This window comes from Diabrotica undecimpunctata, chromosome 4, assembly GCF_040954645.1.
Source record: "Diabrotica undecimpunctata isolate CICGRU chromosome 4, icDiaUnde3, whole genome shotgun sequence".
Classification (NCBI taxonomy): domain Eukaryota; kingdom Metazoa; phylum Arthropoda; class Insecta; order Coleoptera; family Chrysomelidae; genus Diabrotica; species Diabrotica undecimpunctata.
This window is the reverse complement of record NC_092806.1, coordinates 21,645,418-21,717,506: the sequence shown is the minus strand read 5'-3', so window position 1 is coordinate 21,717,506 and position 72,089 is coordinate 21,645,418. Positions and strand designations below refer to the sequence as shown.

Sequence of the window (72,089 nt, the reverse complement as noted above, 5' to 3'; positions counted from 1 at the left end):
TTAGACGCACAATTAAAATAACAAGTCAAATATTCAGAGAAATATTTCTAAGAGTTCTTTGACTTACCGGAAAGAACTACTTAGACAATGTACAAATCAAAATATAAAATAGAAAAAGCAAGATAAATATTTCTAAGTGTTCTTAACTTACGGAAGAACAACTTAGACACAAAATACAAAAAAATAAACAATCAAAACAATCAAATAAAACATCAAACAATCAGTACATGAACAAATATAGATCAATGTAATATTCTCACCTGAAAAGGTCTGAATATACAATAATGCTAAAATAAAATGGTATATAGGAAATCAGAAATAAAATAATAACTTAGTAGGAACAATAATAGCACCGACTAGGTCTACAGTAGAAGAGGCAAGCTCGACTGACTGATGAGGGAAAATCTACCTGCTTTTATGTAAAACAAATCCTTTGTTTTACGTAGCAAAAGTGGAATTTCCCTGCATCGAATCAATTAGAAATTTGGATTTGGCCAAACTTGGAATTCCCAAGTATTTTTACCAATATCCATATTCCTTGATGCGTCCGGCACGGCTGTCAGCTCCCGGCTGACACGCCTCCGGAGGACAGTAGAAGAAGTAGGGTTCACTACCATTTCTGAAATTATGTTAATTTTTTTGTCGTCACTAATTGTTGGTCGACCAGATCGTTTGACATCTTGAACATTACCTGTTTGTTTAAACTTCCGAAGAAGCTTCCTTAAATAAGCTCTCGATGTAGGGCGATCGGGGTACCTCTCATTAAAAAGACGTTCCGCTGCATAGAAATTATTTCCACATTCACCAATTATTAACACAGCTGCTACTTTGTCGACTACAGTACGTACCATTTTGCCTTTGTAAAAATTTAAACGTCTCATTAAACAATATTTAAACTAAATATTAACTAATAACAACTTAAATAAACTTGAATTGACTAAACTAGGCAGAAACAGAAACTAAATATTCAGGTATAAACGCGTTTGCAAACTAAAAGTAACTACAGAATTGACTAAACTAAGTAGAAACAGAAACTAAATATTGGGCTATAAACGCTTTTGCAAACTAAAAACAACTAGAGAATTGACAAACGTCAAATTTTTTGACAAATAACCAAAGGCGGACGTTAGAATTTTTATTAATTAAATGTCAAACCAGAATTTTAATGTTTATTTTCTTTATTTATTCGTCAAAATCATCTTAAATCCAAACAAAATTAGAATGATTGAATAGGTATATTAAATTAATTGTAGTTTCGCATTTAATTAATAAATATTCTAACGTTCGCCTCTAGTTAATTGTCAATAAAGTTGATGTTGACGTACAAACAATTAGAGAATTGAAAAATGTCAATTTTTTGACAAGTAACCAGTGGCGGGGGTTTAATATTTATTAATTAAATGCGAAACTACAATTTTAGTATTTATTTAATTTATTCATCAAAATGAGTTTAAACTTAAATAAAATTAGTATGGTTAAATAGGTATTATCAATACCTTTCAAACGAGGTATCACTTGCCATAAGGTGCTATTTAAAACTATCTGTCACAGTGGCGCTATAACGTCATCTGTCACTATTACGTCACTTGTTATGACTAATTAAGAAGCCTACGTATGTTTATTACCTCCCTCCAAATTTCACTATTATAAGTAAAACCGTTCAAAACATACGAGGGGGGGAACGGACTTTTGACTAGCACTGTATATCGTGGCTGAATGGATCAATAATCCAAAGTCATTAAAAAAATATATATTACATTTCTGGTTTCAAATATAATTAATTCATTATATAAATTTATATTAAATTTAATTTAAACAATCGATATGTTTTTAATATGTGAATAGCTACATATTGAATAAACACCTTTTAATCAGTAAAAGAACAGTTGAAAGCTTTTATTTCTATTGTTGATGTCAGACGTGAAACATGTTCAAACTCCCGAAAATAAGTGTTGTCAATTTTTTAAAATTACTATATAAAGTTGGAATTTATTTCGCAGTTTGTCCAACAGAAACACCCACTTGGTTGTCGAAATGTTATGCACTAATAATTCTTTTAATTTTGCTATTTGGGTTCAAACCTTTTCTATTAGAAGCACTTCCACGAGAAGAAGATCTTGATATTGAACCAATAGATTTAGTATTATCGTATGGAATATTTCTTTCAGTTATTTCATCCATGCTAACATTTTCTTATAGCCTCCTCAACGATAGAAAAAACTGGCAATTATTTTTGAAATTGCTTGACAAACTGGATTCAAGTATTCCCCAAAAAGTCGATTTAATCTGTCTCTTGGCAAAAATACTTTTATTTTGTTTAATTTCTGTTGTAGCTCTAATACTTGCAATATATGAGGAGCAAATTGAAACAGATCTAGCGTCTTATATATTATCCGCTTTGTTATGGATGTTGTTATTTGGTCAGGTTTCGGTAATGGTTATTTTAATTTGGGCAACTACGAATGTTTTATCAACGAAATATAGTTTATTAAACAAATCTCTTAAAAAAGTGTTATTCGGAAGAAGTAATTTGAATCTACAAAATTTTGAAGTGCATCTTAGAGATTTGCATATAGCTGTGGCAACTTTTAATAATATTATTGGCAAAAATATGATGGCATTATTAATTATGGCATTTATGGGTGCAATAACCTTTTTGGATTTGTCGATAGTAATCCTTAGTTCATCTTGGCTAAATTCATCGAAGATTGGTGGAATTACAGAAGGTATATCGCAGAGTATCTTGTTTATAGTAAGTATCTTGAAATAATAAAAATGTATGAAACAATCAAATACAAAATAAAATAACAATATATAAAGGTTAATTCTTTGGGAGATTTTATTAAATGTTTTAGTGAAACTTCATATAATTAATATCTGAAAATTTAAAACAAGGGTTTGTTAAAGATACGTCCAAATATTCCAGACGGAATCTGTCGAAAGATAGACGGTTCCGTCTCATTATAACTTTTCATATTATTATTTTTCGATTTTATTTTATTTATATTCATAGTTGTAATTTTTAAAGTTTTGGGTAAATTTTAGTTTCCAGAAATCTATTAACAGATTAAAATATTTATTAGTTGACCGCTGAGTCTGTATATGGTTCTGATAAGGACAATATGAATGATTTTGTAATTTACGTTTTTACCCCAAGGTAAAATTATATAGTTCTTAGTAACGCCCCCTCTTCTAGGGATTTCTGTTAGGCATTTGTAATATATTTTTAGTAGTTTCGAACGAAACTTATTAAAATAATATTTTATAGCAAATATATCTCACGGTAAACTAATCGTGAGTTAAGACACAGACCATATTGGACATTTTTTATGGGAGTCTATTTTTTTGCTGGAATTACTACAGGATGTACCTCGTATCAATAATCACGATAGGCGCCAGTCGCAAATCTAAAGTTTATTCATTTAGCAAATTCCCATCTGTAAACATGAGCACGTGTTGATATTCACCCACTCATTCGTCAAGAGGCTATTAAATATGATTTATTGCCTTAAGCCAGACGAATTCTCATATTACAGATCCAAACTTGCCAGTCTGTTTAAATTCAAATTGTAGCGTGTTGCTTTTTTATTCAAAGTGTTCACTTTGTTATGTATCTCTCAGTTAATGAATATTTTATTTTAGCACATTTTCCTTCAATGGAACATTAAATTTTGCTCACAGTGATTAAATTTCAAGAAATTCTTACACTAATAGTTTCAAAAGTAAATATTTTAAAAATCATATAATATACCTCAGTACGACCCTGTTTGGCTTTCACGTGCGTTTGTTGACGGACGGGAATATGTAAAACGAATGTAGTTTAGTGCTTAATTTTTTATTTAGCAAAATCTCAAAAAAATGTTTACGTTTTGCGAGAGATATTATCAGATAAAAATTAAAAATTTATTGTTACTTTAAATATTTTTGACCTCTTAACCATGACCTGCAGGCTTCCAATTCCGCCTACGTCTAGTATTCCAGTCGTCAGAGACGAAAATGCCACTGAACCTCTAAAAATCCTACGAACAAGCTGAATTTTGTCGAGGATGTTAATTTTAGGACGCCAAAAAAGATGCAAACAGTTTACCACTGGGGTTTCCCCTAAAAGCCAAATTTTTGCATATAAAAAGACTAAAGCTTTCAAACGTACTTTGAAAAATTAAAATCGGTTAACTAGAAGCCTTTAGTTGCAACGTGGTAGTAATTGGTAAAATACTTTATTATTTTTCATCCGTGATAATCCCAAAAATTCTAGAGTTACAGTGAAAAATAATTGAGTGCAATAAGCCGATGTGTATAATTAAAATAATACGTTAATGTCAGTGATAAGGATTGGCCGTGAAACATTAAAAAACATTTGAGTGAATTAAAAACAAATAAACAAGGTTAATTGATAATTAGTTAAGTATAAACAATTGAACCGGTAATTACATCTAATTCTTGTCCGATTTTAAAGCGACGTTGCCAAACTGACAATAATTTCTAAGTACAGAATAAAATCAATAACAGTATCACAGGAAAACGGTAGGCATCGTTTTCTCTGAACCGTTGAAGCGGAAAACAGTGCTTGGCGCCGAAAATGGACAGATACCTGGAAAAGAAAACATATCTGGACAGCGACGAAACAACGGATGATGGCACAAAAAGGAAAACAAGAGATGAGGTTTCAGATAACGAAGAAGAAAGGTCAACGAAGAGTCGAAAACTCTCCAAGACCCCACCCAAAACAACAGATAACCATGATGAGACAAAACTGGATAAATTAATGAGACATGATGTCTGGCAAGTGACATTAAAGAAATAACGAGAACCCAAAACAGAAGTAATGAAACAATAGAAAGACTTATTGCTGATAACCAGACTTTAAGAGAAGAAAATAAAGACCAGAAGAAAGAAAATATGGAAATTAAAAAGGAGTTAAATGAAGTCAAGGAAACTATTGAATTCATAGAAAAACAAAGAAGAAAACACAATGTAGTCATGAGTGGCTAGCAATCGAAACATACGATCAAAGCGTCTTAAAAGAGGAAATGAGCAACTTCATTAAACACAATTTGAAGATATATGTTAAAATTAAAAACGCACACAAACTGGGAGAGAAAACCTGTCTGATTGAATTAGCAGAACATGAAGAAAAGGTAAAGGTTATGAAAAACAAATCTAAACTAAGACATGTTGAAGAAGGAAAAGTATACATAAATGATGATACTACGAATAAAGAGAGAGAGAACTTCAGAAAACAATGAGAAAACTTGCTCAACAAAAAAAGGAGAGGAAAGGATGTAAGACTTGGTGGAAAGAAAATATTGATCAACAAGGTCGGCTGGAATTGGGACAACAAAGTGAATAAACTCGTCAAAATGGGGACAAAAAACTAGTAAACAAATATGCCGGAAATACTATGACAAACCATTCAATGCCAATGGAAATGAGTAGTTATGGAATAGGTAGTAAAGAAAAAGATAGATCCATAAATATTGACCAAGGACGTGAGCAACGAGAGACAAGAAAGGGTACATCCATAAAAATGCAGTCAGCAACGAGCGGGAATATAAACAGTAACTATGTAAAACCCACATTAAACAAGAAAGAGCTTAATGACACGGCCCACAATAACGGAGCAGTGCTAAAGCCCAAAGGATGGACATTAGCAATATGGAATGTCAGAAGTCTCAACGGCAAAGAAGTCGAACTTGCTGAATAATTTGAGAAAAATCAAATAGACTTACTGGGTATAACAGAGACCAAAACGAAGGGAAAAAACACACAGTTTTTAGAAAATGGACATTTCCTCATCACCAGTGGAGTGTCACTTGGCGAAAGGGCAAAAGAAGGGGTAGGCTGCCTGATACACGGTAACCTAATAAATAATATTCAAAATTGGTAATGCATTTTCGAAAGAATTCTGAAGATAAGACTGGTAACTGCGAAACACAAACTAGTCAATATCATCGTTATGTATGGAATAAATGATGACGAAAGAGCTTCTAGCAAAGACCTATTCTGGGATAAGGCCTCAGAAATAATAGACAGTTTAAAAGGCAATACTATAGTACTAGGGGATCTAAATGATCGAGTGGGTGTAAGAGATAAACATACCCAAGATGTATTAGGACCATATGGAGAAGAAATAAAAATGACAATGGGGAACTTATTATTGATAAATGCAGAGAAAATAATTTAATAGTAATGAACACATTTTTTAAACACAAAGATGTACATAAATATACAAGAGAAGTCAAAAGTAGAGGCGAAAGATCCATCATAGACTATGTGTTAGTAAATAGATCATCGAGGCAATGCATTAAAGACGTAAGAGTAAAACGAGGAGTTGAAATATATAGTGGCCACTATCTAGTTGTAGCCAGGACCAGCTTGGGAGTGCGACAAGAATCAATAAGGAAAGAGACCAAGAAAACAAGTAAAGCTCATGATACACCCACTATAGAAGTAATCAAGTCACATAAGCTAGCGGACAAGGAGACAACAAACAAGTTTGAAAACTACGTTAAAAACTACCTAACAGAGCACGCTGAACATAACTGTGACTTAGACCAAAATTGGCAAATACTGAAAGAAGCACTCCTAAACGGTGGTAAACAAGCATGCGGAATAACAAGAAATAACAGAAGCAAAAAGTGTACAAACTGGTAGAACAATGAAATAAAAGCAGAAGTGAAGTCCAAGAAGATAGCTTGGAAAAATTATTTAAGGAACGAAACTGCAGACAACTACAAAATATATAAACTACAAAGAATCAAAGTCAAAGATACGGTACTAGCAGCGAAACGGAAAAGTTGGGAAACATTCGGAAGCAAGATGGAAGAAGACTACCACTCTAACGAAAAGTTATTCTTTAAAACCCTGAAGAATTTAAGAACCGAAAAGGCTCCACAAACACCAAAGCAAATAATGGACAAAGAAGGACACTTACTGCATGACAATGACCACATCCTAGATAGATGGAAGCAATATTTCGAGGATCTACTGAATATCCAAAACGATGTAGACATTATCACAGAAGGACCAGAAGAGGTAGAGCCAGAAGACCAAATTCAAGATGAAATAACTATAGCAGAATTAAAAGAAATCATACAAAAACTTAAGAAAGGTAAGGCGGCTGGATTTGATAAAATCACAGCAGAAATGCTTAAAAACATGGGCAACAAGGGCATTGAACTACTAACAAAAGTATGTAATAGGGCATGGAGTGAGAGCCAAATATCAAAAGATTGGGAAGTGGGAGTTATTCTACCCATTTAAAAAAGGGAGACAGAAGCGAATGTAGTAACTACAGAGGACCAACACTACTGAGCATCCCATCCAAAGTATATGACAGAATACTATAAAAACGTCTTTTACAAGAAGTTGATTCTAAAATGGAACAATCCCAGAGAGGATTTAGAAAAGGCAGAAGTATCCAAGATCATATTTTTACTATCAAGAAACTAATACAAAACGCACGGAACTCAAGCACTGAGTTATACCAAGCCTTTATAGACCTAAAAAAGGGCATTTGATAGTACTTCAAGGAAGGTGATTGACATATGTTTAAAAATGAAAGGTGTGAAAATCAAACTCAGCCAATTAGCAGAAAATCAAAGCAAGCCATTATGAGTATATATGGACATAAAAGGAACAGAATCAGAACCGATAATATGGAATCCGAAGAGTTCATAGTAAATGAGGGTCTACGTCAAGGACGAGTCCTAGGCCCCATACTGCTTAACATTGTCTTGGATGACATAATTGGATAAAAAATAAAATATAAATCATAAAATTACTTTCTTTAATTTAAAAAGAATTATATTTGAATTTTAAAAATAGAGAAAATATAGTATGATGCTTTGCGCTAGTCGACTGTATCGCCTACTGCACTACCTTTTTCGATATGTGTGATTAAATGTGTGTTAAAATGCATTAATAAAATTAAAAACATTAAAATTGTATTAATAATTATTATAAACACATACATTAATACAATTAAAAGTCCATTTATAATTATCGTCAGGACATATTTATCGACCTGTTGATATTCTTGTCTATTTATTTAGTCGAAGCTTAAAATGAATATACGAACGAGCGATATCTCGTTTTTCAAATATATTTACAAATGTGGACAAATTTCGGGAATCTTTCCGTTACATTCATCTCCCTATTTAAAACTTTGTTATTTGGGAGTAAATATTGTATTACTCGTAATTGGTGTAGTAGTATTAGTTGAAGAGAACATGGAACAAAAACATGTATTGAAACTGAAACTGACAGAAATGCTGTTATCTGCAGCTAATTCGTTAGTTTTCCTATGCTTTAGTGTTATATGTATTTATGGGTTTATTAAACATTCACCATACTGGCAGATAATTTTTCAGAATATTGAAAGATTAGATAAGAAACAATCAGAAGTTAACATGATATCCCAAAGCTTAAAGTTAAGTTTGTTTGCATTATTTGTTGTGATCTGTCATGCATTTATAATCTTTAAAATTCACCTTCAAGAATTGGTTAAATTCAGGACAGCCGTAGCATATCTATTATGGAGCTGGATGCTGGTTCAAATACTTTTTGTTACAATGATGATTTGGCAAATTACTAATATCTTCTCAAAAAGATACAATATTCTTAATGAATTTATTAAATTTGAATTTGGTAAAAAAGATCGCAAACTAATTTTTCGCAGAAAACTAGCTGAATTTCAAGTGCATTTATCTGGTATGCACAAGTGCATTCTTGCTTTTAACGTTATATTTGGAAATATGATTTTGACGTTATTAATTCTACTGTTTTGGACAATTTTGACAATTTTCAACTATCTCATTTTTATTTTTATGTCAGATTTCCCGGAAATTGTAAGCATTGCCGCTTGTTTAGAAAATTTACCTCCAGATATTATGCTGTTAGTAAGTATACTTCATCTAATTTACTTACCGTTGCACGTCATCCGCGTCATAGCCCGTGAGGTCACATGATACCAACACGAAATATTTAGGCGGTAGGTGTGTTCTTTTTTAGAATCGCTTTGCCGAGTACACTGGCATTACAGCCACTATAAATGCATTTTATTGGTTATACAGTGTAAAATAATCAAGGTTACTCACAGATATTCAATTAATTATACTAAAGTCGTCCTCTACATCCGAGATGTCGGATTCGCTTTCGCTACTCTCCCCTGTGTTCGCGTGTATTATCAATTGGTCTACGTCATCTTGCAGGTTGTCCGCAGTCCACATCTCAGTTTCCATTTTCTCAACAACATGAGTGACATAATTGCGCCAATTTTGCTCTGTGGCGCGTGCGAAACCGTCGTTGATCAACTGGCGTATCTCGTCGTTTTTAAAAGTGGTATTATGGGTGCCTACATATCGCTTAACTTGGTTCCACACCATTTCTATAGGATTCAATTCGCAGTGATATGGAGGAAGCCTTAAAATATAAACATTATGTTGTGAAGCATACTCATCAAGATGATACTTATCGTATTGATCTTTAAAAGCACGCGCTGCTTCTAATAGCTCGGATTTCAAATAACACTCCTCGAAAAAAATGTCTTTTTCCACTAGCCATTCCTTGATTGCAGCTTTATTCCAAGAATTGTTAGGTAATCTCTCTTTGCGGGAGTAGTACGATGCATTGTCCATTACAATGACATTTCTGCGACCATTATTTGGTAAATTTGATATTAATGTCTCCTTAAACCATGACTCAAAATATGCGGCATCCATTTCATCGTGATAGTCGCCATCATTTTTCTTTGTCAGAAAAACACGCTGTGTGCCAGGAAGGAAACTTCCTGAAAAACCTGCATGCAATAAAACATATCGTGGACCTCGTTTAGTAGGTGCTTTTAAGCCAGTACTTAAACCTTTGAGAAAAACATCACGACTGTTTTGTATCGTAGTATCGCACCATTCGTAATTTATAGATTAGCCAACATTAACCCACGATTCGTTTAAATATATGATATTGCAATGAATAATATTCTCTCGCTCCACCATGATGCTTCTTCGGCCACGTTTCTTATAAACAAATCCAATATCTTTCAGAAGTCTGTATAAAGTAGAAAGAGACAACGGCTGTATATTCTCATTACCTTGTATGAAGTTATGTATATGCTTTAAGAATGGCGGCAAATTTTTCATGAAAAATTCACAATGAACAATTCTCCGTAGAAGCATACGCAGAGTTAAAAACACAAACGAAAAGGCTAGGTCTGGAAATTAACACAGAAAAAACAAAAATAATGGTACAGACGAGAAGAAATATAATCCCACAAAACATTATGCATGAAGATGACATTGAAACGGTTGGAAAGTTTACATACCTGGGAGTAGAAATATATGCCGATGGAGCAGAGGATGGAGAAATACGAAAAAGGATAACGCAGGCAAACGAAGCTTATTTTGCCCTCTCCCATATATTTCGGTCTAAAAGTGTCCACCGAAATACAAAGATGAGAATCTATAAAACTTTAATTCGGCCAATAGCATGTTATGGCAGCGAAGCATGGGTCCTGAAAGAAACATCCAAAAACAAACTCGACACATTCGAAAGAAAAGTACTGAGGAGAATACTAGGACCTGTGAGGGAAAACGGAATCTTCAGAATTCGATATAACAACGAGCTCTATCAACTGTATAAGGAAACACCCCTGTCAGACTTCATTAGAATACAAAGATTGCAATGGGCCGGACATGTGATACGAATGGGAGAGGATAGGCTACCAAAACGAGCACTGAACGCCAGAATGCAGGGAAAGAGACCAGTTGGAAAGCCAAGAAAGCGCTGGGAAGACACAGTAAGCAGCGACGCACAAGCACTTTTAGGAGTCCGTGTATGGAGAAGAGCAGCCACAGACAGACAAGGGTGGAGGCAAAAAATAAAGGAGGCCAAGGCTCATTTTGGGCTGTAGTGCCGTAGAAGAAGAAGAAGAAGAATTCTCCGTAGAATACTTCTTACACCCTCATCATATGTGAATATTCTAGAATTTGATTGACACACTCGATTTTTACGTTTTTTTGGCGATTTCACCGTTCCACTCTGTTCTTTTTCTTTTTTGAAATTGTAAATGCTTCTTTCGCTAACACCAGTCATCAACGAAGTACGTCTTACAGCAGCACTTACATTAAGTTGTTCCGTATTTTGTATAAAACACAACACATTTAACACGACGAGTTTAGCGCAACCGTTAAATAATTCACCGGATTTAAACTTATGGGACTCCATGCTCTCTGTTGAAACTCGGACTAAATTTTGAAGTGTAGTTTCGTTTTCCAAAAGCACTTTCACCCCCTACCCATCCTTAGGATGGGTAGGGGGTGAAATAGGGAAAGCTTGGAGTTTATCAAATACTAATTATGACAAACAAGTTTATGGCCATATTTAGGTGATTATGTTAATAATGGTAATTTGTAGCAGAAGTTTTACAAAAAAAAATGAAGACCTATTTATAGAAACAACATAACTGTATTTTTAATATTTTACATACAATAGAAAAAATCTAATTTCTATAAAAGAATTGGAAATTTGAATATTATATATAATATCTATAAATAATATCATTTCCAAGTTTCCAAATTCTTTCCTAGAAATTATGTAGGTTTTTTCTATTTTATGTAAAACATTAAAACTACAGTTATTGTATGTTGTTCGTGTAAAGAGGTGTTCAAATGTTACTCTTATGAATATGATTCAATTGTATATCTCATGTTGACGTGTTATATGCAAAATTCATAGTTTTCGTTGTCAATAACTCATCAATGCCTTTTTATTCTACTGTATACGTATACATGATATAAAATATTTTACTCGTACTGCCGGCAGATCCTTTTTATCCAAGCCGGTCCTGTGAGACAATGAGCAATCAACAGCTGGAGAAAACCGACAACCCTGCGCGTTTATTCTCCATAAGACAAGCATTGCCGTATCTTACCCGTACTGCACTCTCAGTGTGACATTTTCTATAGACATATTTTATTATATAGGCGTAGAAATAATATTTAAAAATTTCTATTTATGTTAACTTAAAGAAATACACAATAATATGTTTCATCTAATTTGTATAAATACATTATAAAGCGTTTTTATGAAGAACATTTGTTCGGATCACACTGTAACTGTAATCGAACGAAGGTGATATTTTGGCATAAATTGGTAACACTTATTTGGCAGTTGCGGTGTTGACTAATGTTAATAAGTAACGAAAAAAGTGTTGTTTTTGTGTGGGTATTCCATTTTACATCTTTATACGACGCATACAAGCAACTAAAATTGTTTTTAACTCGATTCTTTTTTAACTCTTGTTTTGTTTCTATTTATTTTCATTAAATATTAATTTGTTTTGTCTTATAATCCACTTTTGCAATAATTATGTGACCTATTTGATTTAAAATGGATTCATGATTTTTTTATACTTTGACAACTATGTCAACTTCGATCTCTGTCAATGATAATGACGTGCAACGGTAAGTAAATTAGATGGACTGTATAAGATTTAAATATTTTCCAGAAATTAAAGCATTTTATACATATATTATATACGTAGTTCTTCTAGTTATCACACCTGATATATTTTTTGATATTTATATTCCCCTAATAATTCTTATTCCTATAATATTGGACTTTGCATTAGTATACAGACATTTAACAAGATATGATAATTTTTATTTCGAAATCCCACGATTTAGTTTTTAAATTAAGTTTAAATAAAATCATTGACTAAAATTTGTATACAGGGTGAACTATAAAACACAATTAGGACTTTGACAATTTTTAAATGAATGACCCTGTATTTTATTTTTTAGAAATATTGTATTTATGATACTCTTTCATTTTAATATAGCATTCTTTATAGATTGCTATATTAAAATGAAAGGTTTACATGAGTGGCGTCCAAAGTATTTCACCATAGATTCGTCGTAATTTAATTCGCCTTCAGGGACGTAATATTCTTTATATTTTTTCTGTAAATAGTCAGCTAAGGGTCTGATCTTGTAATATTTGTCCCTTTCATCGATGGCTTCATTATTTGCAAGGTGGAAAAAACGCCAAATTGTAAGGAACCGATCTCTTCGCATAGCGTTCATGACCATTGCATTACCCATATCGCCTTTCGTATCCCAGTAAATTTTTTTCCCGGGAGCCAATTATACCCCGATAGAATCAAAATGGCAAAGAAACACCTCATTTCTCCTGCGGAAATTTTGGGGTCGGGAAAGTTCTTCTGTAGTGCATAACTCGTGTATTGGTTGAGAATGTAACTAATTATATCCTCGTCGAAAAATAATTCGAACATCTCGATAGGTGTCAACGTATTGAATGGTTCGTAGCTATATTCTGGGAAACTAGCGGCATTGTCGACCAAATCACCCGTTATCCAATTTAGGGACTCAATTATTCAATAGGTATAATATTGAATAGGTATTCAATTTTCTTCACTTGAGAGGTAGTTTGTGGGATGAAACTTCCGCTGCTTTCCTGGGAAATATCCATCGCTTGAACTGCATCTTCTTCGATGTCGTCATCCTCCTTGTCTGCTTCTTCGCCATACATTTGCACCTCAACATTTGCTTCCAGCTGTTTTCTAGACAGATTGTCGATGAATCCTCCCCCATCCTCCTCGCCAGAATCTTCATCAGTGAGGTTTCCAATATTTGGGGGCTCAACAGAAATATTTCTAACGTTGACGTCATCTTCGTAAACCATGTTCAAAGCTTCTTGTAGAGAGAAACCCCGCCTGAAAAAATGAGATGCCTGTAGATACTAGCGTTGTCATATGGCAACGCGATGAATAAAAACAAAATATTGTAGAAGATCGCTTTTTTTCAAGGGTTGTCAAATATTCACAGAGGGAAAATGACCTTTCTATTAGAGCATAATTGTTACTTTAGCCACTTAGATGTAATAGTTATTCAGAAGTAATTGACAAATTGAGCTACTTACACAAATCTTATATCCATTTTTACAACTATCAAAAACGGTGACTATAAAATCTCACAAACACCAACGAATTAAGTTTTTGTTAGGTGTATATCTTCAAATCACTTATTTTCTGCAGACCGGCACGTTCTTGGAAACAAAACAAACTAACATAACCTCAAAATAATAAGATTCGTACGTCAATACCAGTGTTGCCATATGGCAACTCCAGTCCTTCATGGGTAATAAAAAAGAATGGAATATAGTTTTAAATACGAATGAAAAACCCTGTTACCTCTTATCCCTCTTACCTCCAGCCACATACCCTAGATACATACATTTTAGTATAATTATTTTCTTTTCATTACATACTAATAACATTACAATCGCAATTACAGTTATTATTATTACACATATTTATCGATTTGCTTCTTAGTTATATCGAGTTGACTATTTCTTTACTGGCAGCTTAAAATGAATAGACAAATAAGCGACTTCTCGATTTTGAAATTTATTTATAAATGTGGGCAAATATTTGGGATATTTCCATTCCATTCGTCTCCGTATTTAAAAATGTCGTATTCAGCTTTAAACATTTTATTTCTTCTGCTTAGTGGCGTAGCGTTTATTGGACATATGCAGAGTCTATCACAAATATATAAGCTAAAGGTGACAGAAATCGTGTTAGCCGTGTGCAGTATGTCATCTTATTTCTGTTTTAATATCACATGCGTTTATGGTTTTGTTAAACATTCACCAAACTGGCAAATGATTTTCAATAATATACAGAGGTTAGATAAGAAATTTTCCGGAAAAGTTAACATGATACGTCATAATTTCCAATTATTTTTATTTGCAATATTGTTTCTGTCCTGTCATGCTTTTCTAACTTCAGAAGCTGAATTCCAACGTTTATTTAGCTTCAATACAGGCATTACGTACCTATTATGGAGCCAGACATTGTTTCAAATACTTTTTGTTACGATAACGATTTGGCAAATTACTAATATATTTTCAAAAAGTTACAATAGTGTTAATAAACTTATTAAATCTGAATTTGGCAAAATATTTCCCAAACAGGTAGCGGAAATCAAAGTACATTTAACTAATTTACACAACTCCGTTGTTGCATTTAACGGTATATTTGAAAATATGGTTTTGATATTACTAATTGTATTATTTTGGATAATGTTGACAGTGTTTAACTTTCTAATATTTATTTTCATGTCAGATATTCAGGAACTTATAAGCATCGATACTTGTCTTCAAAATTTACCTCAAGATATTATGCTACTAGTAAGTATTTAATATTTTATATTGCACGATTTTTAGAACAGAATTAACATTGATATTTGTTTAATTATCTTTAGATATATGTGTAATAAACAATAAGATCAATAAAGAAGACATAAGTATGTGATTAGCAAAAACTGGAGAAGTATTATTTTATTTTAGAGAAGACATCGTCGGAAAACACGGCTTAGGCGAAAAAAACGAAAGGGGAGACCGACTTATCCAATTTTGTCGGGAAGAAGATTTTACCAGTGCTAACACTTGGTTTAGACTTCAGCCGAGACGACTTTATACGTGGAAGTCACCTGCAGATACAGCCAACAATATCGTCAGAAACCAGATAGACTTTATTCTCATTAACAAAAGATTCAAGAACAGCTTGACTTTGGTTAAGACCTTTTCAGGAGCAGACGTCTCATCAGACCACAACCCATTAGTGGCCAGATAAAACTCAAACTAAAGAAACTCATCAAAAGTAAACCTAAACAGAACTTTAATTATGACACTCTAAAAGACCCCGTAGTTTGTCAGAACGTAAGAGATGTAATGAGAGAAAAACTAGAAACCGCTAAACAACAAGATCAGAGTGTAGAACAAAAATGGAGTTATATCAAAGACGTCATGCTAAATGCGGGAAAAGAACATCTGGGAAAGAAAATAAGAGTAAAAAATAAAGAATGGATGACTGATGACATACTGCAGATGATGGACCAAATTAGATTAATGAAAACCACTGACGCAAAGAAATACCAAGATATCAACCAAACAATTAAAAAAGAAATACGAAGAGCCAAGGAGACATGGATGCAAGAAAAATGTAAACTAATCGAAGAGTTCCAAGTGAAACGCGATCATATAAGTATCCACCGAAAGATTCGAGAAACCACTGGTCAATACAAGAGGAGAAACACACACTTCATAAACAAAGATGGGAACCTGGCGACGACAGTTAAGGAAAAGTTGGTGACCTGGAAAATGTACATCGAAAAACTTTTCTGGGACTACCGAGGTAACCTTCCAGAAATAAATTGCACGACAGGGCCGTCAATACTAGTAAGCGAGGTGAAAGCAGCTTCAAAACAGTCTAAGAATGGTAAGGCCACAGGTCCGGACGAAATACCCGTAAGACTTCGATTCAGGTAATTTCCCAGAGGAATGCCTATTGTCAGCATTTGTAACACTACCAAAAAAAAAACGATCTGCGAACACAAGCGAAGATTTCCGAACTATCAGCCTTATGAGTCATGCACTTAAGATTTTTGTTAAAATCATACATCCCAAAATAACGGTGAAATGTAATTTGGATTGTCCTACTTCAGAGATGCCGCGATGTCAGTTGTGATGTCTATATTTTTTTTATTGACTACGCCAAGGCATTTGATCATTGTCAGCACCAGAAGATGGTCGCCGCCCTACAAAGAGTAGGATTGGAGGAGAAGGACATTCAGATCATCATGAATTTATACTGAAACCAGCGTGCTCAAGTCAAGGTCGAAGACCAGCTGATCGACTAAGTGAAGATCATGCGAGGAGTAAGGCAAGGCTCTGTGCTCTTGCCGACTCTTTACAATATATACTCTGAGGAAATTTTTACTGAAGCCCTCACAGATCTAGAGATGGGAATCCGAGTGAACGGTGAATGCATCAATAATATCTGCTACGCCGATGACACTGTGTTACTAGAAACCAGCCTAAATGATCTAAAAGTCTTACTAGACCGAGTGAGAATTGTGAGCGTAATATACGGACTGGACCTTAATATTAAGAAAACTAAATTTATGGTTGTCAGCCGTGCAAATTTAGATCCCGGGGCAATAATGCCAGGAAGCGAAGATATCCAGAGAGTCGACAGTTCTACTAACCTCGGAACTACCCTCAACTCACAATGGAAGTACGCTCAAAATATTAGATCCAGAATTGAAATGGCACGGTCTACATTTATCAAGTTAAGATCTTAGCTGTGCTGCAATGATATCAGTTTGGGAACCAAGATGCGATGCCAAGTTGAAAAGAGTGAATCTGGCAACCAACTGAAATTCTTCCATTACTAATATTTCACCAATTGCATTTATTAGTCCCAATTTTTGAAAAAATATGTCAGCGATCGAATACGACCGACGGGGCGTAGGCGACATACTTATTCCTATGGTGCCAAGCGTGCCAAGAAATAAATTTGAAAAATAAACGCAGAAAGCTAAACAATCTCGTTGCAAAAATGGAAATTGGTAATAAGCGATGCTGTTCTAAGTCACTTTCCAGCCGGGATAACATTCCCAAGGAAATACACTCTTTAATTGAAAATTCAAAAAATATTGTCCAACTACAGCCTTTGGGATCGAACAGTGTTATTTCCTTGGAAGAATTAGATGACTTTTTACAAGTTACAATCGATCAACAAAACCAACAAAACATATTATCATATGAGCAAAATGAAGATCACCAAAGCCAGGAAAATTCTGCTGATGGATATGAACAACTCTCATGGAAAAAACCTATTGGCAATCACAAGATTTTCAACTATTCTGCGAAGCTGGATTACAAGAAATTACGCTGCAGCTGTTATAAAAAATTTGTCCCTCTATAATTGTTTTCGAATTTTTGTGGACGAAGAAGTTATAGGTGAGATGGTTAATCAAACTAACTTGTATGCCACCCAGATTTTGTGCGATACTGATGATATTAGTAACGAATCTAGATTACATCGATGGATCCCAACCAGTAGAAAAGCAGAGACTTATAAGGCGGCCTTCTATTGACAAATACTGGAGCACTGACAATTTCTACAAAAATTGTATGGTTCCGACAATTATGCCTAAAAACCGATTTCAGCTCCTTCTAAGAATGTGGCACTTATCCGATAATATCACGTGTCCAGATGGTGACCGCTTGCACAAAGTCAAACCATTGCTAGATAAACTTAATAAAAACTTTCAAGCAGTTTATATACCAGGGCGTATATTCTGTATTGATGAGTCTGTTATTCCGTTCCAAGGTCGGCTAGTAATGAAGCAGTACATACCGCAAAAGACGCATAAGGATGGAGTTAAGCTTTGTAGTGACAATGGCTACACGTGGAATATAAGAATTTATGCAGGTAAGGAGAAAAATAAAGGGAACGCTTCTGTACCAACAAATTCAGTGATTAACCTATCAGAACGCCTTTTGAATTTATAACGTACGATATTAGCTGATAACTACTATACAAGCCTAGAGTTAGCTAACATTTTACTTGACAAGGAAACTCACTATATTGGGATGCTAAGAGCAAATCGTCGTGGAAACTCAAAGAAGTAATAAATAAAAAAATTGAAAAAAGGGGAAACGTTTGGGTTGGAAAACGAGAGAGGCATCGAGAAGCATCTGCGTTTTGAAGTGGAAGGATAAAAGAGATGTCTTGTTACTATCTACGAAACACACTACCGAAACTAAAGCAATTCAGCGACGAAGTGGTATTGTTTATAAACCTGTTTCTTCTTGGTACATCACTTGTAAATTCTTACAGTATTTTCAACCAACTACCCGATGAAAAGATGAAAATAACTGAATTTAGATAGCACGTAATAAAGTAGCTCTTAACTTATGAAGACAACATTAAGTCACAGAATGATTGCGAAAGGGAACAAAAACAAATATAAACTACAAGGAGATCGATGCAAACTCATACTTTGGTGAAAAAAGAAGGACTATATGATAAAATGAAGAAATATTGTAAAGGTTGTTATAAAGAGAAGATTCGAGGAAACATAACAACAAATAGGGTCAAAAAAGTAGTAACTTACTGTGACACTTGTGAAGGTCAACCACACCTTTGTTTATATTGTTTCAACAAACACTCCAAATAACCGAAAATTTTTAATTTCTTTCATGTTCTTTTCTGCATTTAACTTTTGTATGTCTTTTAGTTTGTAATGGATATTTTTTACAGTTTTATATTTTTTACTAGAAATAAAGATATGTCAAAATTTCGATATCATTTCAGTCTCCCATATCCAGCCAAAATGAAAACTGATATGTATATGCGACGACTGTATGTCACGGTGGTCGAATACTGCAATAACTTCACTTCTCTACACGACCTCTGGAAAAACAGGAACTATATCACAGACCGTATACGATATCAAATCGGTCGTATACGACCGCCGTGGCATGAAGTACAGTTCGTCAAAGTTAGCTCTGTCTTTCAGTTTAAACTCTAGCGATGCGAAAAATAAACAGAGAACGCATTCGGAGTAAAGAAGATAGCAAATGCGTTTGGATTTTAACAATATTTTATTATGGAACTACGACTGGGGGAGGGTCAATTGAACTCAATAGGTATTGAAATTTAAATAATTAGGAGTAATTATTCCACGTAATACTATGTGATGAAAATTATCGATTTTTATTGTTTTTAAAGGTGAAATATATTATAAAAAATTGATATTTAGATATCAAATTATTAATAAAATCATTTCAACATAATTTAACATGTTTGAAAACTAAAAGCAATAAAAAAGTTCACATACAGATATTGTACAAAATTGCAAAGAAATACATAGCTAAGTATAGTACATCCACTAATAATTTTCCAACATAAACATGTCTTATTCTGGTATCAAAGAGACCGCCTTTCAAATCAAGGTTGTCAGACATATTTCCTAAAATTCCTAAGGTTATATTTAAAAAATATTCTCTATTTTCTATTCGTTATTATTCAATTGCTAGTCAACGAACGACACTCTTAAAAAATAATATGAACTTATTCTCAAAAATATATATATAAATTAATTAACTAGGTACTAATATTTCCATGGACTCTTCACTAATGAATTAAAGCAACCGTGAACTTTGTATATATTACTTATATTCTAAGTAATTTTCGAATATTGGCAACATTGTAGTCTGGAGAGAATTTGAACGTTCGACGTTGCCCTGTTGGTGAATTTAGCGGTAATACTTTTATAGATATAATGATCGACTTTTAAGAAATCAGACAACTTTTAAGAATCCAAGTTCTCAAAAACGGTTTCAAGAATTGTATTATTTTTTTCCAAATTTCATTGATTTTATACCTTACCTGGAAACATGAAAAATTGCAGATATATTAATAATGGTATTAAGGTTATATTCACTAATTTTAAACTCATGCATTATGGCAACAGCGCGAAGCGCAAACCAATAAATTCTAATGAACACCTGTTGTCTGCTATGCGATACCCTAAAATATTTCCTATTGCAGAGGCGGAGGCGTATAGGTAATATAAGTTATAAGTAATATTATATTTTTCTAGGATGGCATTTTTTAAGATGCATCAACTTCTGTGTTATCAATAAATAATGACAATTATGTTAATGACAGCTCTGAATTAAAAAATAAAGATTTGCACGTACAATCCCAAAGAATAGTTTTAAATATGTATGAGTGTTTGAAAAAAGAAAATATTGGGATGGCTGATAATGCAATTGTTTCGAGAATTCATGTATTAAAAAAATCGGGTATAAGACGATATATACAATTATTAAATTAGGCACAGTTACAGATCATTCCTTAAAACGAAAGCGACCAAATAAAAAATTGGGTAGGATTGACACTGCTGCAAAAGACGTTATTCAGCGAACAGTTTACAATTTTACAGGCACACTGACAATTCTTTTCAGTCCTTCTAATTAATTTCTTTACAGCTATCGCGATGCATCTTGAACACTAGTATTCATTATTATACAGTGTGTCGCATTTAAGATGAAGACAACTCTATATATCAGCTACTAAAATACATACAGATTTGACATTTTGCACAGTCATACATGTTGTTAGTGCACATTTTTTTAAGATAGTCATCTAAAATTTAAATTTTAAACGCGGCTTACTGCGAATCCACAAACAGGGTAAATTTTCGATATTTTGCTTCGCGTTAGAGAAATCGGAAAAACTTATTTGGAAAAGTTGTTCCACTTATTGTAAACGCACATACCAAATTTCATGACAAAATTCGCAATTTTAGTTTTTCAGTATTATTTGTAATCTCGATCCTAAATCTACAATTGGCTGTCTAAAGATGCATCTCGGGACAGCCAACTGTCCGTTTTAGAATCCTGACTACAATTGAAGAGCTTATTTCCAAAGTGTCTTACATCCATATAATGAAATCCATGAAATTACAGATTTTCATACAAATTTAACATACAAATTATACAATTTTACAATTTTCATATGCACTTTTAAATGGTAAATAAGAAGTTGTTTTGGTACATATAACTTTATTCTAGACTTGAAGAAATCTATAAAGTTTAAAAAAAGAAAATTTAAAAAATCGAAATTTTGGATTTAAGACACTGGAAATAAGCTCTTCAATTAATGAAAAAAGTAAAAGTGCGAATTTTGACATAAAACTTTGTTATGTGGGGTTAAAATAATATTTGGAACATCTTTTCCAAATAACTTTTTCAGATATCTCTAACTCGAAGCAAAATATTGAAGATTCACCCTGTTTGTGCATTAACAGTAGGCCGTGTTTAAAAATTAAATTTCAGTTGACTATCTTAATTGCTGGATAGACAATGTTTTAAAATTTTCTGACAGAATGAGCCATTATTTACAGATAATTGTAAAAAAATATTATGGTTTATGTAAAAACTAAATAATAAGTCCAATATTCTTATAAATCACTAAAATTAACAAGCTTTAATTTGAAAGAATTAATTTGTTATTTATTCGGTGTTGTGAGCCCGCTCCCATTTGAAAAAAAAAACTGATTCTGTCCTTTGAAGATTCCTATTCAAAAATGCCCCGTTTAAACAAATCGAAGGTTGAAGGGTGCCGGACATTTTTGCCGGAAACAATTCAAATTCAAAAGATCACCTTTTTCTGCTACGGAAAATATTGCTCCGATTTCTCACCAAAATCAATGTTGATACTTTAGTTTAGATACTCTTGAATCTCAAAAATACTCATTTACATATTTTTCAAGCCTCGAAAATGCATATTAGGTATCGCATTTTTCGGATTTTAAATCGCTTATATCTCCAAAACTATTAACTTTTGAGAAAAATGACATAGATCTTATTTAGAGTCACCCAAAAACCTAAAAAATATTTTTTGGAGCACAAAAGGTGATATTTTGAATTTGTTTAAAAAATTGTTTAAACAATTTCTGCCCAAAAATTGAGAAATTTTCCTGAATATAATTATGTAAAAATTAATAAAAATTATATGATTTTTCTTGAAATATGCGTTTGATAACTGATCCCTTTTCTTAATTTCCACGCCAATGGTCGGCATCGACATCAAAGAACCTCAAAAGCCGACGCTTGGCAAATTGACAATGGAAAAAGTATAATTCTAGGTATGTCCTTAACAAAACAAGAGAAAGTAAACTGACTGTTAGAAAATTTATAATATATAAATGGTCATTTAATTTTATAATCAAGTTAATCTTCCAAAACCAGAATTTTATTAATAACATAACTAGTTCATTTTTAAATTAAAAAACCATCTCCGTCGACCATCATCTTTTTTTTATATGATCATTTTAGCATTGTATACATCATATTGAAATATAAAAATAAAATAAATTGTTTAATCGTTTTTGTTTCCTCTAAAACGTCCGTATTCTAACAGTATACTTACAAAATATCATTACAATAGTTCAATGCCTTAAATATCTGGATCGGAACTCGAATCTGTATCTTCTAGATCATCTATCACTATCAGCATCATCGTTGTCATCATCATCATCATCCAAGTTAATTATCACTTTCTCCGTAACTAAGTCCACTGCCGGTGCGCTTTCTATAAAAAACTGTTCTGCCTGTTTGGCATTTTCACACCGTGATTTCCATTCATCCTCTGAAAATGTCTCAAAAAATTGATTACATAAAACCTCCACATCTTTAAAGTTAAAACTTACATTCCGTTGTGCAACATAGTTTTTCATGGATGCCCAAACTAACTCAATGGGGTTTAACTCGGGATGGTAAGGTGGTAGTCTTAATACCGAATGTCCGTTTTCCTCTAGAAGTTTATCTATTTCATATGATTTATGATACGTTGATAAAATTTTGCTAAAGTGTATAGCTCGGCTCTTAACATATCATCTGTAAATGGTATATTTCTCTTTCTTAGCCACTCTTTTATTTCATCTTTTTTTGATGCAGCCGTTATATTTTTTTCACTTTGAACATTGTGGTATGGGGCATTATCAATCACTAATACACTTTGTGCTGGTAAGTTCGGTATCAACATTTCCACTAGCTACTTTTTATAATTTTGAAAGTTCATCTGACTATGGTAATCACCAGTTTTTAAATTTGATTTAAATTTTAAGTAGGAATTTTTTATGAACCCCATTTCTCCCCCTGCATGAACTATTATTAACCTCTGTCCCTTAGAGTTAGGCTTACTCAAACCATCGTGAGAATCATCATTCCAACTTTTATTGAATGTGTGATAAGAGTGGATGTATGTTTCGTCCATGTATACTATAGGATGATTTTCGTTTCTGTAACTCTTAATACTTCGCAAAAAAAGCTATCCTTTTTTATTGGATGTCAGGTTTTTCCATAAGCAATTTTTTCTTTGTCTGAGTTTTTCGCCAACAGAAACCAATTTTATGTAATACTTTTCGTAAACTTCCATACGATCCTGTGTAATTAATTTTATTGACAAATTTCCTGTGTATGCCTCTCAACGTAGGAACTTTTTTTTCGTGGACGTGAAAATTTATTACAAATCTCCGAAGAATTTCCTTACCCATATTATTCAACTTAGTTTTGGTCGCACTTTTTTGTCTTTTAATATTAGGTGTATGGAACGAATCACTTTCACCATCTTCAACTGATCTCATTTCATTTAAAATTTGCTTTACAGAACCAACACTAACACCAGTTGCGAGCGAAACACGTTCTTGAATTTTCGTTAGTTCTATTATCGGATGTTTAGCCTCCGCTTCTCGTCTCATAAAATATATCACATTTGCCATAATTTCACGAAATTGACCACTCAAAACTTTACGATAAACTTTTGATTTAAATTCCATTGTAACGGAACCGGATTAATAAGTCCTACACCAGTGTAATTGCACCTACACCAAAACTCAGAGACATTGCAATTCTTGACGAGCTTGTACTTATTGAACTATCGGTCGTATACGACCGCCTGGCAGTCAACCTGTTAAATAAATTAAAAATAGAATGATTACGTCTTACCTTATTTACAACTAGCCTCACGCTCCCCTATATATAGACATTTTAGTATAATTATTTGATTAATAATACATACCAATAACATTCTAATTGCACTTATAGTTATTATCAGGATACAAATTTATCATTTGATGTCTTAGTTGACTATTACTTTAGATGCAGCTTAAAATAAATACACAAATAAGCGACATCTCATTTTTCAAATTTATTTATAAATGTGGGCAAATATTTGGAGTCTTTCCATTCCATTCGTCTCCGTATTTAAAAATGTGCTACTCAGGATTAAACATTTTATTACTTTTACTTAGTTTAGCAGCGTCAGTTGCTCAGGTTAAGAGTATATCACAAATATATAAATTAAAAGTGACAGAAATCGTGTTAGCCGTGTGCAGTATGTCATCTTGTATGTGTTTTAATGTCACCTGCGTTTATGGTTTTGTAAAAGATTCACCAAACTGGCAGATAATTATTCATAACATTCAGAAGTTAGATAGCAAATTTTCTGGAAAAGTTAACAGGATTCACATTTTTAAATTAATGTTATTTGCAATGTTGTTTTTGACCTCCCATGCCTTTCTAACTTTCGAAGGTGAAATCCAAGAATTACTTAACTTCAATGCAGGCATGACATACCTATTATATAGCCGAACAGTGTTTCAAATCCTTTTTGTTACGATAATGATTTGGCAAAGTACTAATATATTTTCTAAACGATACAATAGTCTTAATATATTTATTAAATCTGAATTCACTAAGAAGGATCGCCAAATAGTATTTCCCAAAAGCTTCGAGGAAATTCAAGTACATTTAACCAATTTACATAACTCTGTTGTTGTATTTAACCTTATATTTAAAAATATGATTTTGATGTTACTAATTGAATTATTTTTTGTAATCTTGGCAATTTTCAACTGGCTAATTTTTAAGTTTTTGTCAGAGATTCAGAATATAAACGTTATTGATTATCTTAAAAGTTTCCCTCAGGATATTATGCTATTAGTAAGTATTTAAATTTATATTTCAACGTTTTTCTACTTTTCAACTTCATTAACATTTAAAAGATTGACTATACTTCTTAGCTATAGTTCTTAGTAATCATCTTTACATTCTTGAGTAATAACTGATAAGATTATTAGGAATATCTAGATAAATGACAGGCAAAAGCCAGAGAAGTATTAATTTATTTTAGCGGCCATCGTCATCTGCGACCACTTAACAGCGCCAATTTTACATGGTGTTGAAACCACATACACAAGATCACTACAATCTTGTTTGTCTTGTTCAAGGGGGTCAATTTGGTGTAGTTTGTAGATGTGGTTTGCAGTATTAGATTAAAAAATACAGTAGATAGAGGGTCACCTTGTAGCAGGCCTCTAGTAAAATTAAAGCTGTCAGAGACATGACCTTTTATTATAACTTTACTTTTGGTTTCATTCAGAAGGGATTTAGTTGATCGATGTGTCCATCAATGTATGTCTGTTTATTGTGTCATATGCTTATCGAAAATCAATGTACAATATGTTTAGTGACAGACTTAATTCATATGAACTAGCCAGGACCTGCTTAATTGTAAAAATTTTGGTCTATTACTGATCTATTTGCTCTAAAACTAGCTATTTACCCAGATTTTCTTCAATGTTGGCCATAATTATATTTTTGATCGATATAATTAGAAGTTTATACCTTGTGTCTTGTAATGGTATACCGCAGTAGTTTTTACGTTCAGTAAACGTTTACCATATGTAAACCAATCAATCAATCCATCAATCAATCAATATTCTTTATTTCATCTGACTTTTACAAGTATTGAAATGCATCAAATACAATCTATGATCAGTAAAAACTTACAGTACATACTTACATACAAAGTACATAAAAATTTTTAACAGTTTTATCGTAACTTATCGTAATTTTTAGTGTAAAAGAAACACTAACGTTCCTTTTTCTTTGATTGGTTAAAGAAGGAAACAATACATATACATATTTAAAAAAATATATAACAACTTTGTTTCTCTTCGCGAAGATTCCTTCTAGTGGATGGATGTACGTATTTATTTCCGTAATTTAGTAAGTTTTAAGGCATTTCCGTTCTTTTCCGGCCGACGTCGACATAACAATGGACCATTTAGATAAATCATTGGTGCAGAGAAAGGCAAGCAAAATAAACGAAACTTATGAGAACGGCGCTCAGGGTTTATTTGGAGAAGCTGGGTCGTGGATAAGTGAATGAAACAATGGGATTGGATTGAGACGCTGAAGCAACTGCCCCTGACAACGGCCTCAGCGAGAGTGTCGCAATTATCTTTCCAGCAAAACCTTCTGAGCGGTCTAAATGGGTGTTTATTTGAAACGCAATATCGAGCGGTTTCGATCAAAGAAAATACAAAAGAATATGCATCTGTGAAATGGTTAAACAAACTTTAAAATGGTTTATTATCGACTCGGCGACACAAAGAGGAATTGAAAGAATATTTTTCGGTACATACCAAGGAATTTTAAAATGCTACAATTTTAACCTTACACCATTTGTTTTATTACTTTAACATAATGTTAAATAATTATAAATATCTAATATTCTCTATAAAAAATTATTCTTTGCCTACTTTTTTGTTTCCTCATCTTCAAGTCGGCTCTGGAGAACAACATTTCTGCTGCTAACTTTCATGTTATAAGTTTTGAAAATTAGGCCTTAGCAATGGAAATTCCATAGCAACTGGTTAATGAAAGTAATAAATTTTACTGATCTCATGAGAATCATAAGAAATGGAAAAAATCGTGCAACGGGTATTTATTTAACAGATTTATATAAACTGACTTCAATTGTGATAAAATACACAAACTGCATACGAAAGCTGCATTCTTCCCCTTTAAAACGCAATTTGATTTTTGTCGATAGGACTCTCTGATCAAAAGATATCGAATTTTTACCGTCTTATTCATAAAAATTTTATTTAAAATTATTTTTGCGATATCGGAGCGGGCATTTAAAATGGCCGGTCGCTTAAACCGTTGTTTATAAGACAGTTTATATATATAAATATACATATATAACAGTTTATTCTACATAAATCTTGCTAATAAATGTGTTTGTTAAAAATTATCTCAGCTGCATTTTTTATTTAAAATATTTTTGAAGATATACTTCTATACGCGCGCTCCACGTTGGAAATTTGTACGGGAGTGAATCGGTGAAATCATTACATATGTAAGATAATGAGTAAGAGAGAGACAGAAAATATATTCTCTCTCTCTTCCTCTATCGAGAAAAAAAATGTTCCTTTTGTATATATATTTAATATTGTATATATTATAATAATATTATATATATTTATATATATAATATAATATTTATTAATATTATTATTTATGTGATATGTCTTGTATTATTTATTAAATGTTCATAATTATTTTAGACTTTTTTATTTCAAAATCATAATCTCAATAAATCACTGTATGAGCGAGAACTGTCAATTTTGATATACGTTTGTGTCATGTCTAATTGGCAAATATTGTGTTTGGTTCATACGCTGGTGTATGTGAGTTCGAATCCCAATATGAATTTCCTTTTTTATTTTTGAAATATTTAAAAACCCCACGTTAGTCTTATTAGACATATGTAATATACGCAAAAGTGCTAAATTTTAAAATAAAATGAAAATTTACAACATAATCCGAGTTCTTGGTTTTTGAAGTTATACTTCTAGACGGAATCGGAAATTTGCACGGGAGTAACAAACCTTGTTAGGCACGTTAAATTATAAATTAAAACTTGTAAATATCTCAAGAAAGTTCAAATGTGTAATTATATACACAAGAAACAACAATTAAATATTGTATTTATCAATGTCATATGCGTAACATAAACATATGCGTAAGTAAGTTACGTATATTGTCATTTTTAAATACTTATGAATATTTAATTTTAATTAAATTTGTATTAATATTATTATCATGGTAAATTAAACATATGGGTAAGTAAGTTATGTATACCTATTGTCATTTTTAAATACTGATGAATATTGTTTATTTAATATCTTGGCATCTTTGGAATCGGAAACATTTATTTGTTATTATTTCCACTGATTGATTACTTTATTTTTAGGTATTAGCGTACTTATTTATAAAAAATGGTATATTAAATTAATAGTAAGTACATTGTTTCTTTTGTAAACAACTGACCTAAATTTGTTTTAATGGAATCTTAAGTTAGAGTTTTAAAATATTCGAATTATAATCGTAATACACATCGCCTAATTAGCCGTGATCGTCTAGTGAACTAGTTGTTCGGAACCCACGTTATGGCCGTAACCCAGGTTCGAATTCTGGTCACGGCAATGTGCTAAATGTCACGGTGAGGCAATTTTTTGTTTTTTTTTTGTTAAAAAATATTTAAAAACATTAATTACTGTGTTTAAAACAATAAAATGTATTTTGAACAAATTTTTACGAACAGGTGTATATAAAAAATACACCAACCTGCTCCAAAAAAAAAAAATGTTTTGAAAAAATTATTGTTGGAAACGAAAAATTCGATAAAAGGATAGGATTAAAAATGATACTTTTGTTTATCTATATAAAAATAACGATTTTACAAATTTTTAATGGAGTTTAGAATAAAAATTTTACAACAGCAATGTCTGACATGTCTAAGACTGTTTGACGATTGAACTAATTATCGAAACCTTTCATGCTGTCGTTTTCAAATATGCCATTAGGATCGCTCACTTTTTGAAAAAATGGCGTAAAAGGAAGACTTACGTACCTACCCTATTGCTAGCCCCTCGCTCCCCTACATGTCGACATTTTAGTATGATTATTTTCTGTATATAAATAAAACTAATTATAATTATAAGCACTTATGTTTATTATCGGGGCATATATTTATCGAATTGTGTCTCCAGTTGTCTATTTTCACTCTCTCTAAGAGTAAAAATGAATACACAAACAAGTGACTTGAAGTTTTTGAAATGTATATACAAATGTGGGCAAATTATGGGAATCTTTCCATTACATTCATCTCCGTATTTAAAAATATGTTATTCAGGATTAAACATTTTATTACAACTTGTTGGTGTAGTAGCAGTGGTTGGAGAAATCCAGAATCAGATACAAACATTTAAATTAAAATTAACAGAAATACTATTATCAGCAAGTTGTATATCAGTTTACTTATGTTTTAATATCATATGTTTTTATGGTTTTGTTAAACATTCACCAAACTGGCAGATAATTTTCCATAATCTACAGAAGATAGATAACAAATTCTTAGGGAAAGTTAACGGAATATCTCACATTTTAAAATTATTTTTATTTGCATTATTATTTTTATTCTGTCATCTGTTTCTAATCTTTGGAGGAGAAATCCAAAAATTGTTTAAATTCAATCCAGGCGTGTCCTTCCTAATATGGAGCCGGATGATCCTTGAAGTACTCTTATTTACGATAATAATCTGGCAAAGTACTAACATATTTACCAAAAGATATAATTGGCTAAATGAATGTATTAAATACGAATTTGGAAAAAGTGATCGCAAAATAGTTTTTCATGAAAAACTTGCGGAAATACAAGTACATCTAACTAATTTGCACAACTCCGTTCTTGAGTTTAATGTTATATTTGGAAAGATGATTTTGACGTTACTCATTTTACTATTTCTTATATTGTTGTCAGTTTTTAACTGGATAATTTTTATGTTTTTGTCAGATTTCCAGGGCCTTATAAGCATTGGTATATATTTGAAAAATTTTTCGCAAGATATTATGCTCCTAGTAAGTATTTAAACATTTTTTATTCCAAATTTTAATAGTTATTTAACCAACAAGTGTATTAATAAGGGCGATTAACAATTGAGATATTTTAACGCGTGAGCGAAGCGAGCGCGTTAATGTTCGAGATTGTTAATCGCCATTTTAATTCACGAGTTCGTTACAAAACTTTTTCGTCGACCGTACTTTTCAGAAATAAAGATATCTTAGTTTAAATATTTATTTAAAATTTTTTCAGCTTTCATTGACTTTATTCAAAGTTTCCTTAGTGGTAGTTTTATTATAGTAAACAATAATATTCGAAATGGTGCAATTACTGAAATTAAAGGAAGATATTGATAAATGATTATCTGCTGTATAGCATTTTGACAAATTTATATTTAAGTCTTCTTGGACCTCTGTAAATTCTGTGATAGAAGAAGTTAAATTCTGGTGGAGTTAAATTAAACTCTTCGTCAATATCCATCCTCTGATTTTTTAAATACACAGAATTTTAAACAATAAAGTAAATAATGACATACAATGACAGATAGTACTAACAGCGGATACTTCATTTTAAATTAATTTTTTAGTGGTAATATAAATAGGTATATGTTTGGTTGCCTACACCACAGGTCACTGCCAATCACAGAGCGCTTAATTAATTTATGCAAGCAATGTATGTTGTGTTGCCTATAATAAAATCGTTCATTAATAGAAAATCATTCATTAATAGGGGTCATTAATTAATGATTGTGAGGGTGTTAAAATTGATCATAAATGGACGGTCGACGGAAAAATGTAACAGCCTTACGTTTTATAAAGGACTAGTGATTTTGCCATGCGACGGAAGATCCAAACAATTGCATCTACAATCACTCCACTTCATTTTTTTGTGTCTTTCTTCTATTTAGGCTAGGACGACAACAGAATAATATTTTAATCTGTTGATCATCTTTCATAACAAATAAGTTACTTTTGGAGAGTCGCTGAACTTTTTGCGTAAAGTCGTCTTATGAGATCGACCTACTTATAAACCCAGCGTAACTCTAGTTTGGCAATTTATTTGTTGGGAAAGCTCGAATTTTGTATTATATTTTTTACCGATTACCAAATTCGCAGCCAATTTTTTAGGACCAACAAAATTTTCAAAAGAATTGAAAATTAAATTTTTAAAATAATAAACATCTTAAAAGTCCCTACAAGAGAAAATAAAATATTAGTAAAATTATCCTAAGTTATTTTAGGTCTGAAAATATTTCTGAGTCCCTAAAATAAAATATCAGTAATATTTCAAAGTCCCTGAAAGAGAATAAATATTAGAAAAATATCTTAAGTCGCTAAAAGAAATATTATAAAATTTGTTCCTTTCCGTAAAGTTCCGTTCAGTCACGAAGGAGTATCTGTTACAACTTGAGACAGATTTGGATTTACTATTTTTGCCTGGTTTTTTCTTTGGACGTTCTATCTGTGGTTCAGAGGAATATCATAATCAGAATCATCAGAATTCCCAATCACTTGTATTTCATATATATGTACCTGCAATATCCAATTTTATTGATTATTGATAGTTTAGCTTACTTCATTTTAATTTATATGAACTTCTTAATATATTTTTATATTTATGTAAACAAATAAACACAAGGAAAGCTTCAAATTAAGTTAAAAAAATACATATAACGTTTACAGCATACAGCAATTTTATAAATAGAAAATTATGTTTAATGACGAGATCGTATGTTAAAATTTCAGATTGTTTAGTCTAATGAAAGTTTGAAGTTCTGTATTAGGTATTCTCTAATAAGAATAAAATTTTACTTTAATTTGTTAGACAACTATAAGATACCTATTAAAAGACACATGATAATTTAATAATTATATCGGTCTTAGATTTCATTTTATTACAGTAATTACTTATGTGTTTAAATAAATAATTAAATCACTTTAAATCAAGGTAAAACAAATAACCCAGCCTGGTTAAAAAAAAAGGTGGAAAAATGTTTCGCAGATATCTGAAGCTTTTAAGACATAGGTGGGGGATACTAGATGATGAATAGATGAAAAGATACTCCTAGTTTTACCTTGCGTTCTTTTAAAGCAATAATTTATGGTCACAATTTGATTTTTTGTCTATAAATTTTTTCGCTTATATTTTAAATAAACAATATTTATGTCATTTTTTTATGTCAAGAATATCTTTATTTTTCCGTTTTTTAATTAAAATTGATAAATAATTTACAGAGATATTTGCAAAAAAGCAGTTTTTTTTCACTAATTTATAAATTTTATTAATGTTTTTATTAACAAAATAAAATGGTATTAATACATTTAAACATCAAGGAATTACTATCTTTTAGATTTGTGCGAAATTTCCCCCCGATCAGTCAAATATTTTATAAGTTATTTAATTTGTTTATCCCTGAGGCTAATTATTTAAACTATTGAGCTTGCCCTATGCATGATGCTAGACACGTTCAGCAAATTTCATAGGATTGTTTAAGACTTAGACTATCTCAGAAGTTAAATGCATATTGAGTTTTCATCGAAATTATTTACAAAATAAACGTTTGAAAAAGGGGTATGTTTTTTACTTATAAATAATTATAACAATTTCTATATTTTTCAAGCTGCAGACTTGTATGTACAACCATTGGATAGCTGGTAAAAAAGCTCATATTAAAAAAACAAAAAACCTTCTATGACCAATAGGAACGAAGTTAGTGACTATTTTTAAAAAAATCATATCTCCATTGTTTATAAACATTAAGAAGTAAAATTTGGACAAATGTTGAATGAAAATCTAAACTTTATATTGAAACTTATAGCTATAAAATTTATCTAATTTTTCAAAACGACGGTTCTTTCGAAATATCGACATAGGAAAGTGGAGAGAATATCTGTTTCAGCTCCGTTTTTTTTATCTCGGCTTCCTTTGCAGCTGCAAGCCTCTTTTTTTTATTCTGGGGTAGCTCGTCGAAATATGAATAACTACATAGATTTCACTGGCCGGAAAATATGGGAAAACTCGAAAAAATTGAGTCATATTAATGATGACATAATTTTCACCCCCCATAAATCTCGGAAAATCCCGGAAAATCAACATATGTTGATCAGCAAATCAAGAAACCCAGAAAATCAACAACATACTTATATATTTTATAAATTAAATTTCAGGTAATTTTTTACATATTATATTATTATATTCCTTATATTAATTATAATTGTTTGTATTTTAATAATTAACAATATTGATTTTTATTCTATTTTTCTTACAAATATGATATACAATATTAATCTAATCTGCCTTATTGCTTTGATAAAATAAGTCGATTTTTTTATCACTTGCCTTATTAAATTTTGCAATGTTTATTGAACTTTACTTTTTTTATTTTCTTTACATACATTGGTTTAAAAGTTAAAATTTGGTTCATTTATTCGACTTCACTGTCAGGTCTGAACCTCTTTGTTGCAGGTTGTTTGTCTTCGCTTATTAAGTCAGTCTTTCCATACATTAACATATTAATGGGCGATCTTAATGCCAAGGTGGGTCAAGGTAAGGTAGGAGAACAAGTAGGAAAATATGGGCTTGGAAACAGATGTGACAGAGGAGATCGATTGATTCAATTTTGCCAAAGTGAAGACTTCGTAATAACAAATACCTTTTTACCTCCTCGACGGTTATATACATGAACATCTCCACAACATACCAAAGAAAAAATAGTGGGAAATCAAATAGACTACATTATGATAGCAAGGAGGTATCATAATGCTGTTAAATGTACTAAGACGTACCCAGGAGCTGATATAGGCTCAGATCATAACCCGGTAGTTACTGTGATAGAGGCGAGACCAAAAAAGATTAGAAGACCACACAAAAAGGCACAAGATTTAAATAAACTTAGAAACAAAAATATACGACAAAAACAGGAAAAGAAATAAATGAAAACCTCCGTTCAGTGCAGCAACAAATTAACGATACAAACAACGTTAACCAAAAATTAAAGTACATAAATACAGCTATACAAACAGCATGAAAGAAATATCTTACAAAAACAACAACAAATAATAAGGGGTAGATGACACAAGATATACTGGACTTGATGGAACAAAGAAGAAAGATGAAGAATTACCCAGACAAATACAAAGAAATAAATAAACATAAAAAAGAGAATAAAAGAAGCCAAAGACGAGTCGATTATAGAACAATGTGAAGAAATGGAAACCTATGAGAAAAAGTACGATGCGTTCAATATGCACAAAAAAGTAAAAGAGATAACAGGAAGCATAAAGAAATGCCAAATAGGTAAACTTAAAGACAAAGATGGAAATCTTATTGTAGATCTAGAGAATAAAATAAAAAGATGGACAGAATACCTGAATGAATTATTTGAAGACGATAGAAACAACTTAACTCAGATAATAATCAATGCAACTGGGCCAGACATATTGAAAGAAGAAGTAGAATACGCAATAAGAAACGCTAAAAATGGAAAATCAAATGGACCTGATGAAATTCCTACAGAACTGTTGAAGCTTTTGAATGATAAATCCGTAACCATAATATTAAATTTTGCAGCGAGGAGCTAAAACAGTCTCCCCTCCACTTTCCTATGTCGATCTTTCGAAAGTAACTTCGTTTCGAAAGGTTTTAAGTTTCGAAAAATTGGATGAATTTCATAGCTAAAAAATTCAATATAAAGTTTAGATTTTCATTCAAAATTTGTGCAAATTTTACTTCTTAATGTTTATAAAGAATGGAGATATAATTAACAAAAAAATTGTCGCTAACTTCGTTCCTATTGTTTATAGAATGTTTATTTTTTTTTTGTTGAATGTGAGTTTTTTTACCAGCTATCTAATGGTTGTACGTACAAGTCTGTAGCTTGAAAAATATAGAAGTTATTACAATTGTTTATAAGTAAAAAACATACCCCTTTTTCAAACGTTTATTTTGTAAATAATTTCGATGAAAACTCAATATTCATTTAACTTCTGAGATAGTATGAGTCTTAAAGAATCCTATGAAATTTGTTAAATGTGTCTAGCATCATTCATAGGGCAAGTTCAATGGTTTAAATAATTAGTCCTAGGGATAAACAAATTGAATAACTTTTAAACTATTTGACCGATCGGGGGGAAATTTCGCACAAATCTAAAGGACGGTAATTTCTCAATGTTGAAATATATTAATAACATTTTGTTTTGTTAATAAAAAAGTTAATTAAATTTATAAATTAGTGCAAAAAAATTGCTTTTTTGCAAATGTCTCCGTAAATTATTTATCAATTTTAATTGAAAAAACGGGAAAATAAAGATATTCTTGATATAAAAAAATGGTATAAATATTGTGTATTTAAATTATAAGGGAAAAAACTTATAGATAAAAAATCAAATTCTGACCATAAATTATTGTTTAAAAAAAACGCAAGGTAAAACTAGGAGTATCTTTTTATCTATTTGTCATCTAGTAACCCCCACCTATGTCTTAAAAGCTTCAGATATCTGCGAAACATTTTGCCGTGAAATCGATGATTTTTGTATAACCAGACTGGGCTAAAAACAAATATAACGTTTATAGCAGACAGCAATTCTATAAATAGAGAATGAAGTGCAACGACGAGATCGTATGTTAAAATTTCAGATTGTTTAGTCTAATGAAAAAAATAAGTATTTTGCAAAGATTTCTGTTTTTGAAGTACTGTATTAGGTACTCTATAATAACAATAACATTTTGCTTTATTTTGTTAGACAACTATAAGATACCTGTTAAAAGACACATGATAATTTAATAATTATATCGGTCTTAGATTTAATTTTTACGTAATTACTTATGTGTTTAAATAAATAATTTTGTAAATATAAATATAAAAAAAATTAAATATTGTTTTTTGGTACTTCTCTGCAAAATTGATAAGTGGAATATGATTTCGTTGAAAAGTTATCGTTAAGCGCTTTGTTAAGTGCGATGTTGCCAAGTAATCACTTTCAATTAAAAATTGTTTTAGTATATGTAATGCTAGAATTTTAAATCTAAACTAACATGAACCTTTAAATTATTTTGTATTAAATCGTACCTTAAAAATAATGACAATATTATTTATTAATTATATTAATATGTAATTAATATTTTTTGTATTATTAATTAAACGTATTGTCACGATAAGACTACCAAAGAGAATTGAAATACTATTATAAAAATAATACCTCAATCAACTATGGGAGCTTATCGTCTATGCTTCGCCTAGCTCAGTCTCTCAAGTTTGAATTCGTCTTTTCTTAAACTATGAATTAAACAATGAACCCTTCGTCCTCCTCCTAAGTGCCTTCTCTGTTGAGGTTGGCTATCAATATGGCAAATTTCTCTCTGTTCTGGGCTTGATGAATTAATTCATTTCCTCTTGTGTGGGTCCAATCTCTGATGTTTCGTAGCCAAGATTTTTTTTTTTTTTTAATATTACCTGGAGCTACTCAAATTTCCTATGGCGCATTATGTGTTCTAGATATGACGTCTTTCTAATTTTGATAGTATTGACCAAATGGGGGCGTGTGTTCATTGCTCTCAGTACTTCTTCATTCGTAGTTCTGCTGGTCCAGCTTATTCTTAGCATTCGGCGGTAGATCCACATTTCAAATAAATTTAGTTTGTTGACGTCATACTGTTTTAATGTCCAGGTCTAATATGTTTTAATGAACCCTTGGCTGGTAGCAAATAAAACAATTATTTAACTAATCATGATTATTTAATACATAAAACATAATATTTAAGTAGAAAAAACAACCCTGCCTAATGCTTTACAATAAATAAATTTGAATGATACTTGTGGTATCGATAGGCTGCTGCTTCTAAATATGTGTGGCCTGCAGATTATGTGGGCAGGTCCTGTTACCGGTTTCAAAGCATGTTAGTAGGTCTTGAAGATAGCTGTTTAGGCCGACATCACTCCAAAAAGTATTTTCAATAAAATGTTCCAGAAATATCCCATAAACTAGAATATTTAATTGCCTGTATTAGAGAAACATTAAAGGGGTTTAATTTCCTTGCTATTTTACAAAATTACAATTAAACAATAGCAGATGGCACGGATAAAATGAAATATAATTATTATTAAACTGAGTTAAATTTTGTTAGATTGCTACATGCACAAAATTGAAAACGTGGCTTTAGTCAGAATTATAGAATATAGATTACAATTAAAGTACTCACCCCAAGAGAAGTCTGCAGACGATAAAATCAACCTTATAATATTTCCTACTTTCTTTTATAAATTTCAATTACTGACAAAAAAGAATATTCCCACTACGAAAGGTGATTGACAGAAAGTAAGTGGGAGATTATAATGAAGTTAGCACAGATGTCATAGGATGTATACCTATGATGGAATTGGCTCTTCTGTCAACATAGAACAGAATATTTAGTCTACCAGACAGAGAGACAGAAGGCAAATATTTATTCTATTGGAAAGAAACAGAAAGAGGGCGCTCACTACTTTTTTGAAGAAAAAATGAAATTTGAGTAAAAAAGAAACTGAAGGTAAAGGAATGAATAAATTAATAAAGAAATTAAAATAAAATAATTATTTAAATATAAATTAATAAAGATGTGACGTTTATAACGTTACAGTATCGTTTCAGAAACAAAATATGATTGACTCATAGGTTGAAATGTCAGTAGTTCAGATTTTTTTGTTCAGGTGGCGCTGGGATTTTAAATCTAAACTAACATAAAGCCTTAAATTATTTTGTATTAAATTCTACCTTAAAAATATTATTAAAATTAATTAATAATTATCTTCTTCTTAACATGCCATACACCAAAGTGCGTAGGCGACTATCTCCTGTGTATTCCTGTCCATTCTTTAATATTACTTAACCAGGACAATTGTTTGCGGCCGGCTCCTCTCCTACCTTCGATCTTCCCTTGTAGGATTAACTGTGGTATTTCATATTTTGCTCCTCTCAATATGTGCCCAAGGTAACCAATCTTGCGTTTTTTAATTAATTCAAAGAGTTCTCTTTCCACGCCGGCTCTCTTAAGGACGTCATCGTTTCGAACTCTATCCACCCAAGGTATGCGCATCATCCTTCTCAATGACCACATTTCAAATGCTTCAAGTTTGTTGATAGATGTTTTTTTTAAAGTCCATGTTTCCATGCCATAAAGCAAGATGGACCATATGTAGCTCTTGACCATTCTGTAGCGTATTTCGAAATTTAGGTTTTGATTACATAGGAGAGGTCTGAATTTCACAAAAGCTTGTCTTGCCATTTGTATTCGGGTTTTTATCTCTTGTTGTGGATCCGATTGGTCATTGATTGTGGTTCCAAGGTATTTAAAGGTTTTCACGCGTTTTATACGATCGTCACCTATGCATATTATCGGGTTTTGTGGAGGGTTTCTGCTAATGACCATATATTTCGTTTTCAAAATGTTGATTTTGAGGCCATATTTTTTACCTATGCTATTCACCCTATCAAGTAATAACTGCTGATCTTTCAAATTATCAGTTATAATCACTGTGTCGTCCGCATAGCGTAGGTTGCTTATTGGTATGCCGTTCACCTTAATGCCTAATTCCGTGTCTTCTAATGCTTCCGCAAATATATTTTCAACATATAAATTAAAAAGCATCGAAGAGAGTATGCAGCCTTGGCGGACACCTTTCTGGATTTCAAATTCATCCGTATATTGGTCTTGATCAATCCTCACCTTTGCCATTTGGTTCCAGTAAAGATTCTGAATAATTGATCTCCTTCTGGTCAATGTTGGCCCTATGTAGTAGTTCCATCATGATATCATGTTTAACATTGTCAAGGTGAGGTAGACATCTTTTCGTTGATCTAAACAGTTTTGTATTAAGGTGTTCAAACATAAAATTGCCTCTCTTGTTCCTAGTCCTCCCTTAAAACCGAATTGTGTTGACCCGCTAAGTTCTTCTAGTATCTTGTATATTCTTGAGTGTAATATCCTAAGGAAGAGTTTTAGCAAGTGAGTCATTAAACTGATTAAGCGGTGTTCATTGCATTTTGTGGCATTAGCTGTTTTTGGGATCATCACAAAGGATGAATGCAGCCATTCTCGCGGAATGTAACCAGTATCATAAATTCTATTGAACAGCTTTACCAAGATTTCGATATTCTCCTCGTCTAGTAGTTTTATTGCTTCTATATTAATTTCATCTGGACCTGTTGCTTTATGCATCTTTGTGGTTCTAACTGCATATTCTATTTCACTTCGCATTATTGATGGCCCTGATAAGTTTTCGGAAGGAAGTTTGGGCGTTGGTTGTGTTGGTCTTTCGTCATTAAAAAGTCTTTCTGCGTATTCTTTCCACGCCATTGCTATCTGCTCTTCTGACTCTATATAACTCTAATAATTATATTAATATGTAATTAACTCAGTATTATTAACTAACTGTATCATTTTAAGAACAAAATATGATTTAAATGTCAAATTTGGGTAGTTCATATTTCTTTCCTAGATAGCATCGTTACCTTACTGGACAAACGGTGTGTCTTGTTATCATACCCTTTTATATATATATATATATATATATATATATATATATATATATATATATATATAGATTCTCCTAATTTTAAATGTATGTAAAAATGTGAGTTTGATTAACTCCGTTATGAACGTAGTGATCCTGCAGTGGGATCTTACACTATAACTATATTCTTTTCCTGTATAATTAAAATATGTATAACTGTTATTTATTTTCTAACAAAAAAATTTAAAATATTTTAAGGTATGATACGTATTTTTGTCATCGTTGTCCATATTACTTATGGAAAAGGCAACAAACCTGAGTCTAATGACTGAGTCTGGAGCCAGACTCTCATTTACGAGCCACGATTTCTACAGTTACGGTATACAACTAATGAGATATACGTTCGAATTCGTATGAACCAAACAGAAGATAAACCCCTGAAGAACATAGATACCAGATCCAACCAAGGGTCCAAATCCGACGATCGTGGAAAGTCCGAGGGTATTAGGAGGACCGAGAATTCTCCACCTAATCGCCCCTGCGACAACAGAATCATGAAAAGAGTGACATTTTACAGCATATACACACCAACACATCAAGTTGATACGATTAAATTTAAATAAAAACATTGTTCCTTGGACATCTTATGTACAATAGAGAGTTTGAACCACTTTAAGTAACATTAGAAAGCAAGATTCACGGAGAAGGTATATAAGAAGAGAGAACATGTCATGAATGGGTAATACGAGTATAAGAAATTGGGAACTTACAAGAGGAAAGCACTTTATTGATCAATTTTAGGACAAAGCAAAATTTGCTTAGACAGACAAAAGGCGAGTATATTATTGTGACTATTGATCTGGTACAATCTCGTCTGCATCCAGTAAGATTGTTGATATCCTATAACAATATAAATATAGACCAGAAGAAGAGGATATGTAATCTACAGTCATGCTTTTATTTTCCAGTATAAAGATCTTCCATTAGGAAATTGTACAGATGAAATGTAAACAATTATGTTATAGTTGCTTATGATTATAAATAATTTCATTAAGTTAATGTAATAAAAACATCGAGTCGTTAGTAATGAAAAATACCAATAATGCCTTGTTTTTACTCAATTTAAATTAATACTAATAAAGTTGTACTACTGTTAATGATATAATGATTGATTTTCAGGGGATAAAAATTTTTAAAATATTTATTCAATATTAAAAGTAGATAATGTATGATCTCTAACAAAATTTATGACACTGGGATATTACCAACTGATTGGCTTAAGTTGACATTTATCACAATACCAAAGAAACATCGTGTAAACTTTACTTTACTTTATCGTGTTTCGGTCCAGTATCGGGCTACGTCAGTTCCATCTTTGTTGGCAAGCAACAAATCTTCGAGGGTACATCGATGAGGACAGTTTCTGAATGTAAGAAGATGTTCCATATTCTGTGTTTCTCCACAGTCACAATTCACATCTTCTTGGTCTATTTTTCCCCATTTTGCCAAGTTTGATTTTACTGGAACGACCCCCGTTCTTATCCTATTCATAGATTTTCACTTTTTAAAGTCCAGGGACTGGCCGGTCCATTGAACCTGTGGAAGAGGAAAATACTCAGGCGGTTCATCCTGCACTGTTCCAACGAAGCTTTTCCTGGATTTTAGTCGCTTTCGTGGTGTTCGAGCTTTGTATAGGGCATGCCGCTCGTCCGCGATCTGTTTAATTTTCTCTATGTGCTCTGCGACGCCCCTGCGTGTTGAGGGTTCTGCAAAACCCGCTGCTTTATATAGATTTGAGAGTGGCGTTGGTTTCATGCACCCTGTTACTATCCTGCCTGTCTCATTTAGCGCAGTATCAACTTGTTTGATGCGGGCAGATCTACCCCAAACGGGGCACGCATACTCAGCAGTTGAGAAACACAGTGCCTGTGCCGTTGTTCTTAAAACGTCAGGACGTGCAGCCCATTACCTTCCCGTTAGCTTTCTGAGTATGCTGTTCCTAGTTGTTACTTTCCCTCTCGTTTTTATGCAATGTTGTCTATAGGTGAGGGACCGGTCCAGAGTTACTCCAAGATATATAGGTTGGTTTGTGTGTTCGATTGTATTACCATTCCATGCAATTTGGAGTTTTCGCTTGGCTTCCTTTGCGCGAAGGTGGAAAGGGCAGACTTGTGGTTTAGAGGGATTGGATCTCAGAGAATTCTGCAGGTAGTACACTGTTATTGTTTTTAAGGCAGTTTCAAGTTTCTTCTCCACTTCTTCAAAACTATTTCCTTGAGAACATATTGCAAGTTCGTCAGCATAAAGGAAGTGCTTGGTTTCGGTCGGCGTAGGTTGGTCGTTTGTATATATATTGAAGAGCATTGGTAGAGTCGAATCTTGCTCCACAGAGTGGGACGACTTCTTATTTTTCCAGTCTTATTCGTTTCTCTGATGACTTATACAGCAGTCACTGCTGTAAACTCCATCTTTGCTGCAACGTGAACAGAATTTTTTTCATGAGTTTTTGCAATTTTGTGACGTGACATTTTGCTTCTAAAGCGTGTGCCTTTGACATTGTATTATTCTCTTGGGGTTGTTTATTCCTGGTGTCTCTAAAATTTTAATTTACTCAGATCTTTTCGTCTTATATGGCTTCATATTTCTGGGATAAATCTTGAATTTTAGTTAAATCTTTTAAGTCTCGGCGGCGAATATAAAGTTGATATTCCGGTGGCATATTCCTATATATTTGTTCCAGTTCTTGATCTTTGGATAAAGATCCTTCTCGCCTAATTATTCTTCCTTGCCTTGCTTTTACTTTCTCTTTCTGAGTTGCTTCTACAGTTGCAGCAAATCCTCTTGGATAGGTAGCTTTCATAAAAGCTAAAGTCTGTCCACGTTTATCAATTTTTGCTGCTATTTAGGTACCATAGGAACGGATGGTCTCCTGTCAATGCTCTTAGAAGATCTTGTTTATCGATTTCGTAGGCTAGGCTTATTTCATCTGTCCTTTCTATAAAGTCTATTGCATCCGAATGTTTTTTATCAAAGTGCGTGTTCCACTTCCGTACTTGGTTTAATAACTCTGCTTGCGGCATTTGTCTTAATATTGTTAGGTCTTGTTAGTTGTCTTCTAATAATTGACACTTCCTGGATTAGTACGTTGGGTTCAGAGTTTTTGGACGGCTTGACCTTTGGGATCATACCTGTCGGTTTTCCGCGATCCTAAGCCACGAAACAGGTCAATCTCAAATCAACACTCCAAGACCGGTAAGAAGCTGCCACTAGATCGATAGAAGAGAAACTCGCCGGTGGGAGTGTGTATGTACGGAGCGTTGGCGGGACGGTGGCGATAGCTGGCGATACACATCGTTACAACCTGGAAAAATTAAATGCCGAATAGAACCAGCTCATGCTGCATTTTGATTCTTTGAAGGGATCTAATAGATCACCTAATTATTTTATATTTATCTGTTTCTGGTTCTAGAAAGTTATAGTACTCTATTAGCTCTTCCAGTGCAGCATTTCCTTTCTATTTATTGGAAAAAAAATTCCTGGATATCCTGTATCGTATTATCAGCATAGATAAAAAGTCTCGTTTCAGATTGCCTCTGTAAGACATCTTCATAGATGTTATCAGGGAGGAGTGCCAATACACTCTTCTGAGATAGTATCATTATTTTATTTCTCTACATAGGAAGATGTTGTAGCTTCTAAATATTAATAAATGGTTTAACTGCTCATCGAACATCCATTTTAAAGTAGCAGTTAACAAAATACAAATAGGATGGACGCCAAAGATCTTGGCCTTAAGAAAAAAATTCTTTTTGCATAGAAAAGAGACAATAATCTCTGGAGGTTGATTAAGCCATTTTTAATTGATGTCGTTATCTGGACCTGCAGATTTATTTTTACTGAAGCGTTAATAATTCTTCGTTTCAAAGCGAAGGTTTCAAAACTATATCGAAACTAAATACATAACTAAAGATAATCTAACAAATAGTGAATAATGGGAAATGTGTAAAAAAATATATTAAAGACGCAGCAAATAACATTCTAGGGTCGCAAAGACCACCACCACGCAATGAGTGGTTCGATGCTGAATGCGAAGACATTACAAGAAGAAAGAACAATGCATATAAACTGCAGCAAAGCAGCAAAGAGAAACCCGAAAAAAAGAACAAAAATACAACGATCTCAGAAGAGCAGAGAAGTACATCCATCGGAGAAAAAAGTAAACTTATGAAAATAGAATATTGGAAGAACTTGAGTAATTAAAAAAGGAAAATCAAACAAGAAAATTCTATAAAAATCTAAATAAAGCAAGAAAAGAATTTAAACCAAGGATCGGACTATGTAAGGATAAGGAGGGGCATATACTCAATACAAAAGAAGAAGTATTGAAAAGGTGGGTGGAAAACTATGAAGAACTACTTACTATCGAAGTAGAAGATCCAAATTAACCACCCCCAGGAGCAAGCAACAATACACCATTTGAGCCTCCATCAATTCAAGAAGTACGGGATGCAATAAAACACCTAAAAGTAATAAATCTCCAGGAAGTGATAGTATACCCGCGGAACTTATTAAATGTGGAGGTGCTACTCTGACTAATTATATAAAATCGTACTGAGAGCCTGGAATGAGGAACAAATCCCGGAAAAGTGGTGTATTGGGATCGTTTGCCCGCTACACAAAAAGGGTCATCAATTGGAATGTATAAACTATAGGGGAATAACCCTTCTTAATACAGCATACAAAATATTTTCGAGTATTTTATATGGTCGCCTGAGTGCATATTCACAGGAGCTTCTTGTCGAATATCAAAGTGGTTTTAGGCCTGGTCGATCAACAACAGACCAGATCTTTGTGCTAAGGTAAATACTGGAAAAAACCAATGAATTCAATATCGACACATACCATCTTTTCGTAGATTTTAAATCGGCCTATGATAGTGTCATAAGAAATAAATTGTATGGAGCCATGGATGAATTTCACATCCCCGATAAACTGATAAGATTGGTTCAGGCTGCAATGCGTAAAGTTGTGTGGAAAGTCAAAATACAGGGCGAATAATCACAGGCATTTGAAGCGCATGTTGGGCTGAGACAGTGAACCACCTTGTCAAACGCCTTAAAAAATATGGTCCTGCAAGTAAATGAGGAGAAAACTAAAATAATGGCATCAACGCCCAGCAATAGAGCCAGAAACATCGGCCACCAATTCACGGTTGATAACTATACCTTTGAAGTGGTGGACAAATTCACATACTTAGACTCCCCGATCACCAAGGAGAACGTCATATCGGAAGAAATCAAGCGAAGAATAATCCTAGCAAACAAATGCTATTTTGGACTGAGTAGACATATGAGAAATACAACCAGTGTTGACATATAGGTCGGAGACATGGACCATTTCCAAGGAAGATGAAAACCTCCTGCTTATATTTAAACGAAGGATCCTGAGAAGAATATTCGGTGGTATCTGTGAAAATTGTGTTTGGAGAAGGAGGTACAACTACGAGATATATCACAGATACATATAAACATATATTTGGTGGTAAAAACGTAGTATCCCTTATAAAAATAGGAAGACTAAGATGGGCAGGACATGGCAAGATCACAGCAGAACAACCCTCCTAGAAGAATCCCTATGTCACAACCTGTGGGAAGTAGAAGTAAGGGTAGGCCAAAACTCAGATGGAGGGATGGTGTAGATGAGGATGGTAAAAAAATAGGCGCAGCAAACTGGCAATAGTTGGCAATAGATAGAACTGACTGGCGTAATACACTTGGGAAGGTCGAGGCTCTTGTATAGGGCTGTAGCACCAATGATGATAATGATAATAACTCTTCGTTTCTATGTTGTTTGTGGGGTCTATTGTATATTCATTGTCGAGTGGATTTGGCATTGAGGGGGTATTTCTTATGAATTGTTCTGTGATGAGTTAAGTACAAAATTTGCATTTTGGGGCATTTGAAAAATATTTTAAAGTAAGTGTTTAAAAGGTGTGGCATTTCTTTTTTGGAATGTAGTATTTGACTATTTACCATCAGTTTTGTATTAATTCCGATTTCCCTACTGGACTATTATGAGACTTGTTTTTGTAACAATAAATGTATTAAGCAAATATTAATTAATCAAGAAAATGAATTTATTGATATTTACTCAAATATAAAAGAGGTAAGGACATATTCATATTTTACCTCTGCCTTTATCTCCAGATCATCATGTGGGTTGTGAACAACAAAAATACATTGGAAAAGAATTGTTTGGTGACAAATGATTTACGTTTTATAAAGTTAATATACAAAATTAGTGAATATTCTTGTGGAGTACCCTTACTATCACAAAAAAGAAAATTGTTAAAAATTATTTACCAATCTAGCTTCTGGTTGTTTGGGATCGTTGGTATAATCAGTTTAGTGTTTGAACACGGAGACGCTATTGAATTTTATAATGGAATCACCTTGCAAATATTTATCTATTATACTAATTTCCTAAGTTTTACTTTATTTTACTTTATTTGTCTTTATAATGCAACGTTTAGAAGCAGTTCTTGGAAAACGTGTTTCGAAATTTTTGAACTGTTAAACAAAAGGATGAAGAATGATGTTAATTGTATAAAACATTGGATTTATATAGGTTTTGGTTTTGGCCTAATGATGCTGGCGTATCTAAATTTATTTTACTATTATAAAGGCCATGACCAATTAGTGTTTCCAATTATTGCAAGCATATTTTGGATAATTACAATCATTCAGACAGTCTCTTTAAGTCTTTTGTTGTTCGAAATATCTATTTTTTTATCAACAAAGTACGCCATAGTATCAAATAATATACAAGCTATTTTCAATAGTTGCATTAAAGAAACATTGGGGAAGTCTCACGAGTACCTTAATATTACAGAATCTATTAAATTGCTGCATACTCTTAATACTAACCTTAACAAAAGTTATGGATATGTTATTCTTGACTTGCTGCTGGTTAATTTTTGCATGTTTTTAACTGCGATAGTTTTTATTTTAAGTTGGGATAGAACTCAAGACATAGCTTACACCAAATATATTTTTAATGCTCTAGGATCTGCGGTAGAACTGGTAGGTTAACTACGATGCTTCAAATAATTAAGTGGGTAATTAGTATCACAAGAAAAATAGTCATTTTTATCCAGGCGTGAGAGGGTCTGACATAAAGTCATTCATCTATTATTATTATTAAGATCCGTTTCGATTTTTATTGGACCATGTCCATCTTCCATTTTGTCTTCTGTTTATTTATTTATTTAAGTCCAAATTTAGTCTTACTCTCCCTCTAAGGGGAAAATTCACTCATTTCTACGGTATTAAAACAATTGAACTCTGATGGGACTCTTTCCCGTTATCGAGAAATTTTCGTATGCATCTGGACGTCATGAGTAGCATAGTTTTTTCATGATTTTATACAGGTGTTCACTAGGACCCAGCTGTTTTATGTTTTATAGGAGGTTTTTCGATATAACACCAGTAGGAGGCAGAATAATAGGTACTGACTGGGTCTTCTTGTGCGTCTCCGGTGCGCATTTTTTGTTTGCTTAGAGAGATGATTTACACGCATTTCTTGTTCCCTCAGTTTAAGCGGCGACTACTGCGCAAATTGCGCGATGTAAAGAAGATGTCTCAGCCTGAGTTTAAAAATAGATTCCCAAATTAGCAACCTACCTATCCACTTGCTTCCCCCTAGATAACGCGGTAATGGTGTTCTCTCTACTTCACTGCGTAGATGATGTTTTTGTGCCTTTGTGAGAAGTATTCTTGCTTGCCGCTAAAGACTTTCTGTATCCGTTTTTGACCACTTTATAATACCAAATGAGTAGCTAAGCGTGAACAGGCATATAATATTCTACGTATTTAATGCCTGAAACAAATTTTTGTTTATAAGCGATTTAGCTGTCTTACTCTTCGCACAAACTCCGAGATATTTATACATATCATTTTCACCCATTGATGCCTTGATGTATTGGCCATCCTGCATATCGAAACCCCCAGGCTGAACTTTTTCTCTGACTATATTTAGTATACTGCACTTGTCTAGTCCAAAGTGCAATCTCTATATTTATAGATATATTTTCAGTATATCTATAAGCTATTGATGTGACACTGAATCAAAGGTATTTTTGTAGTCAATGAAGGCAGTAAAAAGACTTATTTTTTGGTGTATGCTGATATGGCCGATTTTGGAAGACAAGTAATTGGGTACTTGACTGGATTTTGAGTGTTATTTTGATTCTTCGGTATTAGATAAATGGTTTCCTCTGTAATAAATTATTTGTGTAAATAAAAGTATTTAATTAATCATGAAACATGATTATCAACATTGATAAACACTTATGAATACTCCAAAACTTCTTTAGCCAGAAGTTTTGAATTCCATCTGGTCCAGAAGATTTTTAGTTACGAAGCTCTTTGATAGTATTTTAGACTTCTTTAGTGATGAAAGATCCGTAAAGAATATTATTGTAATGTTGACAAGTGTTCGTTGTGTCTTTAATTCATTCAACATTGGTGTTATGAGTAGCTGGTGTTAAAAGTTAATTTCACCAAAACTCATGAATTTATTCTCGGTTTGGTATGATTTATTTTCATTTTAGACAGTGGAATTAAGTTTTCTATAAAACGCCTTTTCTGCATGTTTAAAAGCATATTGGCGCATTTCCGCTTGTTGCTAACTATGTATCTCGTTAGGCGGCATTAATAAATGGAAGATTTTTATTCTAATGTGTCCAGGCATTGTTGATGTGTGCTGTTTTATGGATCATGTTGTGACTATCTTAGAGTCTTTTGCAATATTCTTACTACTTGGACGTATTCCGATATTTTTCCAATGTCTCTACGCAATAATTAAATCTTCCTCAGCAGTCTTTTTCCCAGGGTGCTATTCTCTTATCAGTGCTTCCGTTGTTAGTACTGTCGTACAGCCGTAGCGTCCTCCATGTTGTTGAATTATAAGCCTACTTGGGGCTTTTATTCGCTCTTTACCGTCACTGGTCCTAAAGAATGCTTTGTCAGTTCGACACGATTTAATATAGTTTTAAAGAGCACTATCTTTTCTATTTCAAAGGCCGTGTCTTGCTGGCAGGAAACGTTCTCAGTCAACACACCGGTTCTTGTGCTTCTATGAATTATCTTCAAAGTTGATAGTCTTCTTTTGTTCGACGAAAATAGGTTACTTGATTAATAATAGAACTCAAAGTAGTAGAGGTAGTGGCACCAAGTCAACAAGGTGTAGCGAGGTTAGTAGTGTATGACGACTAGATCCTAGACACTTTGTGTTTCAGAATTCGCAGCAATCTTCTACCGGGAGGCCAATGACAAAGCAGTTAATAACGAGCTTTGTGATTGACCGGCCAAAGTAACAATCATTGTCGTGATTGATCATTTTGGCGACAGTACTCTGCCGTATTCTGATCTAAATGCCCATAACGTTAGCAATTACTGTTGCTGCACCGTAAATCAGCACATGCAAATATTCCAATGTATGTGCTTCTGCAATAAAATTGGGTAGGACTTCAGTATTCACAATTTGTAACAGCGCTCCTAGTTTCTTAGAAGAGTTTATTTTTCGTAGCGGTGGTCTGTTAAGTGAGTTTGTTTCACTAAACTATTGAACAGCACGTGCCATCTCGTTTACCAGACGATCGTGCAACTCGTTATTGTCCTGCTATATATTACCAGGTTGAGTTTCGTATAAGAGAAGCTCAGGAATCTGCTCATTAGGGATTTCATTAGGGACTTGGTTTACAACCTAACTCTTGATGAATCTCCTGTTCGACTTCTCTTCTGGTCATATCTCGTCTAGTCTCTGGGATAAGATTGTTTCTTATAATTACTCGGTATTGATCTGCTATTTGTTGTTCAGATACTTGGATTTCTAGGTACTTCCTACAAAATTCGGCATACAGCTGTTGTCGATAACCGATTGATTCTTGGCTGAGGTTTGTCACCTTATAAAAAGAGCGCAAAATATTTTCATTCATGGAAATAGTCCAAAAGGTAAAAGAAATAGTCCACTTTATGCGCTGCCTTGGTCGTCCCGCTTAAGTGAGCGCCGGCTGATTTTCCAGCGCAACACCTTCAGCGAGTTAAACTTTTATTGTTGTTTGGCTCGCTTTTGGTTGTTGTTATTGGGCTGTAACTGATTGTACGACAGGGACAATCTGCTCAACACTCTACTAGAGACATTATTCAAGTTATTACTATAACTATTATTTCCAAGTTGTATTTTCGAAGTTAATTCGAATTATTTATTCTCACAAAAAGAATGCTGGTATCAAACCACCGTCCATCACTTATTCTTTCAAGGTTTCATAGTAATAAGACACATAAATACCGGAGAATGTTGAGAATCCCATGGACTGCCAGGGTCACCAATGAGGAAGTGCTGAGAAGGATGGGTCGAGACAAAAAATTGTTGAGAACGATAAAAGTACGCAAGACTGCATACCTTGGACACATACTGAGAAATGATAAATATAGTCTTCTGCAGGTCATCATGCAGGGTAGAGTCGATGGCAAAAAGGGAATAGGTAGAAAGAGGAAGTCGTGGCTGCGAAATATTCGAGACTGGACAAACATGACTGTAGACGAATTATTCCACGTTGCAAAAGACAGAGAAGCTTTTAAAAATGTGGTCGCCAACCTCCGTTAATGTGAACGGCATAGGAAGAAGAAGACACATAAATTGTCGTAGACAACCAGAATCAACAAAAGCAGTCTATTTCTTAAGGTTACAAACACAAAGAGAAATTAACAGTTATGTAGCACTTGCGACACATTGCTGAGCCCCAAAAGAGGGCTATCAACAAAAGAAGTAGAAGCCCTACTATTAATATGTTTTAAACATCAATATAATGTGAACTTAGAGAACAGTCACCAATTACAATTATTTAAATGAACGTCATGAGTATTCACAAATACTTTACTCACGCGACATGAGTAAAGTATTTGTGAAAAATACGCTTTCTACTTAGTTGCATTTTTAGATTGTACCTAAAAATTAAGTGAACATTTCCAGCACAAATTTTACTTATAAATTCTCAAATAATTTCGTTGAGGTGGAATGTAACAAGCATATCCTACCCCATTGACGTTTTGAAAGCACCAGTATTTAAGCCAAAGCTTTAAATCAATGCTCCATTCTTCTTTAACACTAATTTGATGTGGCTAATTTTTTGACAAATAGAATCTCTTCTCGTACAAAATACATCGTATAAAATTTATAACCAGTACGAACAAAACTTTACACGAGTAAAATACTAAGACTGGTGCAAGTAAATTTTACGGTACGCCTGTTTAATTACTTATATGTGTCAAACAGTTCTGCTTTTATATTATACAATCATCAAATTATCTTGAATTCCCCAGAAACTTGCGTCTTGCTGCGCTAGATGATTTTCTCCGAACTACGCGTCAACAAGAAGCTGACGAACCGAGGTCGTTCGATTACTTATAGCTTCGGAGCTAATGATGACGGATGTGTAATATTTCGATGTAATAGGCCAGGCGTTTACTTAGCAATATAATAAATTTATAAAATTACTAATTAACGATCGTTTAGACGACAAATCAGACGTCGAAAGAGCCGTTGGATGCAAACTCGCGGTAAGCGTCCTTTCAACTTCCGCGCCCTTTCCCAACAAATTAGCCATGAAGGGAACTGTAACCGCGGTAGCAGGTTGCGACATGGACGCCAAGGTCACCAAATTTTGTACGTCGAAGGGTGCTAGAAGATTTTCAGTTCCACTAAGGAATTGTTGCTGAAGCAAACCGGCACCTACCATAGCTTGAAGAAGCTGTAGCGACGTTGCTTCAGTAGGTAGAACGGGGGAGAATTAATGAAGTGGTGAACCCAGCGTTGTTGCTACTAAGTCATTCCAGACATTGGCTTGCGTTGTTGCCGCTTCAGTTCTTTTTCTTTTTGCGTATCGGCGAATTTGACTACTAAAGGCGCTGAGCAGCCTTCCATCGTTTGTGATTGATCCTTTGATAGCACTTAAGGCGGATTGTTTGGAGGCGAAAGTGACAAACGCGCAACCACGAGAATTTCGATTCGCGCAACCACTCTTCGATAATCCCGTATCTATTGAAAAGGGAACGTACATCGTTTTCGCACAACTTTTTACTCAACATTTCAACAAATAATTGTCTTTCATTCCTATTCTCGCTGTCGGGCCGGCTTCATCTGAATGGTATGATTTATCCCATTTAAAGTGTTCACATTATGCAGAGCAACTTTGCCCCCCAGGAGGGCAGTTTTTTCTTGTAAAAACCGTCACAAAACAGCATCCTTTACTGGTTCCGATTACTTTATCCCGAAGTACATTTATCAAGTCTACCCTGCCGTATTCCTCAATGACTTAAGGAGAATGTTTGAGGAATAGTAATTTCATAAAATTACGTATATGTACCCGTTAAACAAATAGGTAGGCGTTTGGTTTTCTTGGCTTAGTTTCATCTTAGGTAACTTTATTTTTATAGGTTTCACTTTAATACGTATATTCATTTTATTATGGTTGCCGTTCGAGTCCTACCGGAGGCTTTGCAAGGCACCGAGTGTCCGCGTAACACACTTTGAGTAACTCTATTTTACACCATGCTACAATGAACACACAAGGTATGATATTGCGCATGATATTTGACAGCTGGCCCAGGAGTGTGACGTAGTTAAGATCGCCTGAACCACCTCGAACCCATTATTACAGCTTAACGTACACATTAATTTTGAAATTATGGTTAAAAAGTGATCTAATTTTTTTTTAATGTTTTGTTTTGGTTATAATTGAATAAAAAATATATTTTCAGTAGCGTAAAACCTTTACTTCTCCTAGAGATTCAGGCGAAATATTTATTTTTGTTTTCATACATATACTAATAATATAAGTACTCTTTTTGTATGCAAATCCCTTGAAATTTAAAAATTTTCTGCAGAAGAAATACTGTGAATAAGTAAATAGTAGTAGATTTGCTTATTCTGATTCACTGTCACTCACTTCCAAACAGTTTTACTGAAATAAAAACAAAATAGAGTACAATAGAGAAAAATCTGTTTTACAATTCAATATGGTATTTTAGATGAGTTATAATGAAATTTAGTAAAATAAAAAATATACACATTACTATAACCTACCGATTATTATATGCAAAATTTACTTATCAAACAATATAATAATATGAAAATAAGACACAAATTAGTTCAAACGCAAAACACAATAAATATCGACTTCAGACGACTTTACACCGGCAAGACAGAAAGCTTGTATAAAAACAAAAGTTCAACAATAATATCGGTTATCAATGGTGACTATTGCAAATTGCAAGTTATGAGATAATAAATATATTTTAAAGTATCTCAATTCTGACTGAGTCATCTATTTTATAATAGAAAAATAATTTAGATATATGCTTATATATGTGTCTTTATACAAATGGTGTTTAGTTACTATTTATTTATACTGTATAGTATTTTTTTGTAAAACTGAAAGTTTTTATTTGCCATTGTATATCTGGTTTTGTACCTTTTTCAAAGTACGCTGTGCAATTGCTTGTTGCAATAGTAACAATGAAGATAAAATCTTTAGGTTTCATACATTTCCTAAAGATAGCGTGACCAGAAAACTGTGGATTATATCTTGTTGTAGATAGGATAATTTTAATTGTAATACTGCAAGAATTTGTTATACACATTTTAAAACTGAAGATTACCAAAGAAATCTACAACAGGAACTTTTAAATTACGTTTCTAAAAAGGGTCTAAAACTCAAACCTGAGGCAGTACCTAGTCTTTATTTGCCTAAATCAACATTGGCTGCCCTTTTAACTAACCAAAAGAAACGCGTACAAAGAGGCGAACACAGAGAGTCCAAAAAGTATGATGAGCAGCTTCTTACTACTTCTAGGTCAACGACGTAAGTCTAAATCTTTATTTTTATTAATTATTAGTCATGAAACCTTAAATGGTTTTTTCATATCGATTTGTTAAGTAAGAAACTAGCCTCAGCCTGCTATGCAATTTGCAATAAGAACTGTTTCGGAGGAAATCAATTTAGCATCTTCCAAAATAACATATTTTTCTTTGTTAAATCATGTTATCATTATTAAAATATACAATGTTATCATTATTATAAACAATATCAAGATAATTTTATGTGTGAATATTACAAAAATGTCATTTTAAATGTTGTGCAATATTGTGTGCCCTCACTACACTCATATTCGATGGCCAGCTAGCTCATTCGATATAAATAAAGTTGACTTTGTCATTATTTATTTTGATTTTGTGTTTAGTTCAGTAGGTATATATACGTACAACTTTTGTGTACCTCCATTACCACTTTTATGTATCTTTTTAAACATCTGAAATATCGAACTCTGGAGTATAAGTTAATTAATCTGTACCTACGTGTAATAAAAGATAATTAAAACTTGTCTTATAAAGGATATCTATGTTTTATAAAGGATAAATATTATAATAACATAATTTTATCATCTCTTTATAATTACTATAATTAAATTAGCCAAATTATATAAAAAAAACTTAAAATTAAAAGTCTTTCCTATACAACTACATTCAAATGTTGCGGGAATAAGCGTTCTTGACTACGTCATGCGCAAAAGTGAACCGATTTTGGAACATTATGTATCATACCTTGTGTATTCATTGTACCATGATTTTACACAATATACAAGCTATTTGTCTCGTACTATTTAATTCCCTAAACATTTGACGAAATAGATCCCAATAAGTTTTGTATCTTTACTTAATATAAAATTACTTCATTTGTTTTATGAGTGTATTTCTAAATCTAAAATTATTAAGTTTGAAAATAAAAAGTATGGAATATGTATGACATTCAATAATCATTATTTTCTATAGCTATGAAGCACTCCAATGCATTAAATAAATTGTATTATAACGAATCAAACTCTTCACCAGCAAATATGCTACAGCTATCAAATAGAACAAATTTTATAAAGAGCGATCTGAATTCTCTAAAAACAATTTACAAAATAAACAGTTTCATTTCTGTAGTACCTGTCCAGACTACAAAAAGTATTATAGCCAAAGCTCACCAAGTATTTTTCGTGGTATTTGGTATACTCTCCGTTATAAGTATAACAGTTGATGAATGTACCACAGATGAACATACATATGCTAAAGATATTTTTATTCATTATGTAAGCTCTTTTTTGCTGATTTGGTTTTACCTTAACTGCGTGCGTGGGGCAATTTTCAAAAAGCCGTCGTGGTTCTTAATTTTTGATATTTTCTCAAAAATGAACATGGAATTTAAACGTCAGCTCAACATTTCGGTGCAATATTTCATTCTGTCTCTTTTTGGTTTGCTGGTGACAGTTATCACTATAGATTCGTACGTTTTGTTCCTAATATGTTCATCTCACATGTGGAACGGCGTTTCTATAATATTTTGGGCGTTAGTGCACATCCAGTTATTTGGCTTTACTGTCCTCATGTGGACAGTATCCTTTTTTGTAGCAGGAAGATATATAAGTCTCACGGATGTTATAAAAAACATGTTTGGCGAGATCGTAAAAGGTAATTTTGTGTGCTACAATTCGAAAGAAACAAAGCATATAATAAAAGTTTTAAAAGAACTACATTTGGTGACAACTAAGATAAATGAAAATTGTGGTACATCAGCCTTGGCAATGTTTTCTCTTGCCTTGATGTCTGTGTTGTCTTGTATTAATTTTTATAAAAGTATCTACGATTATACACATGCAGAAGGGTTACTGCTCTTTTTTGGCAATACGGTTTTGACTCCGGTAAGTTAAATTTTTAAAAGTTTTTAATCATTTTAAGAAATGATCTTTATACTTGATCAGACACAAATGACCTCATATTTAGGCAAAATATTTCTCTTTTTCTGCAACTCTTTAATTTTTTTAGTTATTTTTGAAGTTATACTTCTATACGCGCATTCGACATTGGAAATTTGTACGGGAGTAAATCGGTGAAATCATTGCACATGTAAGATATGAGTAAGAGAGAGACAGAAGATATATTTTCTCTCTCTTTCTCTCTCGAGAATAAAACTCTTCCTTTTGTATTATATATTTATTATTATATATATTATATCATCATCAGTCTCAGATCGTAAAAGGTAATTTTGTGTGCTACAATTCGAAAGAAACAAAGCATATAATAAAAGTTTTAAAAGAACTACATTTGGTGACAACTAAGATAAATGAAAATTGTGGTACATCAGCCTTGGCAATGTTTTCTCTTGCCTTGATGTCTGTGTTGTCTTGTATTAATTTTTATAAAAGTATCTACGATTATACACATGCAGAAGGGTTACTGCTCTTTTTTGGCAATACGGTTTTGACTCCGGTAAGTTAAATTTTTAAAAGTTTTTAATCATTTTAAGAAATGATCTTTATACTTGATCAGACACAAATGACCTCATATTTAGGCAAAATATTTCTCTTTTTCTGCAACTCTTTAATTTTTTTAGTTATTTTTGAAGTTATACTTCTATACGCGCATTCGACATTGGAAATTTGTACGGGAGTAAATCGGTGAAATCATTGCACATGTAAGATATGAGTAAGAGAGAGACAGAAGATATATTTTCTCTCTCTTTCTCTCTCGAGAATAAAACTCTTCCTTTTGTATTATATATTTAATATTATATATATTATATCATCATCAGTCTCTCTCAATCCACTGCTGGACATAGGCCTCCCCTGTTTGTCTTCAAAGTGTTCTATCTTGTGCTTGCTGTATCCAGTTTTTTGTTGTCTTTCGTAAGTCGTCTTTACATAGTGTTGGTGGTCTTCCTCTGCTACGTTTATCGGCTTTTGGTCTCCATTCAACTAGTTTGCGAGTCCATCTTCCGTCCTTCATTCTGGCAACGTGTTCAGCCTATTTCCATTTTAAGTTACAGCTTCTTTCAATGATGTCTATGACTTTGGTCATAGCTCGTAGATCTTTGTTTCTAATCCTGTCTCGCAAAGTGCCCGTATCATTGATCGCTCCATTCTTCTCTGCGCTACTCTTAGTTTTTGTGCGCTTTTCTTTGTGAGCGATAATGTTTCTGCACCATAGGTCATCACCGGAACACGCATTGGTTGAAAACTTTTTTCTTCATATTAGTTGGGATATCACTCTTAAAAACGTTCCTAAGAGCTCCGTATGCTGCCCATCCTTGTATTATTCTTCTGGATACTTCGGTTGTTTGATTGTCCTTACTTATCTTAATTTCGTGACCCAGATATATATATTTGTCTACCAGTTCTATTTCTTCATTTTGTATTTCAAGATGTTTACTTGGTACTAAGTTCGTCATATATTTTGTTTTTGTTATATTCATTTTTAAACCTATTTTATGACAAGCTGTACTAAGTTCTTCCAACATTTTCTTTATTTGTCCCAAATCGTCTGCAATCAGGACTATATCGTCTGCGTAGCTTAGGTGGTGTAGCATCTCTCCGTCCACATTTATTCCTTTGTCACCCCATTCGAGGATTTTGATTGCTTCTTCTAGAGCCGATATGAAAAGTTTAGGTGACAACGTATCACCTTGTCAGATACCTCTTTGGATTTTTATTTGGTTGCTGTTAGCGTGTAGTTGTATCGATCTTGTCGCATTTTTATATATATATTACATATTAGCCTCGAATATCGGCTATCAATGTGGCTCTCGTTTAGTGCTTCTATAACACTGTCGAGTTATACTGAGTCGAATGTTTTGTGGAAATCTACGAATGTTAAAACTAAGGGCTTGTTATATTCTATAGATTTTTCGATGAGTTGTTTTATTGTTTGGAGGTGATCGTTGGTTCCAAAGTTTGGTCTGAATCCAGCTTGTTCTCTACTTTGATATAGGTCTAATTTCTTGTCTAATCTTGTGGTGATTACTCTCGTGAAAAGTTTATAAAGATGGTTTAACAGACTGATTGGTCGGTAAATTTCCAGATCAGTTTTTTCTCATTTTTTGTGTAGAAGAATTGTTTTGGCTCTATTCCATTCAGATGGTATGGATTTCTTTGTCAAACATAGATTAAAGAGATCTTTTATTTTCCTCATTAGAGGTTCACCTCCATTCTTAACAGCCTCGATAACAATTCCATCGTCTCCTGGTGATTTATTGGATTTCATTTTATTCATTGCTTGTCTAATTTCACTGAGAGTTATTTCTGGCATGAGTTCAGAGCCTTGATTTAATATTGTTTTGCTAATTGCATCTTTTAGCTATGTTTGGTTTATCCGTCTGCTTTTATAAAGTTCTCCATAGAAGTCTGCTACTATTGTAGAAGTAGTATATGTGAGTTCGAATCCCAATATGAATTTTCTTTTTTATTTTTGAAATATTTAAAAACCTCACGTCAATCTTATTAAATATATTATGTAATATACGCAAATCCAGTTGTTGGTTTTTATTTTTATATTCCACAAACATTTTTTGAAGTTATACTTCTATACGCGCGTTTGACGTTGGAAATTTGTACGGTAGTGAATCGGCAAAATCATTACATATGTAAGATATAGGTAAGAGAGAGACAGAAGATATATTTTCTCTCTCTTTCTCTCTCGAGAATAAAAATGTACCTTTTGTAAATATATTTAATATTTATTAATATTATTATTTTTTTATTAATATTATTATCATGATAAATTAAACATATGCTCCTATAACAGGTCGAATATCTATATACAGCAAACGATGCACCATACACCTATATACCTAATTCTTTTCCCCTTTCTGCTCTCTCTTACCTACAGCATTACATATGTAATGATTGTGCAGATTGACTCCCATATAAATTTATAACGGCGAACGCATGTATAGAAGTATAACCCCTACCGGCAGTCCCACTGGACTGCCACACCCAGTTTTTTGTTTCAATCATATATATATATATATATATATATATATATATATATATATATATATATATATATATATATATATATATATATATATATATATATATATATATATATATATATATATATATATATATATATATATATTATATTTTACTTTATATATAAAAATCTCGTGTCACGGTGTTCGTCCAAGCTAATATTCAAAAACCACTGAACCGATTGCAATAAAGTTTTATAAAAGTGTATTTGTTAGTCCATCTTAGGAGATATTTTTTATCTCGATCCTTATTTTTTTTTAATTGTAAATTCAAAATGTTTTATGCGACTTCACCTCTAAGTACAGTTTTAGTTCATTTGATACATGTAGTTATAAAATATCGTAAAATGACGTTTAACAAACTACATTTAAGTTTTGAAGTTATACTTCTATACGCGCGCTCCACGTTGGAAATTTGTATGGGAGTGAATCTGTGAAATCATTACATATGTAAGATAATAAGTAAGAGAGAGACAGAAGATATATTTTCTCTCTCTTCCTCTCTCGAATATAAAAATGTTCCTTTTGTCCTATAATTTAATATTATATATAATATATAAAGATATATTAGATATATATATATATATATATATATATATATATATATATATATATATATATATATATATATATAGGTATACATATAATATTATACATATAATAAAATATTTATTAATATTATTATTTATGTGATATGTTTTGTATTATTTATTAAATGTTCATAATTATATTAGTCTTTTGTATTTCAAAATAATAATCTCAATAAATCACTGTATGATCCAGAACTGTCAATTTTGAAATATTTTTGTGTGATGTCCTCGGTAGTATAGTAGTCAGTATCCCCGCCTGTCACGCGGGAGACCGGGTTTCGATTCCCAGTCGGGGAGGACTTTTTTATTAATATTATTACATTATTGTCATTTTTTAATACTTATGGATATTGCATTTTAATTTGTATTGTATTATTATATGGAATTATGTTGCACTGTATTGTAGCGTATTTTTTATGTATATTATTGTCATTTTTAAATACTTATGAATATTGCAGTTTAATTTGTATTGTATTATTATATTAATAACAAAATAAACAATGAATTTTACTGCAGAGTATGTGTAAAAAAATTTTTGCATTCAACTTCTTTCATACATATGAAAATAAAAATATACATTTTCATCAAAATATTGATTCAATCCTTTATTGTTAGTAAGTTGTTATTAATTCTGTTTCTTTTTTTGCTATGTCTTACCTATAGAATTACATATGTAATGATTGTGCAGATTGACTCCCAAATAAATTTGTAACGGCGAATGCGTGTAGAGAAGTGTAACTTCCACCGGCAGTCCCACTGGACTGCCACACCCGTTTTTTTTTATAATTGTTTTTATAATAAATCGAGATCGACTGAATAGATTTGGCTAATTTTGATTTTAAAAAATATATTTGAAGTCCTAGGAAGGTCTGATAATTGAGAAAATAGTTGAAGTAATGGATTTATTTCCCATACAAATAGTTACTCTTATACAAAACGTTTTACACGACTCTACCTTTACAGTAGTTTATTTGAATATAAAGTGACATTTAACAAACTTCAAGTCTATTTATTTTTGCACTATCTGGATATATTTAAGGGTGATTTTTCATACTATTTACACATAACCAACAAGAGAATTTTATTGTCACAATTGATGTGATGAGAAAGACTAATCACATCCTAAAATCCATCACATCCTAAAACCCAATCGTCTCACGAATGCACTGCAGCCGAAGCGTGCTAACAATAACACTTAAAAAAAAATTAATACTATTGATTTAAATTCATTAGAGAAAATTGACATTTTTTACAGTCTTTCGGACCACTTTTGAATATTGCATACATCAATTAGTGCAGTGCAGTGTCTCGTAAGTAATTCATTATATAAATATTAATAATAAATAATAATCAAGACTCACACAATACAGGCACAAACACGCATATCATCTTTGCACAAAACAAAACTCCACAAAATGAATCAATAATGAAATTAATGCAAGAACTAACTTAACAATACACGCATTAGCAGAATATTGTCGCCAATAAAAGATCTTCTTCTTTTTCTTTTTATATAGACATGACTATCTGTTTTTCAATGTGCCTTCAATAAGTTGTCGTTCCATCGTTCTCGTGGTCTTCCTACTGATCGTCTTCCTATTGGGGAACCGTCTCTTGCCGTCTTTACTACTCTATTTGTTGTCATTCGGCTTATATGATCGTTCCATTCTACTCTTCTATTTCTTACCCAGTTCTTGATGTTCTCCACCTTGCATCTACTTGTTTTCATTTTTGCTGTTTCTAACATCCTTTTTGTCCTCTCTATTCCTCTCTATGTCAGGTCTTGTTTCTGCCGCGTATGTCGTTATCGGTCTGATAACTATTTTGTAAATTTTGCCTTTCCTTTCTTTCCCGATATTTTTATTTCTCCATATTGTTTCATTCAGATAGCCTGCGTAGATCTAGATAATGTGACGCCTAGATATTTAAACTCCATCACTTGTTCTATTATCTGACCTTCCAGCTAGAATTTATATCTTATAAATTTGCTGTTGTAACCATGCATTTTGTCTTTTTTGGGGAAATTAACATGTTAAATTTTCTAGCGGTTATATTAAATTGGAGCAACATACGTTGTAAATCATCTTCACCTTAAGAGAGTAGTATTGCGTCGTCTGCATAAAAGATTTTTGAAGTCGTTTTTCTCCCATTTGGTATCCTTTTTTAGTTTTTACTTTTTTTATTATTTCATTCATAATCAGGTTGAACAATAGAGGACTCTCCTAGTGATTTTCTATTTTTGAATTTCCTTAATGCTTCCTTTACCTCTTTCTCCTCAATATTTATTATTTCGGTTGTTCGTCACCTCTGGTGTTCTGGTTTGGTTCATTATCGTCACCTTTACCAAATAGAGAACAGCTACATCTGCTGAGTTGAGGCATCTTACGTCGATTATTTTTGATGGATGTTTATTTCGGTTGCTTATAACATAGTCTATTATAGATCTTTGTCCACGGCTGTTATTAAATGTATATTTGTGTTGGTGTTTGTGGTCAAAGCTTATCATCAGTTCTCCATTTTCGTTTTTGACATTCTCGTTATGTTTTTGCTTAATTCCGGGTGTTACCAATATAAGATATAAAATAAATTAACCCAATAAATTAAGCAATACTCGAGATTCTCTCTCTCCTCATTCCCAAAGCCCTTGTCATAGCAAAGTGATACTCTAAATATTATTAGCTTTCTATCCCTATTAGCTGCGATCCTGTGCCAGCTAGACTGTTTCATGTAGGGATTTTCCCACCAGAGTCTTTATTTGTTCTGCCCCTTGTGTTGGGGATTTTTCTCTTGGTCTTAGGCCTTCTACTTTTCCTTCTACTCTCAATAGTTCCATGGTCAGGGTTTAGAGTATTCAATTTCCAATGCAAACTTGCACGATTATCTCTTAGTTTAGTCTACTTGACAACGATTACTTATAGTCAGTCTCAGAATTTTATTCTAAGAGTATTTTGGCCATAATTAAAGCTCTAAGTGGTACGATATTTCCATGTGAACAAAAATCACCTTTTTTATTAGCTTTGGCAAGGTTACAAAAGAAATACTACGCCCAATTTCATTCGTAGTTCTTGTAGCGATTATATTTGCCTACCACATTGGTTACCATATCTCCAGCCCAGAAATTACTGGGCTGGAGATATGGTAAACAAACAAACCGAAACGTTTGCGAACGGCTACTCTTGGTTTGATTGGAGAGACGGGTCGTAAGTAAGTGAATAAAAGGGGGACTGAAAGGTGTAACTACAAAGAAATGAATCAAAAAATACTTACATCGATTTCCTGGGCAACACAACACAAGAAGATTCCTAAACTATTTAAAAAGGACGCCGTTTAAAAAAAATCCTTCCGCTGGATGGAAAGATGGGCTTTTCTTTCCTAAAAAATAAAAAAGGGTGAGAATCTGTTTAAATGAAATAATACTACACTTGGTTTGGGGAGAAACATCACAAACAAATAAAATTAACTGAATTTAACAACAACTTACAATGGAGCTATCGGTTTACCTTATGGAAGAATAGATGCCTTTGAGATGTACATATACAGACGAATGTTGAGAATTCCATGGGTACAAAGAGTTACTAATGTTGAGGTACTTCGTCGCATGTGTAAACAAAAAGAAATACTAAGAATAATCAAAGAGAGGAAAATGCAATACTTATGTCATGTGTTGAGATGCGAAAGATACGAATTAGTTCAAGTTATACTGGAACGAAAAGTACAGGGCAAAAAATCAGTAGGAAGACGCCAGATCTAGTGGCTTAAAGAGATGGTTCGACCGCTCCTCCGCAGAAATCTTTCGCGCAGCAGTTTGCAAAACTACAATTGCATTTGGATCGCCAACCTTCGAAAGGAGAGGGCGCCCTGAGAAGAAGAGAGAAAATAGAAATGCTACGGGGTAATTATTCGCGTGTCGGAAAATCGTCATCGTATATTTTTTTAACGCAAATAAAAATAAAATATTTTTATTAGACAGCAATAAATTCATTCAACATTTTATATGAATAATATGTTTGGTTTTTGGTTTTATTTTCTGTTAATTTTTAGACACAGTATTTAATTCTAAGGCGGTACGAGGTGCGCCGTGTCAGCTAGTCTACAATAATTTGACCAACAACAGAATTTTACCAGCACATTTGGTGTGATTGTGAACTCTAATCACATAATAAAATTATTTGTACTGGCATATGTTCTTCAGTAGGCTTCATTTAATGAAATTAAAAATCATTCATCCAATAAAGTCGTTCCACGAATGCACTTCATACGTGCTGACAATGACACTAAAAAAATTAATAATATTTATGTAAATCCAGTAGAGAAAATTGCCATTTTTTAGATTCTTTAGGAACACTTTTGAATATTGCGTACATCAATTTGTAATATTTGATATATTCGAATACCTATTACTTATTTTGTTTTAAATTAAATAAAAAGCATATTAAATTGATATGGATTTTACTAAAATATTTTTTTTATTCGATGCTAATTTTATATAGATAACAGCGCAATATCACATCGTATACCGTCAGAACCTTTCGAAAAACAAACATGTGTGCAGTTTCAAAAATTTCTAACAAAATTAATGATTTCAAATTCCTATCACTCGTATATAAGGTCTGTAGTTACTTATCTATAGTGCCACTGGAGACAGAAAGTATTTTGTTGTGTATATTACATCAGTTATTTATTATTCCGATAGGACTTTACGGAATAATTTCTACTGCAGAAACAGTTTTTGGTAAACCCCCATATGCCGCTCCATTAGATGTGTTCTTTCAATACATAACCAACGTTTATTTTCCATTTTTATACTTGAACTGCACGTACGGCAGATTCTTTAAAAGCCGTTCTTGGCGTTTGATTTTCCGCATGTGCAAAGACTTAAACGATAGGTTACCATGCAAGAATGAGAGTGCTATTTTACATTCGGTTTCATTATTATGCCTTCTTTCGGTACAAATTTTTGGCGATTTTTTGTCAGTTAAAATAGAATTCATACACGCATTTCGTCCAGTTGTGGTATATTATGTATTTTCAGCAATGCAATCATGTGGATTTGCTGCTATCACATTGGAATTTTGTGTTTTTATTTCAGCAAGATACAAAAAGCTATCGGTTTTGTTATTACAAGTCTATAATACTAATAATGAACATCTTTTTAAGTACAGTACATTTAAGGAAATAATCCGTCTCACCGAATTGATGAAAGATCTGCATTTACTAGTTAAATATATCAATTATTGCTGTGGGACTTATCACTTATTATTATTTGGTTTAACATTGCTATCCTCTACTTGTACCATACATTTTTTTATTGTATCCATACTAGCTGATATACACCTTGGCATATTTGGTTTTTATGTTATAATCAGTGGTATAATGCAGTGTCTCGTAAGTAATTAATTATGTAAATATTAATAAACAACGAAATCGCAAATTATCGGATAATAATACAGAACAGAACTCAGAGGATACAAACACACACGTACATACCATCTTTCCACAAAGGACAACTCCAGTAAACAAAACAATAACGAAATTAACGCAAAAACTAATTAAATAATACACACATTGGCAAACCATCTACAGATAACTAACTCACTTATAATAAAAGACAAACTCCCAACACCAAAAATAAACAATAATCGAAGATTTGATAATAACATAACTTCGTTTTCTTCTTCTTCCTTATCTTTTAAATTTTTAGTAGTCCTTACTATTCGTGGTCACTCATTTCTGTCCATCGAGTCTTCTTCGCCTAAACCTTCCTCTCTCAAGTCCTCTGTCACACAGTCCTTCTATCTTCTCCTTAGTTTTCCTCTATCTCTTTTCCATCAACAACGAAACAAATGTCCAGTTTCGTAAGCTTTTTCATATTTTTAACATCATTGACTGCTACATGTCTTTGTAAGGTAACAGACATTTTTTAACTTCTCTATGGATGTTTGGTTTCATATTGTTCTTTTTAGATGAACTGATGATGCTTTCTGAGCAGAAAGCGAAACGTCTTCAGTAAATAGTTGAAGTAGCCACCTTCTTTGTCTTTTATTTCTCCACTTTGACCGAAAAACCCACCACTCTTCGAGTGTACCTTAGCTTATATATATATATATATATATATATATATATATATATATATATATATATATATATATATATCAAAATTCACGTCTTTACATCTTTGAAAGAAAACTTGTATTTCAAAAAGTGCCTCTCGAGTACCCAATGCATCCCTGAAGCCGAATTGTAAGTTTGTCATGTGTTCTTCACACTTTTTACATACTCTTTTAAGTATAATTTTTAAAAAAGTTTTCAGGAGATGGTTCCTAAGGCTTCTTATTCGATAATCTTCACATTTTTTGGCATTCGTTTTTTTAGGGATTGTTATAAAAGTTGATCTTAGCCACTGTTGGGGTATTTTTCCACTTTGGTATAATATATTGTTGAAGATCAGGGTAAGTCTTTTTACTTCGTCTTTATCCTTAATTTTCAAAAATTCTTTTCGTTTCTCTCTCCCTAATATTGTTTATATCAGCTTCTACTTCCGATTCGAGAATAGGTGGTCCAGTATCGTCATTTTTATTTTGTGTGATGGTGACATTCCTATCGTCTTCAAATGTTGTCACATAGTTCATCCATGTTGTTTTTATTTCTTCAATATCAACTATTGGATTTTCTTGAGCGTCTGTTAAGTGTCTCGGGCTTTTGGATTTATAGATACCTGCTGCTTATTTGATCTTTTTGTGGAGGTTGAAGGAATCGTGTTTACGTTCCAATATCTCGATTTCTTCACACTGTTCTTCCAGATTTCTATTTTTAGCTTCTCTGACAGCTTTTTTTATCTCTTTGTCTAGAAATTGATATGCAACGTAGTCTTTCCGCTTGGATTCTCTTCTTCTGTCCATCATCTGTAATATACCGTCGGTCATCCAAGGTTTTTTCTTTTCTGTCTTTTTCGGTTGCAGGTATTGGTCTAATATTTCCTTCCCAATATTTTCTAAGTGGTTTATTTCTGTGTCAACATCATTAACTACTTCTGACTTAGTTATGTTGTTCTTCAGATATTCCCGTTCTTCTTGCTTTATGTCACCATCTCTTAGTTGTTTGAGATCGAGATCTGTGGCTCGAATCACAGTAGCTAAATTAATTAAAATATGGAAAGACCAAATAATAACAAGGAATATTAAGATAAGGTTGACCAATGCCCTTATTTTTGCCATTGCTACATACGCTGCTGAAACATAGACTCCCAAAAACATCGTAGGCGTAAGATCGAAGCCTTCAAAATTATGGTCTATAGAAGAATTCTGCGGGTGTCCTGGACATAAACCAACCTGCCAATTCTGGAAAAGCTTTATATAAAAGACAGGCTAATAAAAAAAGTAAACCGAGCATACCTAAATTACTTCGGCCACATAGCTAGAAGAATAAGGACCATGAAACTATTGGTAGTATAAGGAAGGGTAGAAGGCCGAATACCAAGAAGATCTCCAACACGATGAGCAGACCAAATGAAGACTCATGAAGTAGATTGGGAAATTCCTACATGAAGCCAGCCTTATAACACAGGATCGCAGCCAATGGATACAGCAAGCTAACAATATTTATAGTGTCTCCACGCCATCGGAAAGGGCCAAGGAATGAGGAGGGATTTTCTATTTCTCTTCGCCGATTAAGAACGTCGCTCGACGTTATGTCAGATCCCTGCTTTAGAATCTTGGTTTTATTGCGGTACGCGGTGATAAGATTTTAGTATCTGCGTGCTTTTATGCTAATTGGTGATGGGTTTACGTGTAGCCGAATAAAAATACACGTTGTTTTTTCTAAAATTGGTCACCAATAAATATTCCAAAAAAAAAACATAATTAGTACAACTTAATGACAACAAAAAGTTTTCAACATTGGAGTTGGATACTTATTATTTAAATTAATTTTTTAACATTCATGAACTTTTTACGACTTTGGCTTTATAACTTTATTAAAGTCATCAGTGCACTTGATAAATTAAATAACAGAATTGACGTGATGGTGAAATAGTAAACATGCCATTTCTAAAAACTGATTTTTTGAAAAATGATTTCGAAGCTCCTTTTTTAAAAAACGACTTTAGTTTCGTAAGATTGGTGTGCAAAATAAACTATTACGTAGGAACAATGCCATTTATGTCGCAAAATTTGTGGAGTACAATACATCAATTGTTAATGATAGCTATAGGCATTTCGGCCTTATATAATAATATATTCGACACCTTAGCAAGACCTAACTACACAGAGGACACTGAAATGGTACTTCACTATATGAATGTTTTGCTCTATATTGGTAGCTACTGGTACTTAGTATACGCACGAGTATTTAAAAGCGATTCATGGAAAATTATCGTTAAAATATTGACCGAAGTGAATACGAAGTTATTATGCAAAGTAAACTTAATCAAGCACTACGTTGTTTTACTTATGTTTGTAATGGTCGTGTTAGTTTCAAATTTACGAATGTTATTGCATCTGAAACCTGCAAGCTTAAAAGCAGAAAGAGATATATTTTGGGTTCTTATAGGCATTCAAATTCTTTGTGTTGGTGCATTCATGTGGGAACTGTCCATTTATCTCTCTGGAAGATATAAACAATTAGGAAGCTTATTAGAACAAGTGTTCGAGCGATACTCAGAACAACATTCTTATTACACCAAATTCAATGAAACAGTACGTCTCACAGAAATAATAAAGGAGTTGCATCTACTAGTGAGACATTTTAATCGATATTTTGGTATTTTTATTCTATTATCGTTTTCTGCAGCCATGTTATCCGTTCTTGTTACTCTAAGAATATATCTCAAGTTATATGTGTATTCAAATGTAACAAAATTTGAAGTAAAAAATTTGGTGGGAATTGCTGGTACAATCTTGACTCCGGTAAGTAAATTGTAGATTTATTTAGTTGGCAAGAGAATCCAAACCACAGTTTAATGCTAAAAGAATCAGTTAGTTCACTTTCTCATTTTTACGGTTTCAATATTGCATCCACCCCTAGAGTAAAATAGTAGATACAGAGCTGTTGCAAGATTTAAAATATTTCATAAGTTTCAAAGAATATTCCAAAATTATTTACGGGCGCATTCCCTGAGACTTATTTCAGTAGCAGGCACATCATTGACTGAAATAAGTGTTTCCTTGCAGGTGGTAAATTCGTTTCTTGCATAAAGTTGGTTTAAAATATCATGCTTGGTGCCTAGCTTATACAAACTTTTATCTTTAACAGAAATAATAATGGCAATAATATTTCGGCTATCGGCCTTAGCTCTATCAACTTGTACTGTTAACATCCAAATTACCACGGTGCTTTGCTCCATCATCAGCATCATCGGACTCATCTGCTAATTACTTCTTAATCTTCTTTGCTTCTAATTTCAGTTAAAGTACCACAGATAAATTTATATTTAAATGGGAATAAGCCACAATTAAAGGTTAAAATACGTTTATTGACGTTTCAATTTCCACTTCGGAAATCGTTCTCAAAATACAAACATTAGTAAATTAAACAAATTTTGTTTTTTGTTACTTAGTGAAAAATTCTTCTAATAATTTAATTTTATCTGACTCATCTATATTGACAATTCAGACATACCTTATACATTTTAAAGTAGACGACTTTAAAATGATATTGCCAATATTGTTGAATTGCGTTCCTGGGACGACTTTACTTATATACTTATAAGATAGTTCATTCGATTATATGAAATCAACTTTAACTTGAGAATATCCGTCAGAAAAGATCATAACATGTAATTCGTCTTTAAAAAGACAAATATATGCCATGATGACAGTAAAATTCTCCTGTTAGTGATTCCATAGTAAATTATGAGGGAAAACCCAGGAAAAAACCTCATAATACTATCCCGACATGGTAAGTATTTGATCGTGCATTTAGTTTACCTTCAATAAACACCAAATTCCGATTTTATATGTTTGTTATTTAAAAAAAAAACATAAATTATGTATTCTCTATGTTTTTTTTTTGTTATAATAACAAACATATAAAATCGGAATTTGGTGTTTATTAAAGGTAAACTAAATGCACGATCAAATACTTACAATGTCGGGATAGTATTATGTAATTTCGGTCTCATTTGAATATACCTACTTAAAATATTTATATCCTAAAATGTTTTCCAATATAAACTCTTTATGTTATACACCTAATCTTAAAATTATGTTTTGACCAATCCTTAATACTCTTCTTATTTAAATGATATTAAAATATTAAATACCTAAATTATTTTTCAAATTTTCATGTACCTAATGAATACAAATCTTTTAATCTTTTAACAATAGGTGCGCACGGTCCCGACCCTCCTTTACAATTAGTTAAATAATGTAATAGACGTAATAAAATTATTTCAATTTGAATATTTCTTACCTGGTAATTTATTCTGTGAAATATAAAAATTCCATTGTATTTACTAAAACTCAACTTGATTTCAGTTATTTTATATTTATAAAAGGGACTAACGATTCGATTTCGCTTAGCCATGTAATACGACTCGAATCAGAGTCAATTTTTTAAAACAGGTAAAATTTATAGTTTTTGGAATAAAGTGTTCATATTTTTAATATTTAAACATTAAAAAAAATATATTAGTTAGTATAGAATAACATTTGAAAATGTTTTTCAATTAGGGTAGTTGAGAAAAATATGACTAGGCTGGTAAAAATATAGTAAAATTCTAGCAAAGCACTCTTGTGTTTTCAAAAAGATTTTTTATTCACCTAGCGTCAATGTGTATCTTGTTGAATGTTTCCCATTAACTGAGGCTTAGGGGGTCAAAAATTATAAGGGTGTATCAAATTCAGTAAAAACCTGGCAAGCTATTTATATTTTCAGTTACAAGTAGAATACAGTAAAATTATAAAAATAGATTTTTTATCACCTTAAATTTTAACGTAGTAGAATTATTGACTCCTCATAGAGGGTAGTTGAAGGGTAAAAAATTACTAGGATGGTAATGTATTAGTACAAATCTAGCATAATACTGTAGTATCTCATATTTCCGAAAAGAATTGCTTTGCATTCAACCAGCGTAAATGTGTAGATGGTAGAATTGGTGAAGTTGGTTAAAATTTAGTAAAAACCAACCAGAGAGTTTCTTATTTTATTTATAAATAGTATTTAGTAAAATTATAAAATAAAACTTTTTCACATTTAATTTAAACGTAGCAGAACTATTGACTTCCACTAAGGGTTAGTCGAGGGATAAAAAATTACTAAGTTTGTAATAAATTCGTAAAAACTTGCAAAACACTGTGGTATATCATAAATAATTTTTTTTTAATTCCGCTGGCTCGAATATTAAGCTAGCAGGAACGTTTCCAAATAAGATTGGTTTAGAGATGGAAACTTATCAGGGTAAAAATACTTTTTTATGTCAGTTATAAGTAGAAGATAGTGAAATTGTAAAAAAAGATTTTTTTCACGTTAAATTTTAACCTAACAGAATTATTGACTTATCACAAGGGTTAGTTTAGGTGTGAAAAATTACTAGGGTGGTAATAAATTCGTAAAAACTTTGCAGAATACTGTGGTATTTCACAAATACGTTTTTTTCCAATTTTGCTGGTTCAAATATTCAGCTAGTAGAAAAGTTTTCGAATGGGTTTATGGGAGCAAAAGTATCAGGATGGTCAAAGTTTAGTAAAAACTTAACACAACACTTTTTTATTTCAGTTATAAGTAGTGGACAGTAAATTTGAAAAAAAAATTTCTCCTTAAATTTTAATCTAACACAATTATTGACTTTTCACAAGGGGTAGTTAATGGGTGAAAAATTACTAGGTTGGTAATAAATTCGTAAAAACCTAGCAAAACACTGTGGTATATTATAAATATGTTTTTTTAATTCTGCTAGCTTGAACCGCAAGCCAGTAGAATGGCTCCCCTTAAGGGTGGTTTGATGGTGAAACAATATTAGGGTTGTAATAAATTAGTGAAAAATGGGTGAAAAAATATGCCATCAACAAAAAGTTTTTTTTTTAATTCTGCTATCTTGAACCTTAAGCCAGAAGAACCGCTCCCATTAACGGTGGTTTGGTGGTGAAAAATTATTAGGGTGGTAAAAAATTAGTGAAAAAATATGTCATCAACAAAAAGTTTTTTTTTATTTCTGCTAGCTTGAACCTTAAGCCAGCAGAATCGCTCCCATTAAGGGGGGTTTGGTGGTGAAAAATTATTAGGGTGGTAATAAATTAGTGAAAAATTGGTAAAAAAATATGCCATCAACAAAAAGTTTTTTTATTTTATTATTCTGCGATCTTGAACCTTAAACCAGAAGAACCGCTCCCATTAACGGTGGTTTGTTGGTGAAAAATTATTAGGGTGGTAATAAATTAGTGAAAAATGGGTGAAAAAATATGCCATCAACATAAAGTTTTTTTTTTAATTCTGCTAGCTTAAACCTTAAGCCAGCAGAATCGCTCCCATTAAGGGTGGTTTGGTGGTGAAAAATTATTAGGGTGGTAATAAATTAGTTACTTGAATTACTTCAAGTTATACTGGAAGGAAAAGTACAGGGCAAAAGATCAGTAGGAAGACGCCAGAACTCGTGGCTGAAAGACCTGAGGAGATGGTTCGACCGCTCATCCGCAGAGATCTTTCGCGCGGCAGTTTCCAAAACTACAATTGCCATTTGGATCGCCAACCTTCGAAAGGAGACGGCGCAATGAGAAGAAGGAGAATAAATTAGTGTAAAATGGGTGAAAAAATATGCCATCAACAAAAAGTTTTTTTATTTTATTATTCTGCGATCTTGAACCTTAAGCTAGAAGAACCGCTCCCATTAACGGTGGTTTGGTGGTGAAACATTATTAGGGTGGTAATAAATTAGTGAAAAATTGGTGACAAAATAATACGTAGGTTAAATTGCTCATGTGTCCCCGCTAGCTTAAGGGTCCTGAAACTAAGCGCCAATGATGAGTAACA

At 32.5% G+C, this 72,089-nt stretch overlaps 1 pseudogene; it reads right to left on the bottom strand.

Annotated features, from left to right (window-relative positions):
* Positions 1–22,880: 22,880 nt before the first annotated feature.
* LOC140438591 (CUGBP Elav-like family member 2) lies at positions 22,881–57,812 on the bottom strand (annotated as a pseudogene).
* Between the last annotated feature and the right edge of the window lie 14,277 nt (positions 57,813–72,089).